This window comes from Pagrus major, chromosome 22 (assembly GCF_040436345.1).
Source record: "Pagrus major chromosome 22, Pma_NU_1.0".
Classification (NCBI taxonomy): Eukaryota; Metazoa; Chordata; class Actinopteri; order Spariformes; family Sparidae; genus Pagrus; species Pagrus major.
In genome coordinates this window covers 7,774,679-7,835,626 of record NC_133236.1, presented here as the reverse complement: position 1 = coordinate 7,835,626, position 60,948 = coordinate 7,774,679, and the positions used below count along the sequence as shown (strand labels likewise).

Here is a 60,948-nt window from a genome sequence, read left to right as displayed (position 1 = left end):
TATTAATGGACGTTTTATTACTGGACACAGAGCCCTGTTCATTCCTATAAAAGCTGCTCAGTGGTGTTTTAAAGCCAAAAAAGTTTGACTTCCCGGCTGTGAAAATACCTGGATCGAGGACCAAGGTTGTCTGTATGATATTATTCCTCCCTCCCTTAGGTTTCTCATCAAAGGTGATTTTATTACAGAAGGAATGTGGAAGCGTGAGTTACAGTTGATGACCATAGATAATTTAAGCATCGGTTTGCCTTAAAAATTATTGTTTTTTGTTGTTTTTTTATTGTACTTTTCTCCCTTTTTGTCACTTTTTTGTGATTATTCTGTCATGCAGTTTACGTGGAAGCTAGAAGGGTCCAGTATAGTAAAGCTTTCTAGAGTAAAGCTATGCTTTATCAGTCTAACTTAGCATATTGCACTGTTCAAATTGATTCACCAAAGCAGAGTTACTAAACTGCAGGCAATTAAAAGCTCAGTATGATATCAAAGCCTTAGGAGATTACAAATGACTCAAGTGGTTTAACTTGGATTAGCAGTCTTTATTTTTTAATACCTTTTTTGTTAAAACTCTCCACTAAAACATATCCATGAATATTGTGCATATTTTGAGTTTGTAAATGTTGCCTTTCATTTTTTTCTGAGCTAATAAAAGTTTGTGTTGCCATATCAGTGTTCAAAGGAGAAAACAGGAGGACCCTGCTTTTTAGGTATAATTGGGTAAAATGACATGAGTATTATTGCTTCTACCAATGTTGTCCCTCTTAAGAGGAAACTGTTTGATAAGACTGACATTGTTTTAATTTGGCTGAGTGGTATTTGTAAAAGAAGGAAATCTTTTGTAAATAAGAATATGACCCTGAGTTGCTGCTGTTTCATCCGGGTTACTCAGAAACCTGCAGCCTCGCTTTGGGGTAGGTTTACAGGTTGCTAGGCAACAAGTGTCCGTCTGGGTCAAGCTAACCTGACGAAGGGACAGATAATGGTCTCTGCTAACTGTTAAAAACACGAACAAAACAAACATGTCGTTCAGTTCCAGCTCGATTAAACCTCCGCTACATGAGCAGATAACGGAGATGCAGCGTAAAATTCAACTACTGGGTAAGTTTGTTTAAAAGTAGTTGATTTCAGTTCATGCTTAAGGAAGTGTGCTTTGCTACACTTAGCTAGTTAGTTCGTATATCCAGGTTACCGTTACTGTAGTGGTTCTGTCAGTGTGCCCGTTTGTCAGTGTTGGAATGTACATTTGTAGGTGCATTTATTTAAGTACTAAAGTATACATTTGAGTTACTTATACTTGACTTGAGTAGTCTTTATTTCGTGAAACTTTATACTTCTACTTCATTACATCTTAGAAGCATACAATTGCACTTTTACTCCGCTACATTTGTCTGACAGCTTCAGTTACTCTTCAGATCAGTTTCCTATGACAACCATGTATCTGCAGATGTGTTGATGTTGAATGTTTGTGATAAACTGAAGAATAAAATGTTCCTTCATACGTTGAGAACATTCTCCTCTTTCTTCAGCTAAATAAACTCTTTAAAAACCTTCTTGGATAAGATGGAAAATGCATCATCTCAAAGCTGAACATAATCGTATACAATTTGATGCATTTCTATGGATTAAACTAGCAAACAGTAAATAAAGTAGTGAAAATGAGCTCAACATTACAGCAGTAAATGTAGCAGTGATATTAATCCAAAATCATCAGATATAATAGGAAAACAGAGACAGGGACATTTTACTACAACGACAATACTTGCTGTCGATATCCGACAGAAAAAACATTTATTATCATTATTATTATTATTATTATTATTATTATTATTATCAGCTGTATTATTAGTGAATAATGAGACGCTTTTGCCATTTATTTCATTAGTATAATCCTTAAATGTGTCCACCAGAGAGAGAAAGAGCAGCATTCCATGAGAATTCCCAGGCCACCATCCAGAAGAACAAAGACACAATCCAGCAGCTGAGGCAGGAGAACAAGAGGCTGTACAGAGAACAGGCTGAAGCTAATGCTGTGAGTCCCCATGAAATACAGGCAACTTTCTCAGCTGTGTTGGGTTGGTTTTTTTGTCCTCACTTGCACAGTCAAAGAGATCATAACTGACTTTCTTTTACAATCTTGTTCCCTTTGGTGTCACGCCTCCCAGGGCAATGAAACGGCCTTTCATAACAAAGGCTTGGAGAAGGATGCTTACCGCAACATGTCAGGGAAGGTGAGAGGATGGTGCCTAAATACTGTGTGTTATTAAGGTTCACAGTTAACAATTAATGTAATATTGATGGACTTTTTTTCCCCAAAATATCCCCCACACTTTGAAATGGAAGAGTTCTCAGTCCAGTGTCAAACCATTTAAATTACATAAATAATAGAACTACTTGCAAGCATATTTCTGTCTCTCTTGTGTCCCACACCCTCTCCCTGTCATTACCCTTCTTTCAGGCAGCCCTGACAAAGCTAGAACAGAGTGTGCTGTCTAAGAAGAAGCGTCTCAATGCCCTAAAACACACCACCCAGACCAAACAGCGCCGCCTGGAAGAGCTGAAGATGGAATACCAGAGGATGAAACCAGAGGGCAGCGGTGGAGCACAGTCTGCTGATGCTCGCACCTTGAAAAAAGAGGAAGATACCATGGTAGTTACGTCTCAAACTCCTCTAGAATTTGTCTTTTTTTTTTGGTATGGTGTTCAATAGCACACGTTTACACCTTCTGTAAACAATGTGTGTTTCTCAGGAACTGCGGGCGCTGGAGAACAGGCTGGAGAAGACCCAGTTTAAGTGCGAGGAGGCTAAGAAAATCATGATTAACTATCATAAAGTCAAAAGTCACCTGCAGGTTGGTCCAGCATACACATTGTTTTCCTCAAAAAAAATGTCTGCACTCATCCTACTGGACATGTTGCAGGAGTATTGGTGACGCCACCCCCGGAATGATTTCTGACTAAAAATGCACTGATTGGTGCTGATTTGCCAGTTTTAGAGATTATTTTGCAATGTATCTGGCCCTTTTTATTTGTATGAATTAAAAAATATGAAAGAAAGAGAGACATGTGGTCCAGGTCAAAGTGTTGCAATAGTCCTCGTAAAATCGTATCCTTTTTGAAACACTTGCAGCAGCTCTCTCAGTTTATATCCACATTTCCTGTCCTTCCTCTTTCTATCTCTTGCTTTTCTTTAGGAGGAGAGTCTGACCTACGAGGGCCAGTTGGACAGTTTGGAGGCAGAAATCCTGAAGGCCAGACAGGAGCGCCACAACATGCAGGCCATGTACAACGACGCCCAGCTCTCTAAAGAAGCTGCTAAGGTGAACTGGACCTCCTCCACTTTGAGTTCACGACATGCATGTCTCCTGTGAAGGCGTCAGAAGGATGATTCACTCACCGCTGCTGCTATCACTAATGATACAAGATAAATGAGTCACAAGTAAAGCAGCTACAACGGCTTTTAGGTGTTTATTCACCTGTGTTCTTTTCATTTTGATGCATACATACAACTTGCAAGTACAGATTCAGATACAATGTGCGAACAACATTTTTTTCATCTTTTTCTCTCTTCAAAATAAATGTACAGGTGAATATCATGATGGCATACAGTCATTACAAATTCACTGTCGTCATACTAAAATGTAGTTTGTCTCACTGTGTTATCTCCCTTGTTTCCTACCTTTCCTCCCTCCATTTCCATCACTCCTTCCCTCTCTTCTTCCTGCCAGGCTGAGTTACAGCAACTGGAGGAACTGCTCTACAAAGAGCGCAAGGAGAGAGAGCGCAATATATCCATCCTCAGGAGAGAGGTTGAGGAGCGCAAGGCCCAGGCTGAAAAAGCTGATAGAAGGGTGAGAAACACATGGTGGTGTATGTACAATTTTGGGATATTATTTGATGTATGCTTTTATTTTGATGTTGTTCCCTCTCTTGATCGACTACTTTCTTACTAGCCGTGTGCCCTTAAACATGCAAATGACATGAGGAAACATGACCATTATCGGACCTATGACTATCAGTCCAAAAGCAGCCAATCACATTTTTGGTGCAAATATAGTTTACTTCAAAACAGAGAAATTCTGTAGAGTACCTTGAATAACATATGTTTTGCATCGTTCTCAGGCTCAGAGAACAGCTATGCAGCCAGATGAGCTGAGCAGTGAGGCCCAGCGCAGCACCTCCAGGATGGCAGGTGAAGAGGAGAAAGCCATCTCCACTTTCGAGGAGGCCTTCAGACGCATCAAGGACGCCACGGGAGTCACAGATATACAGGAAAGAGGAGGAGTCGCTGTACACACACCGTACTTGGATGTTTGTGTGGTTACTATTGGTGTTTACGTGTAGGTTTTGATTCATTTGTTGCGTGTAGGAGATAGTGGAGCGCTTTACTTCGCAGAAGGACTGGCACCAACATCTGGAGAAGCTGAGGGGGGAGAACGAGAAGGTGCTAGAGGAGCTAAAGGAGCAGAAGGAGCTCCTCAGCCAACAGCTCCAGGATATGAAATATTCGGGGGAAGCTAAACTATCCAGGTGAGACACTCAGACAACAGAAGTCTCGTATATGCAGCTGAGTAATGCTTTGTTATGTAATGTTCTGTAATGCTCTGAGGTTTTATCAGTGACAGACAGATTCTGGAGGAGTGTGAGCAGCAACTGCAGGCTCAGCAGGAGAGGTGTGACGCTGCTAAAGAGCGCTACGATTTTCTTGTTAAAGCCATCAGTACTGTCCGAGCCGGGGTGGAGCACCTTGCCGACAAACTTCAACACATCACAATGGTAAATACAACCTCAACCATCATGATTTGTCCAACTGTATGACAATTGACATTAATTATTCTTAATATGTGTCAATCTTCTTTCTCTCAAAATTCTTCCATTTCTCTCCAGAGTGAGGACACAGCGTCTGAGGTGTCTCCAGACTCCGATGAGTACGTGCTGGAGCTGATGACTCAGTGCGAGCTGAAGTTGCAGACGCTGCACGAGGAACTGCAGGGAAAGGATCTGACGGCTCTTATGAAAGAGATGGAGGAGGAGGAGGTGAGTGGAAGCTCCACAACACTCATCCAGTATCGCAGCGGGTTGAAGCACAGGTTGGGATTTTGGATAGACTTTGCAGAGGTAGTCCTCGTAAACCGACTCAGAAGGCTTGTCTCCAGTTTTAGTGACTTCAACACGTTTCGGCATCAACCCTTCATTGGGGAGTCAAACAGATCTCATGGAACAAAAGGCCCTTTTACAGTAGTATTCCACCAATAGGAAGCTCACATGTTGTTGTGGCCAAAGACCCTCTCAAGACCACAACACCATGTCTAAGTGTGAACTTCCTATTGGTGGAATACTTCTATAAAATGGCCTTTTGTTTTAAGGTCTAATTAATTGTATAAAAAGAGAGTGCTTGGGGGGGTTTATTGTCATTTTTATGTCTTCATACATCCTTAGCACCTCTAAAAAACTTGATTAAAGTGCTCCTACCCTTACATTCTTTGATCATTAAAAAATAATTTGTGTAATTTCAAAAGAAAAATTAAATAAGTAACAGTTGCCTCTGTCAGGGAGCCTTGATCTTTCAATGATAAATCCAGTTCTGGCAAAGGGCATGTCGGGTCTCTTGCCACAAATGAACACAGCATGGCAGAGCATGTAGGTAAGTGTGCCACTGTGCTGGCATAACTTATCTGAATGGAAAGGCCATTAAAGCCATCTGAAGTGTTTGTTCATGATTACTAACGCTTGCAGCACCTTCTGTTTGAGGACATCAGATATCAGAGTGTACCATAGGAAACACATAACACTCTGTAGGCCATTTACTAATGACATTTTATTTATTATTATTTTATTCTCAGATCCATTTTTAGAAGGCGTAATCTTTGGGATTGATGTACATCTGAGATGATAATTTCAAAATCAGTGCAGCCTTGTTTGCTTGACTGGGACTATTAGAAACTGCTCGGCTGTCCTAGCCGCACAACTGGCAGCTGGACCATAAATAAGTCTAAGAGAATTGGACCAGCTCATCACCATACCTGTTACATGAGGACACAGACAGAAACATCACTGTAGGACTCAATATTAACACTAATCATATACCATAACAGTTAGTGGTTTGTGTTATATATCTCAAGATACATACATTCAGTTCAGTTCAGTTTTGTACAAACAACTTTCAAGTTTTTGTTTCCAAAGTGTCCTAATGCTAACGGTGTGTTCACATGCTCCTCAGGTGGTCCTGTTCCCTGAGTTAGGAAATGTAAGTCTTAATGTGGAAACAACATGGACGCTACAAAGAGAACATCTAATCTAGGTCACTCTACTTGGACACTGTTACAACCTAATACCATATTACAAATTACATACGGGCAAAAAATGATGAATTAGTAAAAATGTTCTTACCATCAACTTAACATTTACTTTCGTCCACCACGTTTTTGCACATCAAAGTTAACAAGTGGCCTATAGAAAATCTTTGCCAACCTTGCGAGTTGTTGTTCTGTCTTATGGGAGCTTCTTATATGAATTGTCCCAACGGGGAACAAATTCTTCAGATTATTTTGACACCACATGAATGTGCAGTAATTTTATTTTCTCATGAATAATTAGAATAAGATAAGTCACCGACACATGAAAAACAAAATAACACTGGCATTAAGGATTGACAAAGAATATTATTTATTGGTTGTGTAAGATTTCAGAATCACATTTTGGTTGGTTGTCAGCATGAAAAGTCAAAGTCAGAAATAAAGTCAGATTTCCAAGTAACAAGGGAAATTTGAGGATGAATATTAAATATTGAAAATCGACATTGGCAAAAATAGAAATTAATCTTTTACTGGTGTTCTACGACGTGTCTTTTTGCTTCTCTGAGCAGTTCTTTGTCAGGATTGAGGGGAAACTGCCGGCTTCCAACACCCGTGTCAAGCTGCCCGGGGACCAAAGACCAGAATCCTTCAATGACGGTGAGCCGGGAGCCAAACACACACTAATACAAGCACACAGTCTAAATCTGTCGTTGTCTCAAACTGTCACTGTTTGTGTCTCAGAGGAGGAGAGTGAAGAGGACGAAGGTGACGTCATCTCACGGGACGCGCTGAAGCGTCAGTCTCAGCTCATCATCGACTCCAAGTCCAAGAAGAAGAACAGGAAGAAGAAGAAGGGCAAACTCTGATCCGACAGCCTCCACAGTCTCAAGACTTCAAGAAAATCAAATGATCTGAAATAAAATCTGATTGAAGTGTAGAAGGAGCTTACTGTAAGAACCTATATTGACCATCCAAGTTTCCCCTTTGCTATTTTATCCATTTAATTCACAAATTCCTACAAAGAATCTCAAGTTTGAAAATATATTTTTAGACATGTTGAAAGATGTTGTTGAATATTTAGGACTAGACGTATTTGTGCTTTTACTGGTAAATTGTTTTATAAGTGAGTTTGTTTTGACAACAGTAATGTTCTCTGTTAGGTGTCACTGTTGCACCAACACTTGTTTCGCTTTTTTCACAGTTCAGATTCCACCCTCTGCCTCATGTGAAACCAATAGAAACAATCAAACTTACACTTTTTACCATCAATTTTATTCTTTTTCATTTTTCTTTTTTCCACCATAAATGACTTTATAAGGACAAAACAGGTGCCTTGTCCCCGAAGGGTCTCTCTGTCATTGTTCTGATGATTGAAACCTGTCCTTTATGAATGTAATGGGGTTTCATCTTACACGTAATGCACTGCAGGCTGCAGTTCACTGAAAGCCAATACTTCTGACGACCTGACCTTTATTTAATGGGTGAATCACATCAACACTACATTGTCCCCGTAAAAGATGTGATACAGAGCTGCGTGTAGCTGTGTGAAGCCTAACCCAACACCTGAACTATCTGTGCTATGCTCAGCATCTCAAAAATGGTTCTGTCTCTTTGCTCAAATGCTTTGTGGGTAATGGAGCCAGCTCTTGAATGTAAGGTGGATTGTCTTGTTTTATGCCCTGGTTTGTGTAAAACAATAAATCTTCAGACAAACTGTCAGAGTTTAACCTCAACCAGGTTTTCTGTCTCATACATCTTATTGCAGCTGCTGTGATGAAGAAACTCACAGAATATAACCAGACAGACAACTTTTGGCTGCCTGATCTGTCTATTGAATGTATGTTTGTGTTTGTGTTTGTGTGTGCGTGCTCAGTAAATTCCAGAGAAGGTTAAAATAAGAGCAGTTATGTCATTAAAAGTATTGATGTTCAAGTGTTGGTTCTTTCCTGTCAGAGTCTGATGTGTCCATTGCTGTATAAAATCCACATTTTGTGTTTTTAGCTTGGGTCAATATAGAGGCAGGTATTACGTAGTTGTCTATTATCCCACATTCAAAATATTTTAATCTGCTTTCTTGACCCAGACAAATAACACTTATTCAGTCAAGTTTGTTACTTTTGAACAAATAAAAGCCATGAGACAGTATTTAGATCAAGATAACCATTTTGGCTTGTGGCTCCTAATTAAGTAATATCAACTTCTGAGTCCTTGTCACAGGTTATTCCCATAGTGTTGAAGTAGTAAGAATTTCAACCGAAGTTTTCATGGAGAGAAAAGGGGAAATGTGGCTTGTTCAGTTTATAAATATGCATTCAGTGTATACTTCACAATCCATTTACCACTTTTGTGTGGATAACATCATTCCCACCAAAAAGGTAACAATCTTCCCATACAATAAACCCTGGATAACCAAAGCAATTCTCAATAAAAAGAAAAGAGTATTCTTTACTGGCACCGAATCTGAAAAACAGGAGGTAAATAAGTAAAGCGTACCAAAAAAATGCCAAGCTGAAGGAGAAGAACAAGGTGGAGGGAAATTTCACACAAGGGAGCCTCCACTCAGATTGGCAGGGGATTAAGAACATGACTGCTGTGAACACTGCTCCCTCCACCACAGGACAATCCAGGTGGCCAGCAGCAGCCCAGCATCCCTCCCCAACGACCTCAACTCCTTTTTTTCAAGATTCGAGACAGACAACACCACACGGCTAGAAGCAATCATCTCTTTCCCCAAGCCTGCAGCAAGTTATTAATTACAGCAATAATATTAAACACAGCTTTATGTATTCTGTAGTTGCCAATTGATAACACTGAAAAAATAAGATCATTTTGAACAACATAAGTTTTTAGTGTATTTACCATGTACTTGCAGAAAATGAATCATATTGAGCTGATTAAATATAGTTTATAGTAAAATGATTTACTGAAATTATGGTAACAATCTTATCTACCTATACATCAATCTATACAATTATCTTAAAATCCATCTATACATCTATCTTAACATCCATCTATACATCCATCTTAACATCTATCTATACATACATCTTAACATCTATACATACATCTATACATACAAACTTAATATCTATCTATACATACATATATACATACATCTTACTATCTATCTATACATACATCTATACATACATCTTAATATCTATCTATACATACATCTGTACATACATCTTAATATCTATCTATACATACATCTATACATACATCTTAACATCTATACATACATCTATACATACATCTTAACATCTATACATACATCTATACATACATCTTAATATCTATCTATACATACATCTATACATACATCTTAACATCTATACATAACTCTATACATACAAACTTAATATCTATCTATACATACATCTATACATACATCTTAACATCTATACATACATATATCTATTCATACATCTTAACATCTATCTATACATCTATCTATACATACATCTTAATATCTATCTATACATACATCTATACATACATCTTAATATCTATCTATACATACATCTATACATACATCTTAACATCTATACATACATCTATACATACATCTTAACATCTATACATACATCTATACATACATCTTAATATCTATCTATACATACATCTATATATACATCTTAACATCTATACATACATCTTAACATCTATACATATATCTATACATACATCTTAACATCTATCTATACATATATCTATACATACATCTTAATATCTATCTATACATATATCTATATACATACATCTTAACATCTATCTATACATATATCTATACATACATCTTAATATCTATCTATACATACATCTATACATACATCTTAACATCTATACATACATCTATACATACATCTTAACATCTATACATACATCTATACATACAAACTTAATATCTATACATACATACATCTATACATACATCTTAACATCTATACATACATCTATACATACAAACTTAATATCTATCTATACATGCATCTTAACATCTATACACACATCTATACATACATCTTCATATCTATACATACATACATCTATACATACATCTTAACATCTATACATACATCTATACATACAAACTTAATATCTATCTATACATGCATCTTAACATCTATACACACATCTATACATACATCTTAATATCTATCTATACACACATCTATACATACATCTTAACATCTATACATACATCTATACATACAAACTTAATATCTATCTATACATCCATCTACACATCCATCTATACATCCATCTTATCATACATCTATACATACATCTTATCATCTATCTTAACATCTATCTGTACATCTGCATGACATCACAGAAGTCCATAGGGAGGAGAGGAGGGCAGCTGATGCTCTGCACTGGATGGACTTGGTGGAGGATCAAGTTGCTCCATCACCGGGTGATGCTCCACATCCTCTGATTGGCTGGACTCTGTGTGAGTCCTGCAGAGGAGGACAAAGATGTGACTGCTGTTTCTAGAACATGCAGCCAGGAGGCAGTACGTACATTGTACTCCTGTGGCAGGTGATATATGTCACTCACATGCACGGTCACTGGAGTCCGTGTGCTGCAGCTGCACCAGGGTCGTCTGCTGACGTGGCTCTGGGACAGGGTCCGTCTGCGTGGGACGTGGCTCCTCCACAGCTCTCTGTGAGGTCGAGGCCTCCATCACAGCTGCCCGTGAGGTGGATGCCACTGGAGATACACATGACCTCTTAGACGCTGCAACACCAAAAAACAGAAACACAGATCAGTCTTCTAAAACTTTAAAAACACTTCAAAATAAGATACCTCTTCTTACATCTGCAGTAAACCACATCTGAATACTAATATTGGATCAAATGACATACATTTGAGAAAGTCACAACTTTTTATGGATGTACAATTCAGTCTCCAGAACACTGTTTAAAGCTAGAAAGGTGGCAGGGTCCGCCACATATACACAAAGTAAAACAGTATGAAATTGTGTTGTCCTTTAAGGTCACTTTATTTATTCAGTCATGAAAACAAAGAGAGTTTGTTTATTTAGTTTGTTTAAGCATTAAAATAAAAAAAAAACAGTCAATGAAGATCTTTCTCTTCTGATTACAAATAGTGCCCCTTTAAAGATCCTGTACCAAGAACCATTGTACCTCAGTGTTATTGTTCACAGTGGGGAAGTTGTTTTGCGCCATTCAAATTAAATCTAATAAAATGTACAATTGGTCACCTGTAAAGATCCTGAACTCTGTATTCATGTAAATGTTCAATGGCGCTCCAAAGTGTTTGTCAGCCAATAAAAACTGTTTGCAGTGACTCTTGTCCAGTGATGTATGTGGTGATGTAAACATATATGAGTTGTGTGTGAGCAGTGTGTACTTCCATAGTTCTGATGGAATTCAGTTTAAAATGATCAAGACTGATCATGAGAAAGTCACAATACAGAGAAAAGTACATTTTGATCAAAAGTGTCCACAGCAAACTTACTTTGAGTTGGAGGTGCTCGGCTGAGGAGCAGCAGGGACAGCAGGAGGAGGGAAAACTCCAGCTGGAGGAGCAAACAACGGCTCTACATTCCTACACAGATAACAAGTCAGATTCACACATGATTAGACAGCAGAAAGAGTGAGTGTGTGTGTGTGTGTGTGTGTTTTAGTGTGTGTATGTGTGTGTGTGTGTGTGTATGTGTGATGAAAACTGAAGCTCTATAGCTGTGTGCACTGGTGTGTTTGTTTGCATTCATGTGTGTGTTACTTACATCATTGCAACACACTGCAGGTTGTGGTCGAAGCCTCCAGGGAGCCTCACCACTGGTACGTTGATATTCTGGAGACACAAACACACACAGAACAGGTGCTTAGACGAGCCGCGATGGTGCAGTGTGTCCACCAGGTGTCAGGATTTACCCTCACAATTAATTATAACAAGTCTTTCAATGAGCTGCTGTCACATCTGTGGGATTAAAACACATCTGGAGAGTCAACAGCATTCAGCCATGACATGTCTGCCTGTTTCTGCTGAGGGACTGTGGAGGACTGAAAGTGCCAAAATGTCTTTCTCATATATTCATTTTAAATTACATTTATTTATTAAGCCATTTTAATGCATTTATTTCTGCATTTTTTTCCCTTTGCGTTTGCTCCCCAGTTAAATCCACTAACTTACTTATTTCAGTATATTTTCTTCTACATTTCCTTCACCATTTTCCTCCATAATGCAAATCAGGAATAAATACATAATGAAATACAGAAGCACATTATACAATTATCAATTTTTGTTTTTATTTTATTAATTGATTAATGCCTCCATTCATTTTTAATATTATGTTTTTGTTGATTGAAACACATTCATTTCTTAATATATTTAGATTTGGCAGTTTCAGTCCTCCATAATGCAGCATTGAATGTGTCCTAACTTGATTAAAACTGTGCTTCATCCCCGACTAGCTATAAAAATGAAATAACATCCACCTGTGAACTGTAGGTTTTAGATTTATCATGTAACAAATTATTTGTGGGGATGATAGACTGTCTAAGAAATGATGGCTAATTTTACTGTTTTACTGATGTAATTAACCTGCAGAGTTGTTTAATGTTAAGATGTACTTGGCCTCAGCCTGACACCCGAATCCCTCACAAAACACACAACTGAGCTTCAAGAGCACACAGCTTCACTTTACTTTAAATAATTCTAAAATGTGCCATTTTTCTAAGGGACCTTTGAACTGGAACTGCAGGACAAAGCAGGCACTGATATCCTTCTCCTACAGCACTAAACCTGCTGTCTGCTGCAACCAAACAGTGGAGATGTTCAGTGTGTGTGGTGAACCAGGGTCTTACTGTGTGTGGAGGAGCAGCAAGGTGACTGACGGTTGCTGCTGCGGGTATCAGGACGCTGTACACAGGCCACTGATACGGCAGGAACTGTGGAGACAGAGAGAGAGAGAGAGAGAGAGAGAGAGAGAGAGAGAGACATTTAATAAACCCCATGGCACCCTTCCTCCATACATGAAGACACAGAAGAATACAGACATTACATTCAGGAAAACAAAGTCATCTTAAATTAAAATGAACATTTTTCCTGCCTTCTTTTGCCACAAAGCACCGACCAATGGCAAATATCTGTATCAATACAGACATTGATCTACTTCTAATGACATCTTTGCCTAATCTATTCTTAGTATCTCACCTGTGCCTGGATGTAAGCGTCTTGCAGACGTCCACCACATCCTCTGTGTGCAGGCACAGGCTCAGGCTGGGTGTTCAGTTCCAGCACAGCAGGGTCGGGAGGAGGAGGTCAGGATTGTCAGTGGAGTTTCTGGTCACACACATTGTAAAGAAGCTGCTTTTGAGACACTGGTACCAGGACTAACATATATTATATTCACTTAGGGATATATTGTACTTCACTGCATTTATATGACAGCAGATATAGACAAAATATATGACTAGGTAAGAAAAAAGTGACGATTTGTTACAGATTCAACTACTTAACATACACGACAGAACACTGATCAAATGATAAATCATCACTAACTAACAAAGCACCACCTACAGGACTCACATCTCACACACACACTTACTTTGGGAAGTCTTTTGGTGATTCCCTAATCCTCCTCAGCACAGGTACAACATGAACTGAAGGTCTTCCTCATCCAGGAGAAGACGCGTCTGAAGCGATTCTTCTTCTTCTGACACTTCTTCTTTGACCCCATGTTTTCTGAAAGTCAAAGGACATTAAAGACCTCAGCCGTACTTCAAAATACACAACAGTTGAGACGCAAGTAGAGATGACTGTTACTTACCACATGAGCCTGAGTCCTCACATATTGAGGACTTCATGCTACTTTCAGTGTTGGTCACTGAGGACCCTGACGTCTCGTTCAGGCCAGACTGAAAACTGAAAACACCACAAAAAAGTTAGTTAGAGTGTTATTCCTGTTATTGTCATCACATCTTAAAGCTGCAACAAACATTTTTGTTTTTTCTGAGGATCCTGCAGACCAAAACCTCCTGAATAAAGATCTTGATCTAGCTATCGTGTGGATTTGATGTGGAAGTGAGTGAAAGACAAAGGCAACAGGTTCTGATACTATTTTTCATCATCTCACCTGACTGCACTCTCCTGGTCTTCCAGCAGCGTGTGCTGGGCTGTCGCAGGCCGAACCAGGATCACACCTGATGGTATAAATGTGGGATACGGAGTGCAGCAGTATGGTTGGATGTTGATGACGTCATCATCCGTCAGAGGAGTGGCAGCAGGCTCACAGTCAAAGTCCTCACTCGAGGAAGTGAAGGCAGAACTTCCTGAGATCTTGACAATGTAAGTCCTGCCACTGAATATGAAAACACACACAGAGAATGGTCCTGTTATTGTCATGACATCTTCAAACATCATTTCTCTGCTATTCTTTCTGGTGATCTGAACTATTTTCTCATCTGAGAAATGGCTGTCGTGACCAGAGGAAGACATCTCACCTGACTTTGCTCCCCTGACCTTCCAGCAGCAGTGTGTTCTCAGTTGCCGCAGGCCGAACCAGGATCACACCTGATGGTGGAATTTCTGGAGATGGAGTGCAGCCGGGATGGGATGCTGCTGCCAAAGCCCCATTGCTACAAAAAGACAAACTCACTGTTACTCTGATGTCCCAGAAACACGACAGGACACTGATCAAATGATAAATCATCACTAACTTACAAAGCACCACCTACAGGACTCACATCTCACACACACACTTACTTTGGGTAGTCTTTGGTAATAAATGGATGAGTGAGGACTTCACGGGGAGTGATCCTCTCATCCGCATCCATCTTCAGCATGGCCTTCAGGAGCTCGATGCACTGCTCTCGCTCTGCGGCCTCAGCTTCATGATTTTCCTCAAGACGCATCTAGTTGAGAAAACAATGGTCAAATCCAACATCATGAAAAGACAATCAATCATAGTGATGATGAAAGTTCCTTCACACTTACTTCTTTGAGATGGTCCAGAGACTGGAGCTGGTCCTTGTTGGCACGGATGAGGTGATATCCATGATACTCCATAGATGTCTGAGAGAAGGTTCAAAGTGGTTCAAAATCAGTCTGAATGATTGACTGTTAAATGTTGGGAAATGTTAACAGGAAAATATTCTGATCAAAGATTAAAGGTCAGAGAAGGTTCACTGTGTTACCTTGAGCTCCCAGCTGTTGGACCCAGTCCGGTTAAAGTAGTTCTTTGTCTTTAGACCGGCACTGAGAAGACGGTCCTCTGGCTGACCCAGGAGATCAATGATGCTCTGCAGCTGGAGATTAAACACAGCATTAAATCAAAATATGCAAGAGGAAGCAAAATATTGTTCTCAGGAGGGCAAAGTAATGACTCTCCGTATCTGAATGGCCAGTTCTCATCGGTTGTTCTTTGAACCACTAAACATCAGATTACTTCCTTCTGTCACACTCAAAGTAAACTTAGAGCATTTTCTCATCTGTTTGAACAAAACACCAAGATGGTTTCTCATCCCCTATTTTCTTTAAATTTCCTTTTGATTCCCAGCTTTAGATTTCTCATCATACATGTGGGATGTACACTGATCACTAATTAGAGCAAAACCACAAGCACGAGTGAAGACACGCAAGTATGAGTAACTGACAGACTGTCTGAATATAGTAGGTGACTTACTATTTCATACTCTCCATTGTACAATGAGAATCCATTGAACGGTAGTTTGCCACAGATCGTTACGAACATCAGACAGCCCAGGGACCACATGTCAATGGCCTCAGAAAAAGGACAGCCCAACATGATTTCTGGAGGCCTGAATGTGGAGGAGAAACATTACACAGGATATTTACATTGTCAGACTTGGGAAGGGAGCAATAAATGGTAAACTACTCACTCACTCCAGTGTAATAATGAAAATAATGAACCCTACCTAAAAGACAGTGGTTGCAGGGGCAGGCCCTGGCTGGCTTCTGATCTGGACATGGCAACACCGAAGTCCATGAGCTTGACTCTGAAGGGTCGTGTTTGGTGATTCACCATCATGATGTTGTGGAGGTGCACGTCACCGTGGATCACCCCGATCCCCTTCAGCGCCTCAAATGCTGTAGCCATCTGAAAGTACAAGGTCGGTAAGAATGTACCAAAGCCTAAAAGTGACAGGGTTCTTAGGGATAAATTGTACTTCACTGCATTTATATGACAGCAGATATAGACAAAATATATGACTAGGTAAGAAAAAAGTGACGATTTGTTACAGATTCAACTACTTAACATACACGACAGAACACTGATCAAATGATAAATCATCACTAACTAACAAAGCACCACCTACAGGACTCACATCTCACACACACACTTACTTTGGGAAGTCTTTTGGTGATTCCCTAATCCTCCTCAGCACAGGTACAACATGAACTGAAGGTCTTCCTCATCCAGGAGAAGACGCGTCTGAAGCGATTCTTCTTCTTCTGACACTTCTTCTTTGACCCCATGTTTTCTGAAAGTCAAAGGACATTAAAGACCTCAGCCGTACTTCAAAATACACAACAGTTGAGACGCAAGTAGAGATGACTGTTACTTACCACATGAGCCTGAGTCCTCACATATTGAGGACTTCATGCTACTTTCAGTGTTGGTCACTGAGGACCCTGACGTCTCGTTCAGGCCAGACTGAAAACTGAAAACACCACAAAAAAGTTAGTTAGAGTGTTATTCCTGTTATTGTCATCACATCTTAAAGCTGCAACAAGGAACTGTTCATTCTTGTTGTTTCTGAGGCTCCTGTGGACCAAAACCTCCTGAAGTAAAGATCTTGATCTAGCTATCGTGTGGATTTGATGTGGAAGTGAGTGAAAGACAAAGGCAACAGGTTCTGATACTATTTTTCATCATCTCACCTGACTGCACTCTCCTGGTCTTCCAGCAGCGTGTGCTGGGCTGTCGCAGGCCGAACCAGGATCACACCTGATGGTGGAAATGTGGGATACGGAGTGCAGCAGTATGGTCGTATGTTGATGACGTCATCATCCGTCAGAGGAGTGGCAGCAGGCTCACAGTCAAAGTCCTCACTCGAGGAAGTGAAGGCAGAACTTCCTGAGATCTTGACAATGTAAGTCCTGCCACTGAACATGAAAACACACACACAGAATGGTCCTGTTATTGTCATGACATCTTCAAACATCATTTCTCTGCTATTCTTTGTGGTGATCTGAACTATTTTCTCATCTGAGAAATGGCTGTCATGACCAGAGGAAGACATCTCACCTGACTTCGCTCCCCTGACCTTCCAGCAGCAGTGTGTTCTCAGTTGCCGCAGGCCGAACCAGGATCACACCTGCTGGTGGAATTTCTGGAGATGGAGTGCAGCCGGGATGGGATGCTGCTGCCAAAGCCCCATTGCTACAAAAAGACACACTCACTGTTACTCTGATGTCCCAGAAACACGACAGGACACTGATCAAATGATAAATCATCACTAACTTACAAAGCACCACCTACAGGACTCACATCTCACACACACACTTACTTTGGGTAGTCTTTGGTAATAAATGGATGAGTGAGGACTTCACGGGGAGTGATCCTCTCATCCGCATCCATCTTCAGCATGGCCTTCAGGAGCTCGATGCACTGCTCTCGCTCTGCGGCCTCAGCTTCATGATTTTCCTCAAGACGCATCTAGTTGAGGAAACAACGGTCAAATCCAGCATCATGAAAAGACAATCAATCATAGTGACGATGAAAGTTACTTCACGCTTACTTCTTTGAGATGGTCCAGAGACTGGAGCTGGTCCTTGTTGGCACGGATGAGGTGATATCCGTGATACTCCATAGATGTCTGAGAGAAGGTTCAAAGTGGTTCAAAATCAGTCTGAATGATTGACTGTTAAATGTTGGGAAATGTTAACAGGAAAATATTCTGATCAAAGATTAAAGGTCAGAGAAGGTTCACTGTGGTACCTTGAGCTCCCAGCTGTTGGACCCAGTCCGGTTAAAGTAGTTCTTTGTCTTTAGACCGGCACTGAGAAGACGGTCCTCTGGCTGACCCAGGAGATCAATGATGCTCTGCAGCTGGAGATTAAACACAGCATTACATCAAAATATGCAAGAGGAAGCAAAATAATGTTCTCAGGAGGGCAAAGTAATGACTCTCCGTATCTGAATGGCCAGTTCTCATCGGTTGTTCTTTGAACCACTAAACATCAGATTACTTCCTTCTGTCACACTCAAAGTAAACTTAGAGCATTTTCTCATCTGTTTGAACAAAACACCAAGATGGTTTCTCATTCCCTATTTTCTTTAAATTTCCTTTTGATTTCCAGCTTCAGATTTCTCATCATACATGTGGGATGTACACTGATCACTAATTAGAGCAAAACCACAAGCACGAGTGAAGACACGCAAGTATGAGCAACTGACAGACTGTCTGAATATAGTAGGTGACTTACTATTTCATACTCTCCATTGTACAATGAGAATCCATTGAACGGTAGTTTGCCACAGATCGTTACGAACATCAGACAGCCCAGGGACCACATGTCAATGGCCTCAGAAAAAGGACAGCCCAACATGATTTCTGGAGACCTGAATGTGGAAGAGAAACATTACACAGGATATTTACATTGTCAGACTTGGGAAGGGAGCAATAAATGGTAAACTACTCACTCACTCCAGTGTAATAATAAAAATAATGAACCCTACCTAAAAGACAGTGGTTGCAGGGGCAGGCCCTGGCTGGCTTCTGATCTGGACATGGCAACACCGAAGTCAATGAGCTTGACTCTGAAGGGTCGTGTTTGGTGATTCACCATCATGATGTTGTGGAGGTGCACGTCACCGTGGATCACCCCGATCCCCTTCAGCGCCTCAAATGCTGTAGCCATCTGAAAGTACAAGGTCGGTAAGAATGTACCAAAGCCTAAAAGTGACAGAGTGCTCAGTGCTTTGCTTTCCATCTGATGGTGCTGAGTTCATACCTGCTGGATGACGGTGCTGATGTCAGTCAGATACATAGGCGCAAAACTTGTCTTTTTAAGGTAGTCGCCTAGGCTGATATCCAGCGCCTCAAACACGATTGCCCTTCCATGTTCGGTTTGAAAGCAATCGATGAACTCGACGATGTTGTGTCGGTCCAGTTTGAGGCGCTTGAACCGTCTCAGCATGGAAATCTGGAGACACACGGCAAGTTTGACATGATTAGTTTTTACAGTCAGTTAATGTGTTAACGTGTGAAGGCTTCATAATGTGGTGCTTAAAACTTAGTGTACAGATAATCACTACATCTTTACATCGTGACGTTTGTAGAAAGCTTAAAGTAGCTTGTTTGTTTGCACGAGGCACTTACTGCACCTCTGACTATACAATATCTTTTACAACCGTGGACATCAAAATCAACACCTCCTACCTCATTGATGGTGTCCTCGTAGAAGAATTTAGGAATCTTCACAGCCACAGTCTGCTTGATGTCCTCTTTCCAACATTTCACCACCTTTCCGAAGCAGCCCTCTCCCAGAACTTCCAGGACCTCATATCCGCTGGGGAGCTGGACGGGTTTCATCTGGGCTGAGGTGGACTCGATGGATACATTGGAGCCCATTTTGTCTCTCAGAATACTGAAACAAAACAGGTGAAAACAAGAAAAAGGAGAAGTTACTTTCATTCCCTTTGAAGGACCATTACAATGTTCTAGATATTGGGTATATTTATTTTTGCTACCATCCAACAGTCAACGATTAAATGTACAAAACATGTTAAACCGCTGCTTCAGGTCTTTACAAAGACAATCATGTAGTTATTTCATATTCCACATTTTCAGTGATCATCTGATCGTCTGAGGTCTGAGCAAAATCAGGGGAATTTCCACTAAACGTTAATGATTTCTACAGGTATCTACAAATAAGATATTTATAATAATAATATATGAAAAACAGATAAAACCAGAATTCTCTGAGGAGAGTAATGCAGTGATAATTCAAGCTTATAAACACACACACAAAAAAAACAATGTCTAAACTACACCAGGGTCTTCAGAGGCAGAAGGGGAACAATACCGAATATGTTAAAGTGAAATGGGAAAAGATCTAGACACAGAAATATGACAGGAGGCTTCGACAATAATATTAAAAGTGTTGGAGAGACAGAGATGAGTCTGATTAGGAGCCTTTCCACAATGTATATTAAATCAAGATGGGAGACGGAAGCTAACATACAAATGACTGAAAATGAATAAATATCTGTAAGACACAGTCAAACACCTCAAGCTCAGGCATCTGGAAGGAATTCACCTGGAAAAACACCTTAAGGTTTTCATTACTCTCAGAATAAAAACATCCTGCAGTAACAAATCCAAATATGGCCATTGCTGGAGAATGTGTGGTAACATGTCTGCAGGTCACTATCACAGTTTTTGGGAGTGTCCTAATATCTCTGCCTACTGGACAGATGTAGTAACAGAGATGGAAAATGGTGAAGTAAAGAGTCTCCAACAATCTTTGAATGGACAGAAATAGTTTAAGAAATGTACATAATGGAACAGTTAACTTTCTCTCTGAGACGTGCTGCTGAAAACTGTGAGAAATACTGGAAAAAATGGAAATATTATTTGAGCCATAACTGATTTCTCTCTTATGTTTATATTTTGTTTGGAGGAGTGTCGTTTTAAAACGACTCAAGTCATATGAATCAGAAGATCCCTTTCATGGGTTTCAAGGACAAACAGGAACATTGTAATGTAACCTCATCTTTTTTTTCCCTTTCAGTTTTTTATTGCAAAGCATTTCATTCTACCCACGATGACCCTATCACTCTGTCTGTCTGTCTGTCTGTCTGTCTGCAATTTTCTTTCTTATTCTGTCCATTTGTTTGTTGTCATACAAAAACAAAAAACAATTAAAATAAAGTATAAAATCAGAAATATTACAGGAGGAATGGTGTTCAATGTGGGCAGCACAGCACTCAACCACATGCTTCAAGAGGTGTAGACAGTTTGTCTGGAAAAGTCTGATTGGCTTCTTCATTCGTCTCACATTACAAGTAAATGATCTCAGTCACAACAGCAGTGTGACTGCGGACACATCACTCCAACATCTTCTGGACGTGTCCAAACATTTTGAGGAAACATGTTCGGCTCTAAAAATATGAAATTCTTGTGGATGTTCACCGCCATGTTTCTACATTAGCCCAGAACAGCCAAACCACACACTGACTCTACAGAGGGACTTGCATGTTTTTAGTGTTTTTAGCAGCCACCGTTAGAGGACGGATAGACGAGGAGTCTTCAGTTGGTTATAATCTGCAACCTCACCACTAGATGGCACTAAATCCAACACTGTGGACTTTAAAACAACACAAAGTGGAGCATTTTTCCTCCTTTTGAGCCAAGCTGTGACAACAAACTCAGACAAACAAGATGCTCCGATGTGATTCAGATTTGATTCAGTGATTGATACTTTCTGTAATGACGCTGGTGACGTCTGTGTTTTTTGAAAACAAAAAGCAGAAACGAGCTCCTGAATGTTCTTTAGAGTTTGCACTCAGAGTTCATGTATTAACATGAATGTGAAGGATTCCTTTTCATATTGTATGAATTTATTTTATCACTGAAGCTTTGAATTTTTGTAAAGATTCTGTCCAGTATGTGATCAAGAGTATTGAACTGTATTCACTTAATATATGGACAGAATAAATGCTCAAAAAGTTATTTGTTTGTGGTGTTTTTGTTCAAATAAATGTGTCTGTCCACCACAGGAACAACACCTGAGAACCATTTAAAAATGTTGATTTGAAAAGACGTTATTTACACCCTAGACGTGCGGTCGAGCTCGTGCACGCTAACACTTTAATCTCAGCAGCTACAGTGAAGATTTGAGGTTAATAAAGCGTGTAATTGACATCTTTTCAGAACAGTTTGTGATCTCAGGGCTTCTGCAGACTTGGATTACACCAGATGACCTGTACGGAGACATTTGATGTTGTTTTGGTTGTTTTTTAAACCAGCGTCAATCTGCTGTTCTGAGGATTGAAGCCAGTCCCCATAAGAGTCCATGTTAAAATATCTTTCCAGCAGAAATAAACATGTTTACAGCTGCTTTCTGTAGATTATTTATCCCTTCATCTGAACTTTTATATAACTCACTGCTTTAAATTATACTAATGTTTAAAGTTATGCATAATTAGGGGCGGGGTCTCTCTGAGTGACAGGTAGCTGTGAACTGTGTGCTGCCTCACCTCAGATCATTCAGTCACTGATCTTCACCTCATTGTGTTTGTGCTGTTGGAGCCTTTTATTTCAGATACTCTTACTGTGATTAGCTCATAAAATATGATGCAGTGTTACAGACTTGAATACCAGTTGATTCATTTATTATAACAGTCTAACATGTAAAGTAAGTAGGCCTGTCCTCCAAGAACACAACCATTTCCCCATTGTCCTATTTATATTCAAATTCAAATAACAACATGAACACCAACACAACACCAATATATTATTATATTATATATATACTGTTTATCTGCCAAAACGTTTGTTGTACACAGAACAGCGTGCGCCATCACGCAGGCTAAACTGTGCTGCCTTGATTAAAAAGCACAGAAACTAATGAAGCCAACATGTTGTTTCTTAGTCCCAAGTCATGCAGGTGGAGGAGACTGTGGTGTGGACACAGGACGCCACTCTCATCTCTTCAACACGTCAAGTACAAGTCTGAGTGCTGACTGAACACAACATGAAAGGTCCTTCAAAAATATGATCAGCTGTGAACTTGAACTGTCTCAACAAAATATCCGGTTACACTTTAAGTTCAGTTTCAACAATTCTAGCAGCAACCTGAGCTGCACACAGAGAGACGGGCCTGGTGTGGTCACACTGCAGCTCATCTCCTCACGTTCCATCGTCTCCGTGGCGGCGCACGAGACAACAACCTTGTTTATTTTGGCATTTTTCAAAAAAAGGCCCGGTCTCCATCCTTTCCTCTACATTTTTCACATTAAATATGTAAAAATGATAACCTCACACAAAAATAACAGTATTTAAAAATCACTACACAACCTTGAACACATTCCTCACCTGTCGCGGGACTTCCAGCACATTCTTATCATCTAAACATAATTTTATACTGAGAAAACGTCGAGTGTCACCCAAACCTGACTTTTCATGAAAAGCTAGCTAAAATGCTATCAATATCCTATCTGTAAATTCAACAATTTACCAAGGGTATATTGTCAACTGAAACCAATTTCTACGGATTTAATGTGATAATTAAAGATGTCCCACCTGCAGAGACTGTGGACAGCAGGTTCTTCGCCACAGGGGGTCCACCAGAAACCACTTCTCAGCAGTTAAAGGTGGTCCACGCTCTGCGGTAGTTGTCCTCGAGCAAAGTAATCCAAAAGGTTTTTTAGAAAAAAAGTCTTCAGGTGTTCAGGTAAAATCCAAAGGTTTATTTAAGAAGAAGTTTTCAGGTGGTCGGGTAAAATCCAAAGTTTTATTTAAGAAGAAGTTTTCCAGGTGGTCAGATATAATCCAACAGGTTTGTTTGTGATGAAGTTTTCCAGTTGATCAGGTTTCCCAGATTGCAACTTTCCAACAGCAGATCCGCAGTAGGTCAACTTGTCAAAGTTTAATGTGCGAACAGAGAAATGGAGGCAGGGCTGCAGCTTTTATAGCTTTGGTCAACGTTCTGTTTCCATGGCCTTCAGTGACGCGCGTGCGTACGTGCGTGCGTGTGCGTGATCAAGTGATTTATTTAGTTTTCTTGTGTAAAATCTCCTCATTCAATAATATGTCATTTAAATGTGTCAATAATGTAACTTCACTCATGCCAATAAAGTTTATTTGAATTGACAGATGTAAACTGTGGGATTTGTGTGTGTGCAGCAGGTGTTTCTACAAGAGCTCCACTTATAATCTTCACTGTGTGTGGGTCTAAAGTAATGAACGTTAGGCCAGAGATTAATAAATACATAATAAACGAGAGAGAGAAGGAGAGAGAGAGAGAGACAGAGGGAGAGAGAGAGAGAGAGAGAGAGAGGGAGAGAGGCTTTTGGACGCACCTGCCTGCCACATCCTATGGAAGCATGTTTCCACCAGGTAAAGAAAAAAACGATGAAAACTAAAAAAAATCATAATTATACGATCAAAAGTCAAATTATTATTATAAACATGTCGAACAGAGCGTCTAAACATTGTACTGTTTGTGTACTATTAAGATTAATAATAATTATGGTGTAGTTTCCATCCAAAAGTGAAGCAGCGCAGCTAACTAGGAACATGTCCACTTGCAAAAAGGCCCTTTACAAAAACAGCAGGAAGGAACTTTTCTGTTTGGTGCCTTTATTTGGTGTAATAAAAGTGAGTTATATGCACTCAAGTGGTTTTCTATGTCATTTCTGTTATTTTCCTATTATATTTTTTCTATAGTTAACAGACAAGACCCGTTAATCCTGTTGAAATATGACACATGGTGACATACTAGTCTTTACTGACATCGGATGTGACTGTCACATATCATAAGATCTGACTTCAGATATTTTGAAATATCCCGACAGCAGATATATCCTGACATTGGACATGACCAATGAATCTTCTGCAGATATGACCACTGTCCATTTCTGAATATGATGCATATTTATCTTTAGGATCCAGGATGACATGAACTCCAGATTCTAGCAGTATTAAAGTGGTCCCATATTTCATTTGACATTATTTTTACACTGTGGTATTGCTACTTTTACTTAAATACAAGATCAGTGTACTTCTTCCACCTCTGCCCTTGACTTATTCCTTCATAAATTTGTGTTGATAGGAAGGAGTTGTGTGTGAGTTTTCACAGACTTCTCTCCTTTGTGAAGTGCTTACAACCTGTCCAATGTGCTCATCTTCTTACTCCCCAGATCATTGATGGTTTCACCAGATCTGTTGGATATGTGGGAATTTTAAAAGATCTGTTCTGCATTCTACAGATGAATCCAGACCATCAGTGTACCTGCTTGTTCAAAGAGCCTCCTGGTGACACAGTTGTTTTGGGAGCAGTTTAACAACAATGCACCTGATTCACATGAACATCGCCGAGGTTAAAAACACATCTCACAGCAGACTGTGTCACTTCAGATGTCTGAGTGTTTTATTGATTGTGACACTAACCCAGTTGTATTGAGATAGTATGGTGACAAAGTGAGTTCAGTGGACTGCTGTGCTGCTGCCTTTGTGTGCTTTGGTTGACATCCTCTCTCAGGACTGCCAGGGACACAGGTGGAGTCCTGCCCTGTGACACCAACATAAATATGTTTCAGCAGTTTTTATTATGCAGGAAGGAAAATAGCATTTCAGTTCAAATCAAACCTTTATTTAAGCCTCAGATAACTGAGGTGTTCCTCATTTTGACTAAGTTTAAATCTTTTGAAAAGAAAAATACTAATCGCACACTGAGGTGCAGTGTTTTGAGATCATCGTCTTGACTTGTTCAGGGGTAGTGAGAGTATTGATATGAACAAGGGTTATTACTAAACAGTGCCAGTGGACTATTAAGTGTTGGTCTGTAGACTAAATCATCTCTAAAATCTAACATTCTGTCACAGGTTATTTTAGCCTAGAAAAGATTCATAGGTTCTATATTTTACACAGAGTATAAGAGCAGTGAAATATATTTAAAGACTTTAGTTATATGAAATATCAGTATATGTAAACGTTCTATGTTTGTAATCTTGTTCAGCTATTTAGTTGCTTAGCTGCTCCTGTGTTGCAAAGAATTCTGGGAGGGTGTTATCTCATTTTCTTTTGGAAAAGATGGTCTAGTGTGTCTTCTGCGATGCGGTGAAGTATCAGCATCTGTGTCACTGGGATATGATGTATCATTTTGAAATGATTCCTTTAATTTTATTTCAGGTTTTTTTTTTCAAGTTTTTGAGTTTGATTTGGCAACAATTTGCCTCCATGACATGCAAAATGTATTTAATGAGTACTTTTTTTTTTTTTACCTTCTATGAAAATGAAACTGAGCAGATGATTTTGACATTTATTCCTTCTTATGTTGAAACACTTTAAATGTTGTTAATACACAGGAATAACTAGAGTTGATCTTAACATTGACACGGTGATGGTACGACTTCAGTCAAATGGGAAAGTGCACATCACAAGTCTATGCCTAAATAGCTTTTGGCTTGCGAATCAATCTCGATATGACCACTAGATGGCACCAAAGTCATACACCTATTAAAAAAAAGGAAACCCTCAAACTCAATATTTTTAATATTTCTATTAAAGACAGACTCAATGACTGTGTGTTATTAAAGGTGCTCTGAAGGTTAAGTTTACACATTAGAGTGTGTTTACAGGCCTCGGGGAGTACTCCTGCATGTGTGAATAAAGTACTATAAAGCCTTTTGTGGCTCCAGAGGAAGCTGCATGTAATCTGATAAACTGCCTCCAGTGACTTCACTCTGTGGCTAAGTTGCATTGGGGGTAACGTAGGCGCCAGGCTTTGAAAAGAAAGAAGATTTTGTGGATATGCTACTTTTTTCACATATACAGTTGTACTCCCCAAGACCTGTAAACACACTTTAATGTTTAAAATTGGTGAAGTCACCACCAAAACGTGTAATTAGATTCAATTATCAATTTTTTGACAGCATACCACATGTAGAATACAGGCAGTAGACCTGTAGTTTGAGCCAGAATTGTTTGTGTGAGGGTGATTTGATTACCTGAACTGTAAAGGTAGAATATGAAAAATGCTTTGCACTGAAACTGTTTAAAGATGTAAAAGTAATACAGAAGTATTCACAGTGATGGAAAATGTTGAGGTAACAGCACCACTGATATTTGGCGCTAGGGCAAAAAAACAAAGCACTCTTAATCTGTACCTGCTGGTTAGCAGTGTACGAGACCGATATGTACTGGGGCATGAATGATATTATCGCTTTCAGGCTCAAAGAGGACTGTGAAAAGCCTGGCTGGTCTCCTGTCTCTCTCTGGAATGATCCTGGGGCCAAAACTCAGAGTGCGCTGAGCACTTGGAGGTGTGGAGGCAGGGATTTGACCTGCGTGTGTTTCACCTAAACTGAGGCTCAAGGTTATTACACTAATCCATAAACAGTGCTCATGGCAATCTGAAGCGACTCGTGGTTCATGAATACTTCTTACAACGTAGTGATGGAATGTAACTAAGTACATTTACTCAAGTACACTAAGTACAATTTTCAGGTACTCGTAATTTACTTCTATTTTCTGCTACTTTATACTTCCACTCCACTACATTTTGGAGGCAAATATTATTCTTTTTACTCTATTACAGAGTTATTTAAACCTTAGTAACTAGTTACTTTGCAGATAACATGCTGCATCAGAGCCAAAGTAGCTTATTTTCAAATTAATTTACTTTTACTCAAGCATGACTTATGGATACCTCTTACAATACTGAGTAATCGGACTGCCATGTTAATTTGTATCCAGTAACTGACTAGATTTCAAAGGTATCTGACCCTGAGAGTAGCTAAAAGCACCTTCACCAGATCTGGATCTTGACTGTCTGCGCTGAGAGAACAGGAAGACAACACACCAACACACCAAAGAGTCCAAATATAATGTGTTTCTCACGCTGCGTGCTTCCTGAACCTGTGTGTGTTCACTGTGAGGGTGTGAGGGGGTTTAGTGGCTCTAAATCTGATCCAGAACTGGGACGAGTCTCCAGTCTCGCTCATCCTCCCTCACCCCAGATGTCTCTGTACCTGTTCAGACCTGCAGCTCATGTTAACTGCATTTTTCTACCTGAGCGTTCCACCTCAGGGTTTACAACAACAAGCAAACATGATGGGCGTCGGCTCATCTTAACCTTCAAATTAATGTTGACAGACAAGGTGGTTATTACATTATCTCCAGGGTGTTTGACTCAGATTATTAATCATAATAATCTTCTCAGACAATAAAAACTGCTGTTGACAACAGATTTTCACTGTTGTTTGATTTTCCTGAGATTATTTCCTCAGTTTGTTAAAGCTCTGTGCAGCAGGTTAAATATCTGTGTGATATCAGCACAGACTCAACTGTTCACTGGAATCTTATTTGCAGTCCTGATCTCTGGTGGCACTTCTCATGAATTCTGTGGGTGTTGCTTTGAAGGCAGCAGCTGTGCTGTTACCACTCCCCTCAACAGAAACACCTGGGCAATAAAAACCTTGCTGCCTTCAGGTTCTGTCGGAAATGTCTACACCAGGAATATCTGACTTCGCTACCATGTCTCAAACAGCAATGAAATAAAAACACATTATAATAGTAAGAAATGCAGAAGAATGAAAGTGTTAAAAAGTGAATTTAACGCTCAAGGTTTAAATACATTTCCTCTCAGCTCACAGTTGATTAAAATAATTGTGCCCAGCTTCTCCTTAGAAAAAGATCATTTTCTTTTGTTGGAAAGCAAGAAAATATTACAGCAATTTATTTATCATCATGATATTTTTCTTCTTTTTTCCCCCATCTAACAGGAAACCTGTCTTATTAATTACATCATCACAAATGCTAAACATTGTTAACATTTATGTTGTAACAAAACACAACTCTTAAAACATTTGTTGTAATAGCAACATTACAATTTAACTAATAAAAAATCACACTATAAACTTCTCATGACAACACAAGTTGTTATAAAAGATTATGCAAATCTTTTTGTTTGACATGAAAACCATCAAAACAAGAAACTAAGCACATTTTTGTTATGTTGGCTGTAGCTGGCAGATCCAGACCTTCTGGAGGAATAAACACAAATCAAGAGTGGATTTATCTTCACTCCTGTTTATCAACCTGACTGCAGCAGTGATCCGTGGAGGTGACCTCCATTGTCAGGTGTTTATGTTCTGTAATGTTGACTGCTGACTGGAGCTGGAGGGGAAATGTACTTTACTTCATGAACGTAACGTTACAGAGAGGAGAAGGGAAAAAAAGAGAGAACCAGAGTCCCTGCTGAGTGCTGAGTTCAATCAGAGGTTCACCTGGATTCAAACAGACACACACCCTTGGTGTGTGCTGTTGCTTTGTATCTTAATGCTAATTTACAGTAAAGTAATCTTGCTGTTTGGGGTGAATGAACACAAACGATCCTGCCAATCAAACTCATGCGAATAACACAAGGACACACCATCAAACAACCACCACTACTGATGAAAATCTATCTGACATGACTCAGACAAAGTAATGTTATAAAGATTTCTTCACATTATGTTTAGTCTCATTCTCCGACTTCCTTCCTCACTCTCTGACTCTCTCCTGGAAGTTACAGAGACAGGCGACCAAATGAAACGCACCGTTACCTTCAGTAAACTTATGGATTTCTCTGTACGAACACAACTCAAAAATTGCAGAAATCTTACATATTATGTCTTTAAATAAAATATCTGAAGTACATAATGAAGACAAAACATGTGAGACTAAAAAATGCCAATAACATATTTGGCTACATGAGATGAAGGCATGGATGATTTGACTAACTCTGTTTTACTCAAAAGCCTTAGCATTCATTTGACATTTACAAGGAGCACTTGAAGGCAGCACAGAGGTGTGTTGAGAAACCTGAATGTTCATTCAGTCTGATTTGAGAGCCATGGCGAACAGAGGACTGTCTGACGAGGCTGTGAGTGCTGCCTGTAAAGAAGGAGAACCCATTACCAAGGTGACCATTTGGTTTATGTTATCTACTTTATTTTAAATGGATTTAGTTTAATGTTTCTCTCTGCTGTGGCAGGAGATCCAGGCTGTAATGCAGTCCAACCTGTTGGCAGTTATTTGTCTGTGACTTCAGAGCTGCAGATGCCTGCAGGCCACAGTGACAGTTTGTACAAGACGTCTTTTGAGCTGCAGAAGCCTCCACTCTCAGGAGCGCTTACTTTAAATACACAACAGGATTTAAAGTTGCACACAGGCTAAAAACAGAGCAGAGTCAGCGTCAGAGACCCAGATTACATAAAACATGTAATAACTCCAGTGTTCTCATGGAGATAGTTTTGGTTTCAGAGATTTCTGCTTCCACCTCAGTGGGAAGGCAGTGAATGCAGTTTGATTCATGGTGCTGAAAGCTCAGGTGACATTTACAAAACTAAACAAGTTGTCTTACCAGAGCAGAGTAATTATTACTGGATAATCCTGTAAACACAGCCTGACCTTTACACGTGAAAGCTAAAGACCAACCCTTTACACTGAGGTTTGGAGATGATCCAGAGAAACACAGCTTCTGTAAAAAATCGTTGATGTTGAAATTTTTAAATATACCTATTGTTATTTTTGAAGGACCACACATTGAATTCCATTCACCTCAGTTATAATGTGTCAGAAAAACTTTCGGAGACAAAAATCTCTGACCGGGGTGAAATAAGTACTCAGACCTTATATTTAAGTAAAAGTACACTACAACAGTGTAGAATCCCTTACAGAACAAGAATATATTGACATATATTGTAATATGTCAAATATACTTTTCAATATATGGAAGGAGTCCACATATATTTCGCCATACATAGAGACATAGAGTTAATTTACATTTTGATAAAACATTGGTAATATATATTGATATGTGTTTAAAAATCTATTACTTAAGGTAATAGACTTAGGTTTTCAGTCATCTAGGTCATGGTAAATCTAGGTGCTGTATCGTAGGCAACTGGACTTGTTTCAGTTTCTTGAAGATGTTTCACCTCTCATCCAAGAGATGAGAGGTGAAACCCTCTACACTTCTTCAGTGTAGAGGGCTCACTGGTGTCCCCAATAGTGGCCAGCCTCTACATGGAAGAAGTTGAGAGCAGAGCCTTGATTACCTTCACAGGAACTGCTCCTAGCCACTAGTTGAGGTATGTGGACGACACCTGGGTCAAAATCAGAGCAAGGGAAGTGGAAGCCTTCACAGAACATATAAATGCTGTGGACAATAACATTAGGTTCATACGGGAAGACGTCAGAGGAGACAGTCTACCCTTCTTGGACTGTGCAGTACACATTAAAGAAGACAGAAGCCTCAACATTGAGGTTTACAGAAAACCTACACACACAGATCAGTAATTGCTGTTACCTCTCATCGCCCACTGGAGCACAAGCCGGGGGTTTGGCTACCCAAACTGGACCTTTGTCACAACCTTTTAAAGATCCAGAGCAGACAGAGAGGAGGAGACAAGAAAACGTGACAACATCGTCATTCCTTATGTCGCAGGAACATCTGAGAAACTCAGGAGGATCTTTAATAAACATCATATCCCGGTTCACTTTAGACCTACCAACACACTGAGGCAGAAACTTGTCCATCCTAAGGACAAAACACCCAGGCATAAGCAGAGTAATGTAGTTTATACTGTTCAATGCAGCCAGGGCTGCACAGATTTGCACATTGGGGAGACAAAACAACCTCTCCATAAACGAATGGCACCACACAGGAGGGCCAACTCCTCAGGTCAAGACTCTGCTGTCCACTTACATCTGAAGGAGAAAAATCATTCCTTTGAGGACAACAATGCAAACATCTTGACCAGAGAAGACAGATAGTTTGAAAGAGGAGTAAAGGAATCCATCTATGTCAAACTGGAACGACCACCTTTGAACAGAGGAGGTGGCCTAAGTGAGTTCTCTCCCCGGCTTAACAGCCATTCATACCTGGGCTAACCTAGCCTTAGCAACTCACATGAAGGCCGGTTTGACCAACGACCTACAAGTGGCCCTAACGACTCTGAAACTCAGAGCTCACACGTGACCTTAACGACTGTGAGGACACTCCCACACAGAGTTTAAAAGCCTGCAGCTCCTCCAGTTAGTTAGAACTGAAGGAGCCTCTGGGATGAGAGGTGAAAGTCCAGTTGCCTATGATACAGCACATAGTATTACTTAAAACGTTTTTGCATATCCATGCATGGTTATATTTTAACAATATACTGTATGAAAAGCAGCACAAATTACAAACAGCCACTGCTGATATAAAACTATTCAAAGATGTATTTGATCAACATTTATATTCTCTTGGTCTTTGCAGGACTACATGATGCAGCAGACTATGCTGAGGGTCAAAGATCCAGCAAGATCTCTAAAATTCTACACTGGAATCCTGGGCATGACGTGAGTCCTCAGGCTGATCCTGAAGCTCTGCAAGCAAATGTGATGTCAAACTGTTTTTCTTCTGTGTTAGGAAGATCCTGTATGACTGTCACCCTTATGTGACAAAAGGATAATGTAACATTGGACATTTTTACAAGTGATCGGCTTATTTCACATAAGAATACAAATTTTACATGTAACAAATTAACATTAATACTTTGATTATTCATATGTGATTTGCCATCACATGAAATCACATGAATGTGCTTTGTTAAATGAAAATTTTCACATGAGACCACTTTTTTTCATGCATGAATGAAAAATTCCACTTTTTTTTATTTATCACATCTGAATGACTTGCTTTTTTTTAAAGATAGAAATGAAAATTTCCACACGGAAACAAAACATGGCAAATTAATTGACATTAAATTTGCTTGCCCAGTTCCCCTGTGACATTATTTTATTTCACATATTTTAATTTTAATTCACATAAAAAATCAAGTGTAATAAATATAAGATGATGATAATAAAATATAAAATGCTAAAATGAGAAAAACCACATAAGAAATTGACATTTTCACATGTGAATTACATTCATTTTTATGTGACATGCTTTCTTTTTACATTTAAATGAAAATGTCCATGTGGAAACAAAACATGGCATAAGATAAAAATGAAATGTGCTTGTTTACATGTGAATTCCACATTTTCACATGTGAACTACAATTTTAACAGTGAAAATAGATAATGTCACATGAACTAGACATTTTCTAATGCTTTTTTCACATGTGTATGAAAATTTCTACATGTGGAAGCAAATTATGGCACATGAGAGCACATAACATTTGTTTATCTACATTGAAAATTCCACATATTTAAAACATTTTCAATGGTGATTGGTTATTTTCACACGTGAACTAATATTTGAACATGCAAATAAAATGTGGAAACAGTCCTCCATTAACCACTGGGCTCCTCTGTGGTTTCCAGCTTGCTCCAGAAAATCGACTTCCCTTCGATGCGTTTCACCCTCTACTTCCTTGGTTACGAGGAAAAGTCGGACATTCCGGCCGACATCAAAGAGAGGACGGCGTGGACTTTCTCCCGTCGAGCCACCATAGAGCTCACACAGTACGAGTGATGACCACTACGTAGACCCTGAAACACCTGATGAGCACATTTCATGCACTTTATGATGATGAATGAGTGTTTTAATGAATTTTGCTCCTCTGTCTGTCAGTAACTGGGGTTCAGAGTTGGATGATAGTCTGTCGTACCACAATGGGAACAACGAACCACGAGGATTTGGTGAGAAGTTCAAGTTCATGTAGTTTTTACTTGTAGTAAACACAAAGTAATTACATTAGGCACATACTGTACATACATAAGGTGATCCTCGTATTATTTTACTATCTTGAATTACTGTTTACATTTCCACTGTCACTATTGCTCCTGATTTAAGTTGTGTTGTTTCTGTTCAAGATGAGCTGAGAGAAAAGGTGAAGTGGGTGGACCCTACACTTTGTATTCTTTGCGTGTGGGTGTAATTTGTCACCTGATGTCTTCCTGCAGGTCATATTGGTATCGCTGTTCCTGATGTTTACACAGCCTGTGACATGTTTAAGAAGCAAGGAGTGACGTTTGTCAAGAAACCAGAAGCAGGTCAGTACTTCATTATTGTTGGAAGAGTCAGAAGTCAGTTTTCTTACTGAGAAAAAAAATCCCATTTCAGTCTCAGCTCATAACTATAGCTTCATGTTTCATGTGCAGCGACGCTTATTAACAACTTATGCAACTGAATAAAGCACAAATTCAGAAGAACAATTACCAAGAGACTCTCTGCAAATTAGACCCTTTACTTAAGTCAAAGAACTAATACTACACTGTAAAAATACTAATAAGTAAAGTAAAAGTGGGGGCCGTAGCTACCACTGAGGACACTGAGGTCATGTCCTCTGTATTTTTTTCTATGTCTTTGATATCTTAATATATATATATTTGGTAACACTTCATAATATCTGTCATATCATTAAAATAAACAATAATTTATGATAAAAATGCTGATTTATAGTTCATTAAACTTGAGTTAGTAGTTATTTCACTGTTAACAAGCAATGAAATGCTTTATACATTATTTATTAGCAACTGTTTATTGGAAAGTTGCAATTGATGATCATAATATTTTGTAGATGGTTAATAAATACTTTGTAGTTCATTTATGAAAATGATTTGGATGGCCGTTAGAGAGCTGCAACTGATGTTTTTAACCTTTACGATTGATTTATGAACCATTTCATTGTCAACAGTGGAATTACTGAACTAAATCTAATAAACTATATATTTACTATTTATTAATGATGTTTATTTTTATGTTTAAGCTTCATGTCAGTAAGTAAGTTCTTTTTACCAAAGAAATAAGTGTTTAATCCAAGTCAAAATTGGCCATATTTGTTACTTATCTTCTTCGTCCTGTGTCAGTCTTTGGGTCCAATTTTCATCTATTTGCTGTTATTGATATTATTTCCTAAGCGATTATCAGTCCTGTCAAAATGCAGAGGAATGCACAGATTTATACTATGGTCTTCAAAATGTTTTCTCAGTGGATGGGTGGGGGGCATGACATCAGCATTTCTAAAATCCTGGCTACGGCCCTGCCTGTGACCGTTCAACTTTTAAATATTACATCATTAGATGATTCTGACTCATGCATCAAAGCAACATTATGTATTTTTCCCCCTTAAAATAACAGCTTCAGAATCATGTCGATGGTACAGTGTCTTGTAACAGGGTGAACGGTGTCTCTGTCACTTGTTTCTGCTCTATGTCCAGTTTTCAACACATAACATTGTTAAGACGTAATGAGATCTGTTTGTTCATGGTCAGTATTTCTAGTGAGAAATGTGGGCCTATGTTTTATTTTCATCACAGTACATTCATCTTTTTCTGCAGATGTTTATGGTTTTTAGTTTTCTAGTTATTACTAATTTTACAGATTTTACAGATGCAATTAAAAATGTTCTATTGTTGTTATGGTGGTTGCTATGGACTCTGCCATCGCTGAAAACATGTAGCATACACGTTTGAATCCTTGTCTTGGCATTGTGTAGTTATCTGAGCCGTTATGAACTTGCTTGATGATGTTCTTTCATTAAAAATAAGGATTTTAGAGCTCAAATTGGCCTCAATATTTGGTATACTTCAATTTTAGATACATTCTTGTGAAACTAATACTTTTTGTACTGTGGACCAATGGAGCTTTTCTACATTTTGATGTGAGACTGTGTTGTTTTCTCCATTGTAAAACTAGAGCTCAAAGTGACACCTTCACAAGGCTTGTTTTGTCCAAACAGTCCACGCCTCAAAATCTTTACAAATGCTTTCAAATTACTCAAATAATTCAAAGGAAAAGCAGCAAATCTTTAAATTTGTTATGTTAAACGTTAAATGTTTTTTTTTGTAAAAAAAAAATAATTTCCTGTCAGCTGTACTTGTTGAGTAGTTTAATTTGTACCACAGTAAAAACACTAAATCATGATGATACTTAAGAAATGTCTCTACATCACCCAGATGTTGTTGGTTGATATAAGTTAAAATTAAAGGTAAAAGTGATAGAATTGATGGTCGACTTTGTTTACTTTTTGTATTTTGTTGTTGTGACATCAAATGTGTTCACACTGCAGTCACATTATGAGACTCACCTCCCAGAAAGAAACCTGTTCGTGTGTGTGCTCACCATCACATGTTTCCCTCCTCACAGGTAAAATGAAGGATCTGGCCTTCATTCAGGATCCTGACGGCTACTGGATTGAGATCTTAAGTCCGAACAACATGGTCTCCTTAATGACATCTTAAAGCAGCGACACTCAGGGAAATATTCAGGGCATCATGGTTGGATAAGAGTGCTGACATTATTAATTTTGTTTTCTGTTATATTGCTCTGCTTTTTGTAACCTTTTCCAAAAAAAGAGAGAGGAAGTGTTCACTGTTTCTTTTATTGAGCCTGTTGAAGTGTTGAACTTTTTTATTAAAAGTTGAAATATTTAAATATTACAAACCCTGCTCCAACATTGATATGATATCATCCTTCTCGTCAGTGTGCTTACATCATCACAGTGATATTGCTCATGCTGCTCATCAGGTGTATTGTTTACCATATTCACCATCCTGGTGTAGCGCTTTAGCATGCTAACATTTGCTGACTGGCACTAAACATAAAGCCGAGGCTGACTGTGATGTCTTTTAACAGCTAACATTAATGTTGGTTAATTAATACAAATTGCCCTATACAAAGTAATTCCTGAAGACCTCTCTCCATTTTGTCTCCTGGTTTGTTGACCTCTAGCCTCTGTTTACTTCCACATCCATGCGCGACGTAGCCACGTAGCCTACACCGAGTCATCCTCTGATGGAATTCCGTGTTATGTAGCGACTTCATTGGCTCAAAACAATTCATCAACGCACCATATTCACATTATGATTTTGTGTATATTTTGCGAACTTTCAAAAGTTTTCATAAAATTCACCTGACATTTTATGGAAACATGGCTAATGTGAAGTGCAATTCTAAATTGGTGGAAATGTTACTATAACAGTACTGTACAGTAATAGTATCCTTTAAAACTAAGAGAAATAACATAACCTGTGAGTAACTGTAAATCATGAAAAGACAATCTACTGAAGAAACCAAGTGTTAACCTCTTCTGGCATTTAGCGGCCAGTTAAAGCCTCTTCCTCTAGTGTCTCTTCATACGCTTTCTGTCTGTTTTGTCTGCCTCTCTGTGTGTCTGTATGTAAAGTGCTGACCGGCTCATGTCACTAAATTTACCGCCGGTCACTTCAAAGCGGCGTCCCGGCGTGAGAACCGTGTCGGCTGACCGGGGCGGATTTACGGCCTGCGGAGCTGTTCCCAGGCCTGTCAGCCTTTAATCCTCCATTCAGCTGGAAGTGACGCCGTTTTCTTCTCTGGGAGGATTTAACGGCTGCAGCCGTGATTTCAGTGTGTAAATCAACTGCAAGATGAAGGCAAAGAAGGAGTGGATTAACGTGTGTGTGTGTCTGTGTGTGTGTGTGTGTGTGTGTGTGTGTGTGTGTGTGTTGAGGCAGCAGTGTGGTTACTCGCATGAAGTTAAAGAATTTAAGGGGGAAATTATTTTGTTTTGCAGATGAATTGAATCATGTAGACAACAGTCTCACCAAAAGGTCCATTTAGCAGTTCTGGAGCTTTTCGATCATGTTTTCCAAGAGACCTAGGGTCACAATTCTCCAGTATATCTCCCAATTTTTAAACTTTTTCCACTTTCAGTGATCTCCTGTTTCTGGCTCTGTACAATGTGTAGTTTGCTGTTCAGTTGCTCCTTTTATGGATGAGGCCGAGGAATTGTCTGGTCTCCTCATCGGTCCACACGTGCCTACTGAACAACAGCATGTTCACTTTAGTACTGAGATAGGCGAGCTGTTTGACCCTGTTTCCCATTTTTATGCTAAGCTAATCACCTCCTCTAACTCCACACTTGGCGCACAGACCTTAGATTGGTATTGATCTTCTCATCTCAGCTGGTAAGTGCATTATCCAAAGTGTTGAACTATTCCTTTAAGTAGATTAAACTTATAAACACACTGGTAATTAGCAACTTACATGTATTCCACCCTCTTTTAGTGGCCATATGTGAGTGGATTAATGTGATGTGAAAGTGTGAGACCTTCCCGTCTCTCTTGGCTGTTGATACAAGCCTGTGGATGACTTGTTGAAGTTTTCTAATGCTGCTGGACTGTGGATGTATGTGTGAAGGACTTGAGTCCGCTAACATAAACTAACGACCAGTTCCACATTGCTGCTTTAAGATGTGGAACTGTCTTCCAGACTGAAACTTAAAAGCAAAACTAATGATATCAAATAGACCCACAGGCATAAAAGAAAGAAACATTAACAGCTGCATGTTTCATGACAGCAGCGTTATTGTTACTTCATCTTTATTTGTAAAAAGGCACACAGCAGTCAGATTTCAGTGACGGTTTACATGTAAACACAGATAACAAAACAAGTGGAAAAGGTTTCATGAGTTTTATGGTGTTAATCTTCATCCCAGTCTGCACCAGTCTGAACATACAGCTGTCTGGGATTATACTGGTTTCAGCAGATGTAGCGGGTCAAAGTTGTCCATTCTTGTTAGCTGGGTTAAACATCAGTGAGTCGATTCTCTCAGAGGCAAACTTTGGTTCGCATAGTCACATAGTGTTTAAGTTGGATAAATCCGGTCTAATTCTACTTTTTGTTATTGTCACGAAATCCATGAAAAGAATCCAAACTAACCTCGACACACCAGGCCGACAGTCGGCTGTAGGTGAATGTCTGCAGCCCTTTTTTTAGCCATGTTTCTCCCTCCATTGGCTCTAGTCGGCCTTGTCGGTGGCTTTACGGCCCACTGAGCATGGGTGCGTTCTGAATCGCAGCTGCCCTTACAAAGTACATACTGTTGCCTGCAGTATGTATACAATTGGGACATACTACTTCATCATGACAGTGCGCCTTGAACTTTGACCCTACTTTTTTGTAATGTAAATATAGAGTAACGCGTTAGTTCTGCAATTCAAGTAATCTGTTATTTAGTTAGTTTTTCATAAAAGTAATCCCTTACTGGTAAAAAATTGCTGCCATCCAGTGCGCCCGTGGAGAAGCTTTTTAGCCTTGGAAGTCTTGTCCTTACCTCCAAGAGGAACTGACTGTCAGACACATGTTTTGAAAAACTTCTTCTCTGCCGTTATAATCACTATTTTGGAGTAAAGTAAACTAGAGAGATCAGAACATTGGCTGGGTGGTTAAATGTGCTTTCATCTGTCATTGCAGTGTCTGACATTTTGTCAAATGTTTGTGCTTTCTTGGCTGTGTTTGTGTAACACACTGTGACGTAGGTGACGTATCTTCCGCTGCGCAGAGGATTATGGGTCAGAACAGCCAGAAAAGCATGCTGGCTCGCATTCTGCAAAATACGACCGGTAGTAGGACATCCTGGTAATTTTGGCATACTGCACTTAACATCCTTCGTAATCATATACGAAATGTTTTTCTGGCATACTACTGTAAATAGTGTGGTAGTGTGGGCATGTTGGATCTGCAGTGGAGCCAGTCGGTGAGAGAAATCACTCTGATTGGATGTTCAGCTCAGCGAATCAGTGCACGCCAAGAGAAACAGAAAGAGAACAGGAAATTATCTTGAGCCTGTCGCTGCAGCATCAACACGTTCTCACTCTCCACCCATCAGATCTGGCAGCTTGGTCAGTGGCCTTAAAGTGATGGTTGGGGTCTTGTGATGTGGGGTTGTATGAGGTACTAGCTGACCGTCAGCTCTCCCCCTGTGTGGAGAAGCAGAGCATTGTACTGCTAAACGGTACAGACAGCTAGACGTATTTTAGCCAAAAAGAATATATATCTGTTTAAGTGTATGCTACATTTTGAACATTTTTGGTGCTAAAACTCCGACCCAGACCGCTGATTTGAGGCGTAATACAGTGCGCGGCAGGCACAGCTGCGCTTGTGCGTAGGAATACGGAGGTTGTACGGTTGAACTTTATTACTTTTACTTGAGCATCTGTACTTGAGTGTGGACTTTTGCCACCTCTGCTTTTGATAAACACACAGTGCTTGTTAGGAGCAATATTTGTCGATGGTTTGGCTTCTTTTCATTGGTTGCGTTTGTGATGAGATAAGAACATCACACGGTTAGAGAACAATAAATGTGGACAAACAGGTCACAGGTGGTCTCTTTGGGAGATTCTTGGAGGTCAAGTCTACAGGGGTTAAAGGTTCTTCACCGTAGTTTGTTAAAATTTTTTGTATTGAAACATCAGTTGAACTCAGTAAAACAGGTCAGTCAGTTTGAATAGAAAGAGGTCAGGTGACAATTGAAGACTTACATTTATGTTCTTTGGGCAGAAGCTTCAGAAGTTCTTGTGACTTTGTGAAATCAGGCGGGTAGCAGTCAAAAACACCCCAAAGGTTAACGAGTTAATAAATCAGTTGTTTGTGTCAGTGAGACAATAGTAGGTAGTTTGTTCAAACGTGGTTAACGTATTTCCAGGCTGTTAAAACTGTCAGTTGGTCAACAGGTCAGGAGTTAGTCTGCAGTGAAGTCAGTCGGTCGAACCGTCAGAAAGCTCCGACCTCAGTTCCCCACGGTCTGTAGGGTTTACTGCTGCTGCTGCTGTGAGGAGTCTGGGAGGAGGAGGAAGAGGAGGAGGAGGAGGAGATGGGAGGACTGGTGGTGGCAGTGGTGGTGAAAGAGGAAGGAGGGACGATGGGGAAACCTCCATGGAGGCTGATGGGAAACGACGCTGAGAGGGAGAGGAGGGAGGCGGAGAGAGGGGCGGGGGTGCAGGGGAGCACGAGAGATGAGGAAGAAGAGGAAGAGGAGGAAGGAGAGGAGGAGGTGGTGGAGTCAGCGTAGGAGGAAAAAGAGGCGGCTATGCTACGCTGTGATAACTCCACCAACCTCTGGGGGGCTCCACCTCCTCCAGCATCAGGAGAAACAGGAATCGCGCTCAGTCCGTACGACGCGGCTGGCATTGGGCGAAATGCAGCCGCGGTGGCGACGGCGGCAGCTGCTGCGGCCCAGTGATGCGGGTGGAAGGGGTGAGGTAAAGGGTGAGGCTGCTGGTGGTGGTGATGAGGCAGGTGGGAGGTCATGGTGAGGGCAGCGGCTTCGCGTTGGGAGACACAGGAGGTGAGGTGGGAGAGGAGGCGGGAACGCAGGGGGTCACTGGAGTCCAGGCCCTCCACGGCACTCAGGTAGCGGGAAACCTCCGTCACACACTCCCTGAAACCCAGAGACAGGAAGTCCAGGGCCAGAGCGTGGGCGTCCAAATAACCTACAGAGAGAGAGACAGAGAGAGAGAGAGAGGGACAGAGAGAGACAGAGACAGAGAGAAGGAGAGAGACAGAGAGAGAGAGAGAGAGAGGAACAGAGAGAGACAGAGACAGAGAGAGAGATATGTTTAATTATATGGATTCATTAAAGACAAACTGATGAAAAACATGCTGCTGCTTCTGGTAAACCCAAACAAACACTGCAGAGAGACGGCCTGTGAATGCAGCCCACACTGACCCTCAGCCCCTCTCCCCCTCCCTAACACGTCCCCCCACCCCCACCCACCCACCTCACCCCCCCACCCCGCTGGCTTTATGAAAGCAAACAGCGCTGCTCAGGGTCAAGTGGTGCTTTTATCCCTGCAGCGTTTTCCCATGGACTCACCACCTCCCTCTGTCTCTCAGACACACACACACACACACACACACACACACACACACACACACACACACACACACACACACTGACAGGCTGTTTGACTGACATCACGTCCACACTGACGCTCAAACTGAACGGACTTCAATAAACGAGTGACTGACACGTCACCTCACGTCATCTGTCAAAAGTTGCTCTTGAACGCATCATAAACACAATGGACGACTGAAGAACAACCTGTATTTTGTACTTTTGCTGCAAAGAACATCACAGAGAAGTCTTTGTGTTGTCCCAGTGGTCTACTGGTCTGAGACACACTTTGTCTAAGTTTCAGGCAGCTTTGGCTCAGCAGGTAGAGCTGATGGTTAGACTTGTGCTTTGCACAGAAGGTGAGCCTGTGTGAATGAGACGGAGTAGACCTATGAGCAAACTGAGCAAACACTGGAAACTTTCAAATCTTTTGATAAAGCTTTTATTTGTGTTCCGATGTTGCTCTGCTGTGTTTAAAAGAGATCCAACTTTTTAAATCTCTCTCTTCTTCTGGCAACTTTATTGTCCTTCACTCCAGACTACAAAAAAAGATGGCTCCACTTTTCATTTCCAGGCAGCAGATATGTTCTGGTTACCTTTCCCTCCTGTGGCCTGCAGCACCTTCAGATGGTCCACAGTCATCTGCAGGATCTCTGCTTTCTCCAGCTTAGCTGACCCCTGATGGAACAAACCAACAGTTAAAGCAGGATTCATATTGCAGAGGATTGACTGTGGGTTCATGTGGTGATGGAAAACTCTTGTTTCCTGAACAACAAAATTTATGTTACACGAGTTGCAGAGTTGATGTCATATGACACTGAAACATGGCGGACGAAAGTAAACATTAAAGGAGCACAATGTAGTTTTGGAGAAGAAATTCCAACTCAGAATTTTAGTATTTACAATATTAATGAGGAAATAATACAAACTCAGAGATATTTATTTCTTCCATAAGTGAATAACCAAGCTGTTCTCAGAGGAAAATAAGGCCCAAGAACACTGTTTGAAGCTAGAAAGGTGGCAGGGTCCGCCACATATAAACAAAGTTTCTTGCTGACCTTTGAGGGACAAACAACCCAAAATGGAGACTTTGTCGTAGCTTATGAGGTGATTTGTACCATCCAGTTTGGAGGAATGGTTTATAGAAGTCTCTGGTAACAAACCAATGTCATCATTGTCTGTTAGCAACTGAGCTAGTGAGCGTGTTAGCTCCCTGTCAGTTAGCTGGTTTGACTTCACCTCATCTGCTACCTTCTGGTCTGACTGGGTCTTAAACCAAGAAGATAGACAGAAAACAGAAAGTGAATTCTGAGCAGTAAGGAGTCTATTTATTGGCTCTCGTGGTGAACCTTCACGGTCTTTCTTCAGAAACAGATTCTCACCTGCTTCTCGAACGCTGTGGGGACGAGCCTCCGTAACTCCGACAGACTGTTGTTGATTCTGTCTCTGCGTCTCTTCTCGATAATCTGACAAATAAAAGAAAATAATAAAAACTTCAAACTGTCTCTGAACAGTAAAACCAGTGCAAATACTCCTTTATTAGCACAGTTTAATTTACCCCTCTGCGTTTCTTCCTCGCCATCACTTGAGTGGTCGTGGTCGGTGATCCACATGTTATATAGGACGTCTTCACGTGCCTGAAGACAAAATGATAATCAAATAAATATGTTAAATAATCATGTTTGACCCACAGCTGAGCAGCGGTGGTTTATCAGAGGATTAATCCAGAAGAAATGTGGAGTTAACTGATTTCCATCTCAGACAGAGACTGAGAGAAAAAGATCCTGGCTGCTGCAAAAAGAACAAATCAGACATAAAACAACTAAAACCTGCAGTTGGTACAAAAAGACAAACATGTTATTTAGTTGTTAGTATCAGAACATGAGTGGGTGTGAGTTTTTCTTTCTCTCAGGATTTGTAGGAACAAAAAGTGAAAATGAATTTCTGGATAATATCTTTGTCTCTTATTAATGTGTTTTTTGTTATTCAGACATCACATCCAGATGTTTCCTGAAGCTGTAGGAGAGTTTCACTGCAGCAGGAGCTGCATTTACTCAAATATTTCTGCTTTATGCTTCTTATTTCTACTCCAACTAAGAGGCAAATATTGTACTTTTTACTTTGTATTTTTTAACAGCTGCTAGTACTGAACACATATGATTATTGCTTTTTAATTTTATGAAGAACTCTGATAATTAGTTTATAAAATAGACCGCTATATACTTTGTTATATTTCAAACTATACCAACAGTATATAAAAGACTTTATTAATAAAATCAGCTCCACCTCGACCGGCTGCAGCAGGAAAATGCTGCTGATATATTCATTCATCACTCATAATAATAATCTTTGTAATATTTATTATAACATGCAGCCATTTCTCTTCATTATGAGTACTTTAATTGTTGGTACTTTGCTGACTGTACTGCACGTATAATCTTCAGTGCAGGACTTTAACCTGTAATGAAGAATTAACACACTCTGGTTTTTGTCTTTGATTTAAGTCAAATATGTGAATACTTCTCCCACCGCTGCTTCCCACTTGCATCTGCTGAAAAAGCCCATGTTTCATAGGGATTGTGGGAAACGTAGGACACGTAGAGAGTAAATAATAAGAGCCAAAGAGGATATTTGAGAAACTTCTTCTTCACAAAATAACTCCAGACTGAGGATATCGAACAGCATCAAGAAAGTCTAAAAACTGTCGACGTCTCACTTTGATTTGTTTCTTTTTAATCAACAGTTTTGATTCCTTCTGATTGATTATTTCATTAATCAGTAACAAGCAGCACAGAACATCTAGTCTACATCATCTTTTAGCCAAACTTAACAGAAGTAAACTGTAGTTAACAGCATTTGGAGGGTTTTAAATGATGTTGGGGAACAAGATGACAACATGTGTGTTGGATTCTACAGATACAGCGTCATATTCTTTACCCATGTTGATCTGTCTTTCTATTTCTATTTCTTTTTGTTGTCGAATATGTTTTGATGAAGCAGGCAGATGTTCTTCAGGGTTCGATCGATTTCTGACAGAACATCAATGAATCAAAATGGTACTTTCAAAGGACGTTGTTAACTTTAAATGTTGGAATGACTCAATTTAATCATCTTGACAGCTTCATTTTAATAATAAGGCTGCAGACATGAGTTATAATCTGAATATTATGAAGTGAAACCACACCAGACTTCATTAAATAAAATAAATGTAATCAATACTTTTGAAGTTATATTTAGGCAATGGTGGAAGAGCTACTCAGATCTTTTAACTCAAGTAAAAGTACCATTACTACAGTGTAGAAATACTACAATACTACAAGTGAAAGTCCTGCATTCATTTTTTTAATTAGGTAAAAGTACAAAAGGATTAGCATCAAAATATACAGTAAAGTATCAAATGTAATAAATCCTGTTATATTGGATTAAACGTTATTAGCAGATTTATTCATTGTGTTCATCACTTTACTGTTGCAGCGGATCAAATAGGAGCTCATTTTAAATTGTTTACACGATTTAATCTTTAATAATACTGTACATGTTTTATTTTTTATTTACATTTTGTATCTGAATCTGCAAAGTAACTAGTAACTAAAGCTTTGAAATTAATGTAGTTGAGTAAAAGCAGTATCCAGAAGTCATACTTGAGAAAAAGTAAATGTATGATTTTAAAAGAAGTTGAGTTAAAGTCTTAAAGTATCTGAAATTAAATGTACTTAAGTATAAAAAGTATTTTTCTGGCAAGATATGTAGTTAAATATCAAAAGTACGAGTAAAAGTAAGTTATATACATACATTTACATATACTGTGAGCCCGATCCAATATTCAGCATTTTTCTGAGCACTGAAATAAAAGTTTTGTTTTGTTTATTTTAATCTGTTTGATTTTAACAATAAATTAATTAGAAAAATACACTACTTTGGCTCTGATGTCTACAAAGTAACTAGTAACTAAAGAAAAAAATGTAGGCGAGTAAAAAAATGTACAATATGTGTGTCCAAAATGTAGTGGAGTGGAAGTATGAAGTAGCATAAAATGGAAAGTACTTCAAAAATTGCACTTAAGAACAGTACTTGAGTTAATGTACTTAGTTACATTCCACATTCTACAGTGAAGAAATACTACACTACAAGTGAAAGTCCTGCATTCATAATATTTTTAACTAAAGTAAAAGTACAAAAATATTAGCATTAAAATATACTTAAAGTATCAAAAGTAATGAATCATTTCATAATATATAGTAATGGATTACATGTAATTATTGATGCCATCATAAAGCTAATTTTAAATAACTTAAAAAGATTAATCTATAATAACAATAATGTAAATCATTTACTTGTTAATTATATTTTGTAAGTGAATCTGAAGGGATGCAGTGGAGTAAAAGCACTCAAGCAAAGTACAAGCAGCTCATAATTGTACTGAAGTACAGTACTTGAGTAAATGTACTTAGTTACATTCCATCAGTGTCACAGTGAAGACATACTACACTATAAGTAAGTCCTGCATTCATTTTTTTTACTTAAATAAATTAGCATTAAAATGTAATCACAGTATCATAATCAATTAATCATTTCATGATATGTAGTAATGGATTACATGTAATTTTCGATGCATTAATGTGGTCATCACTTTCAATGAATCTGCAAAGTAACTAGTGCTTAAGGCTCTAAAGTAAATGTAGTGGAGTAAAAGTTTAAATGATCAAAAAGCGGAAATATTGTCCCTAAGTGCAGTACTTGAGTAGCTACTTAGTTACTTCCCAGCCCTGTATGTACGTTCTTGTAGAAACACTGAATCATGATGAGTACCAGTGTAACGCAGTGTAACGCAGTGTAACGCTGCTCCTGACTCACTCTGGATAAACGCTCTCTCTGCCCACATCGATCGGCTCCTCCAGGTCACTTTCTGCCGAGCTGCTGTCCTCATAAGGCCGCTTCATGGTGCCTGGACGGCGGGGAGAGCTCTCTCCCCGGGAGGAGACGTGGAGGTTTGTTAAAGTCCGGAACAAAGTTTCTTCACCTCTGAACAAATAACGCCCCAACACTTGCCGACCCCTGATTTATGCTTATATCGAGAAAATGAAGAGATAAATGCCACTACAGGAGTGAAATACTCAGTGTGACTGGACACAGGTGGACTACAGGAATGTTTCAGAGGCCCTGAAGTGAAATCAAACTACTGTAAACCAACGTAAAGTCACTGATGAGCTCTTACAGGAATATTAAAGGAGAATTGGAGTGATTTTTAAAGTTGGTTAATTCCAGGTTAATTTCCTTCCTGCGCAATTATGAATTAAATTATCCCTGCCGACAGAAAAATATCAGCAGAAACTGGTGAACACGACGCAGATCTTCCAGTCAAACTGCTTAAAGTTTGAAAAAGTCAAGAAAAGAAAACATCTGTCCAGAGCTTCCAGGAGTTCATTTTCCAGCGGTGTGTGTTCGGTAAATAGTCCGGGGCAGGTGGCCCGTGTGTCGGCTGCAGACTGGGCTGATGACCGGTGTGTCCTCCTCCTCCTGCTCCTCCTCCTCTGCTCGAGCTTTCCCACGGAGGCTGGGACACACACACACACACACACACACACACACACACACACACACACACAGTAGAACCGCCCACGTGCACTCAAACACAACTCTGGGATGGGAGATTTGTGCAGTCTCGGCAGAGCTGGACCTTCTCTCCTGATAATACCACCGCCTGTCTGCTTCAGACGGAGCGTGTGTGTATGTGTGTGTGTGTGTGTGTGTGTGCGCGCGCGCATGGGAATGAGGCCACTTCTGATAGTCAAAAAATAGTCATTATATAAGGCACCAGGTTTCAGACTGCTGCAGTGAAGCTGAACACGTCCAGGATGAATCTGTCCGAGATTGGTTGAAACTTGTGATTAACCGATACATTGATCGGTTTTTAAGTCTTTTTTAACAACATTTCTCAGGTGTATTAACACTCTGCACACAGAGGGTGACGTCACACCTACAGGTAGGCCAATAAAGTCCGTTAAAAGCCCCTGACCTCACAATCACAATCGTTTATTGCCGAACAGTTTTTCACTAAAGATGAATTTGTTTTGGTGCATAACACACCACGATAAACTCATTAAAGGTACAGTTCACCCAAAATGAAGATTAAATGGAAAACTCATCATTGTCATTGAAAGGGAAGCATAACACAGAAAAAATTAAATAAGTTTTTAACGCTCTCAGATGACCGATTCGATCACGGTTAAAGATAAAATAAGATAATCCTTTATTAGTCCCATAACGGGGAAATTTGCAATATTACAGCAGCAAAGGGGACAGCAAAAATAAAGAACATCCATTAACAACAGTAATAAATAAGTAAAAAATATAGAAAATATAAGTAAAAAAGCAGCAGAAACAGTATAAACAATAGAAATAAGAAACAAAAACCCTAAAGATATTTACACTATTGCACACTGAGATGCAGAAACTGCACAAAGCCGATTATTAAAGAAAAAGTTATTAAAGGAACAGTTCAACCAAACATGTAAATTAAGTCATTAACTCCTCCCCACTGATGGAAAGTCAGGTGAAGTTTTGTAGTCCACAAAACATTTCTGGAGCTTCACGGCAAAATAGCGTTGCAGCATTATCCTATACAACTGAAGTAGCTGGAGACTTGTTTTACAAAGTAAAAACAACCAAAAAAACATCAAATAGCTCCATACAGCTTGTCTGGTGTAATCCAAGTCTCCAGAAGCCCCGAGATCCCAAACTGTAGTGGAACACGTTTCTGTAAGTAAAAGTACTGTTTTTCAAGGTTATTTAAAAAAACCCTTACATTTGTTGGATTTCTGTCATGAAAATCCACTTGGAGAGACTGGAAACATGCTTTTATAACAACATCAAATCTACATTTATTTTGGTCACTGCAGAGACCCTGCAGCCCTCTGCCTGGATTTTTTTATTTTCTCACTTTGTTGCTGCTCAGACGCAACTGTCTTTGTGGTGCGTTTAGGAACAGCTGGGACAAATCCTACTGATTCTACCTTTAAGTTTAATAGTCTTTGAATTATATTAATATGACGTGTGCTTCAGTTAGCATTGACCAGAAATGGCCGCTAGAAATGTTCTTCAGAGGGAGACTTTTTACTTTGATAATCTGAGTACATTTCAGAGCCTGTACTTTATTACTTTTACTGGAGTAAAGAAGCTGAATCAGTAATTCTACCTTTACCAGAGTCTGTTTTTACACAAGTATCTGTACTTCTACTGGAAGAAAGAATGTGTGGACTTTTGACACCTTTTGAACCAAACACTGAGCAACAGGATGAAGGAGATAAAGTGAAGATGAGAGTGTTAACAGGTTCACACACATGAAATAAAACCTCATTCCTCTTTTTCTTCTCAATGTTCAACCCAGTCACCAGAATTAATGTTTGCAGTGTACGTTTCTGCAGACCACGAAATGTTGAAACCTTAATTAAAGACCAGGCTTAAAATACCCGGTTCTGTCGCCACAGACACAGCAGAAAAATGTCCCGATGTCTTGTTAAAAATATCCACTGGTTTCACGCTCAAATGTTCAAACATTTGAATCCAAAACATGATGTTTTCCTAACCCGAGCCAAGTGACTTTGTGTCTAAACCTAACCAGAGCATAAGCACAGCATTGTCACAACATAATATTGATAATGGAACACGAAGAAATGTAAAGTTTCAACATATATGTGGTTTGCAGAAACGTACGCTGCCAATACTTATTCGAGGGACTGACAGCAGTCAAACTGCTGCCGGTTTGTGTGTCCAGAGTCTGGAGAAACAGAGAGAGACAAAAATAGAAAGAAAGAGTAACACAGTGTGTGTGTGTGTGTGTGTGTCAGACGTTCCCACACTGAAACCCAATCATCGTGTGAGAGAGGTCAGACAGACACACACACACACTCAAACACACATGCACTGAGGCGGCTATCTTTTCACACCTGCTAATCTTTTTGCAATACAACAAGGATTTAATGTAGGAATTACAGTTTAGCTACACACACACACACACACACACACACACACACACACACACACACACACACACACACACACACACACACACACACTGATTTGTCAGCACCCTCTAATTGGCTCAATTCTTCTTCGTCTCAGATTGTTGCTATGACACTACAGTGAGTCCGTCCACACGACATGAGCTTCACTGAAACTTTAAAGCTTGCTGATCTAAACTCTCAGTGTCGGGTTTCACTTTGTTCAAGAAACCTTTTGTTTTTACAGTACTAGTTATTGTTTTACTGGTATGGCTGACTGGGAGACTTTAAAGGTGCTATATCTCAGAAAAGTTGATTTTTGAGTCTCATTCCCAACTCGGCAAATTATGATGCTCTCGGTTTCCGAACTCGTCAAAAACTGACGCTTCGGGATTGTAGGATGGGTCGTCTGCCATCCCAAAGCGTACGTTTTTGACAAGTAGGGAGAGAGACTCAAAAAATGTTTTTCTTACGAATAGCTCCTATAATGTGTCTGTCCTTCTAGGACTAGTCGAAATGGCCGCTTTGATGAAGACATGCAGAGAGCTGAGGTGAAACTGTAATTTCCAGGTCTGAAAACTTCATTCAAAATCTCATTGACGTCTGCAAATAACTAAAAGTCAATGCTCAGAACTGAGCCCTTCTCAACAATATATAATGTGGTCCACTTCATAGGTTTAGATAAAGAAATTTGAGTTATTGTTTATTATTACAGTCAAATACTGTATATTTCTTTTTAAGCAGCCTTTAATGACCACCATTTTACCATAAGCCAGCAGACTTCCTGACTTGCAGCAGAGGGACAATCAGGGTAAACTTCTCTGAATACATCATTCCCATCATCGTTAAATACACCATTTGAACAACCCAATCACCACAATAAATGTTAGCTACATACGTTTGCAGATAAGTTCATACTGGTTTGTTGAATTCTCTATTTCTCTCTTGTCACAACGCTGTGCTCATGCTCTGGTTAGGTCTAGGCACAAAAACCGCTTGGTTAGGATTTGGAAAACATCATGGTTTGGATTAAAATACCTGTTTTGTTCGCCACGATGAAGATGGAGATGGTCCAACTTCCTGTGACAAATACCTGGATTTGTCCCCACAAAAACGGCTGGAAATGTCCACAGATGTTCTTAAAAATATCCAGTGGTGTGACTTGAACTGCGGTCGCCCTCTTGTCAGCCTTGCTGGCTGCGGTAACACCACCACCTTCCCCTACACCTCCTGATGTGATAGGTGGCTAATAAGCATCTAATCTTAACATGATATGCCAAGTTTGGTACAAATGTCAACCTTGGACGTATCTGTGGTTTGCAGAAACATTAACTGCTAACATTATGGAGGGTCATATGTTAAAGGGGGTCCAGTTAGAAGTCACATATTCATGAGTTAGAGGGTTAATGAGATGCAAAACACAGGATTTTAAAATGAAGATCACAACAGCATTTATTTTATCCTCCGTCTCCACAATAATGAGGTAAACCAAAGGGTTTCTGGAAAGTACCAGAACTTCTTACTGTCCTGAAGTACAATAGTGGAGCAAAGTCACATTCAAGTGTTTGCAATAAAAAAATAATCATATTTATTATGTTATTATGTTGAGAGTCTGAAGCTGCCAACAAGATCACAGTTTGTATAAAACCCAGAGTGTGTGTTTCTGAGTGTGTGTGTTGATGATATCAGAGGTTTATTAGTGTCAGGGGTCACGGAGGACAAGCAGGGCCATCCTATAGCAGGAAACACTGAGTGTCGAGGGAGGAATATCTGTGTGTGTGTGTGTGTGTGTGTGAGGAGGTTAATATTTCGGAGAACGCTGGGCCAGAGCTCCAGGCCGTGAGTCGGAAATCCTTTTGGAACAAGAGAACATGACTCTGGAAGCTGTGTGTGTGTGTGTTTGGAGAGAGAGAATGGGAGGAAGTGGTGTATTATTCTCAGTTAGACGCTACTCGCCGCCCGTCCGTCGCTACGACGCCTTGGACCTCACACCGCTCGACCCCTCGTTCCCACAGGACGTCCAGCACAAACACACACACACATTTCTTGTCATGTTATTCCCAGGATGGATAAACTAAAATTCCTAAAAAAAAATTTCAGTCAGACTTCGCCGCCACTCTAACTGATTTCTTTGGGGAGGGGATTCAATTTTCCTAAAGAGACCATCTTCACAACTTTTTATATGACATTATATTATTGTTGAGTTGGCAAATGTGTGTGTGTGTGTTTTATAGTAGCAGGAATGTGTGTGTCATGTCGATCTGATTTAAGTGCTTCAGCCTCCTGAGGTGAAACTAATGCTGACCAGAACGTCTGGAAGAACAGCAGCGCTCTCACTACAAACACCGACTCTCACACATACTGACATGAAGGGAGGAGATTAGTTCTTTCAGTGACGGGTGGTGAAGATGATGAGGAACACGCTGGTTTGAGTCAACTCAAATATTTGTTCAGCTCGTTATCACATACAAGTCCTAAAGGATATTAGTCAAGGAAAAAAAAAATCATCAAATCATCAAACCTTCCTCCTGCCACAAATTTTACATTTTAAATTAGTGCTGCATGCCACTTACACTTCTTAACATGTACATGGATCATATAGAGTCTATATTATAGACTGTGTTTTATCCTAATTAGCAAATGTTAGCATGCTAACACTTTAAACTAACAGTGTGATGGTGTCATAGAGCCACACAGTCCACAGCAGACAGATGTTTGCTTCCTGCCTCCGACAGTCAGCGTTGGTTTCTTTAATCAAGTAGTTATTTGAACCCAAATCAAGATCTTTCTCAGACCTTAAACATGTCATTTTTTTCTGCCTAAAACTTAACCAAACTTTAACCACACTGACATCAGATCAGAACATTTGAAGGACTTGTTATTGTCTACCTGCCTCTGCGTCATCTTTAAGCATCCAAAGTTACTCACTAGTTCAGGAGAGACATTTTTCTCAGAAAAGAAAAGGTATCAGTGCCTAATACTCATTATTATTGGCCAATTTATGAAACCGGTTCAAAAAGTAACTTATCTTAAAACACTGCAAGTCCAAGTCCAAATTAATTTATTTTCTGTCAAGTCAAGTTACAAGTCATCAAAACAGTGACTTGAGTTGATTCAAGTCCACATCTCTGTTTTGTTCCAGCATAAAACAAGAAAATGAAGAATAACGAGGGCAGCTGAGACAGATTGATTACAATATAATAAAATACTTTAAAATGAATGTGTGTCTCAGGCAGGGAGAAGAGATGAAAACACTGGTTTAAATGTTCTGTTGCAGAGTTTTTGTATGTGTGTTTGGATGAACACACAAGAGCACACGCACTCTCAGTGGCTGAATTTTCAGACTGGGTGTTGCCTCTGATAAGTTCAAACCAGAGGACGACTGTGGGGGAGAGAGATAAGAAACCGCTGGAAAAAATGTACGACACCTCTCTCTCTTTCTTAAATACACAAAACAGTAAACAAACAACAACGATTTCACCACACTGTGTTTAAAATTAACAAACAATAACAGTGACGAAGCCTCTGTGTGTGTGGGTGTGATGGGCGGTGTTGTTTGATAATGACAGGTATGTGTTCTACAATTTTAACTTTCACACACACACACACACACACACACACACACACACACACACACACACACACACACACACACACACACACAACAGAGTCCTGAGGGTTCCCGTATGCTGTCGAGTGTGTGTTGACGTGTTTGCTGTTTGCAGATTAGAGGTTCTCTTCGACACTCCACAACCTTCTTCACTGCTGGGAACTCTTCTTCTTCTTCTCTCCTTGACCTCTGATAAAATAAAGGGTTCTTAAGGGTTCTTCAGGTTACTGGTTCTGTTTAATACAATGATATGTCAACAGAACCCTCTGATTTGTTTAAATGTGAACAAGTTTCTGTCACAATGTGTCTGTGCAACTCAGTAAACCAGAATTAAATGTTGGAACTTTACAAATTTGTAAATTTCATATCCACATTCTGTGTCTCGTATAGGCGTCCATTCGAGGTTTCAACATTTGTAAGCCTGAAACCACTGGATATTTTTTAATGAGACCTTCGGGACAATTTCCAGCCATGTTTGTGACAATAAAACCAGGTACCTCATGCCAAAACAGTTCAGAGCACCACCAAGCCAGATACCACCGCTTGAGGCTGTGTTTCAGCATTTGTAAGCGTGAAACCACTGTATATTTTTTAAGAAGACCTTGGGAAAATTTTCAGTCCTGTTTGTGACAATAAAACATGTATTTCAAGTCATAACAGGTGGGATACTGCCAAGCCGAAGACCACTATTTGAGACAGTGTTTAAACATTTGTCAGTGTGAAACCACTGGACATTTTTAAGAATTCCTCAGGACAATCTCCAGCTGTGTTTGTGACAGTTAAACCAGGTATATCAAGCCAAAACAAGTGAGACCACCGCCAAGCCAGAGACCACTGTTCGAGTACACTGTTCGAGACAACATTTCAACATTTGTGAGTGTGAAACCACTGGACAAAATGTTAGTTTCACACACAGCAAAATTATTTTCTTTTAGTTCTGCTCTGTAAAAGAACCATTGTCTGGTCTCGTATGAAATCATTATTCTTAACAGTGTTTCTGTCTTCAGTATCTGACAACTGCTGTAAGACTTGACCTTTATATAGAGGAGAGGTGGGAGAGAGGTCAGAGGTCAATGAGCAGTGAATTGACTCTCAACACATTTGAATGATAACGATAACTTCACTTTTTAGTCTCTGGATCAGCCTTCAAACTCTCTCTGTACTCTTTTAAAGTCTCTTCGTAATGTTAAAGGATGATTTGGTAAAATATATATTTTTAAAAACCACTAAATATAGTTGACCTTTTTCAGTTTTTATCTACTTCCTGGCAGGTTTTCACGATCAACATAAATCCACCGTCTGAGAGACGTAGAGCGTCTGGATCTCATCATGTTGCACTTAGACATACACACTCCGTTGTTTTCTCCACATCGTTGTGTCCTGATGGGAAACACAGGTCAGCTGACAGGAAGGAAGTGGAGTAGAGCAGCACCTGCAGGTTGGTAGTACGACGCTCCCAGAGGACGTGTCTACGTTTCCTTCACAACAACAATAGACCATTATATCCCCAAACAACAGACATTCATACAGTCTGTGGGAGTGAATTAAAGGCTGGTGATAAATTTCTCTTCATCCACCTGCACACACACACACACACACACACACACACACACACACACACACACACATACAGACCTCCTTTACACCCTGTAGTGTCGACCAGTGACCACTATTATCATGATGTATACTGTGGCGTCACTTTTCTGATGGTGAAGTTTTGTTTTTCTTTCTGTCTGATGGTGCTGTGACCTCTTCAATGTTGTGATGTTACTGATTTTGTTAACAAAGCCTATATGGCTCTAATAATTACCATTACTATCAGTCAGTGTGGCTGGAAACATCAACTACATGACTAAAATCTGAGAATTTTTTTATAAAGACAAAAAGACAATGGCTGACTGCTTTTTTTTCAAAATCTCACATCTTAAAGGCACTCCAACTTTTATGGAAGGGTTTGTTTATTTGTTCGACACAGTTATATGAGAGTCCATATCAGTTTCTTTTCTGTTTCTCATCTGATATTTTTTTCCAGGATGGAAGGATTAGCTGAGCTTTGCACTGTATAAGTTTCTGGAGGCTGCTAATAGGGACTTTAAGCAGTGATGGTTGAAGGGACAGCTGCAGCATTTGAGGAAAAAAAGCTCCATGCTGCACACGCATTATTCTATCTCGACACTCCCTAAAAAAAAGCCTACTATGGGAGAAGGCCTGGTTTGCTGTACTCAAGAGCACGTCAAAAAGTGTTAGAAGGTAGTTATAGATGTAGCCGTTGTAAGAGTTAAATGTTGCTTAGTGATATTCATTTTCCACTATCAGAGCAACCTGTTGTAATGTATGGCAGACACTGTAACTGTCCCTCTACCCTCACTGCTTAAAGTCACTATTAACAAGTGTAAAACATAATCCTGCTGACAAACCGGCCGACTGATCGACCGACTGACCAATCAAAAGAGCGACCGACCAACCAACCAACCAACCAACCAACCAACCAACCAACCAACCAGCAAACCAACCGACCAAGAAACCAAGAAACCAACAGACCTACCAACCAACCAACCAACCAACCAGCCAACCAACCAATCGAAAAACCAGCCAACAAACCAACCGACCTACAAACCAACAGACCTACCAACCAACCAACCAACCAACCAACCAAGAAACCAAGAAACCAACAGACCTACCAACCAACCAACCAACCAGCCAACCAACCAATCAACCAACCAACCAACTGACAAAGCAACCAACAAACCAAGCAACCAAGCAACGACGCTGTGATCTCATTGAAATGAGGAGGCTGAGTGTTGTCGTTAGTCTGATTGTGGTCTCAGTTTTCTCAACAATGAAAACATGAGAACGATTTTTATCGTGGTGTAACTGCTGACCTCGGATCAGTCTCCTGGTTCTACTGGCTGCCTCCTCTTCAGAAACGTGACCTGGTCTTTGTGGCCTCCTGACCCCACACGTTCCACTGAAAGGGGGCTGCAGTCTGTGTGTGTGTCTCTGTGTGTGTGTGTGTGTGTGTGTGTGTGCGTGTGTGTGTGTTGACATTTGTGGCACATTCTAAAGAGAGAAAGTGGGTGTGGGAATGACCTGCTCGCCCATCTCAGACTCTCCACGACACACACTCTCACACACGCAGACAGTCAACTGATATCCAACTCCCCCAACTCTCCCAGCACTTTATCTTCATATATGTGTGTTTTTTGTGTGTGTGTGTGTGTGTATGTGTGCATTGGGAAAGTCCCCTCAGCTTGTGAGCAGACCTCAGATTCTCAGAAACATCACTCACTGCAGCGACCATTAATGTACTCAGGATTCAAGATTCAAGTTTTTGTTAGTGTGTAAAACAACGAAACAGAGAAGCATCTCTCTGAGCTGCACAGTGCAGAAGATAAGATAAAAGTGGTAAGAAGATTATAAAGTAAAGCTGCTGGATTCACAAGATTCTTGCAAATCCATCTCATCAGGCTCCAAGCTATGTGCCTCTATCAGAACACACAGACGTTCAATCAGCGTTTTTTGAGGAACTATAGGCAGCAAGTGTTTTAGATGTGACGACCAGTGACCAGAGGTTAGCGTAGCTGCTATAGAGTGAGTTCTATCAGAACTGGAGAGTTTATTCCATTGAGAAAAGAGCAAAGAACGACACTGAAGGCTTTTCCATGAAAAAAACACGTTTTGACTTTTGATTTACCAACTGGCTACAATGGTGGTAGCAGTATGCTACTGTTGATCTGATTGGTTGAAATAAGCCAGTGATAGACATGTTGAAGTTTCACAGTCATCCAGATCATGGTAATTCTAAGTGCTGTAGAGCCTTGATTATCTTCACAGGTAATTGAAGGTAATTGATTACCTTCACAGGAACTGCTGTAGCTGGCATTTCTTCACCATCTTTACCACTTCTTGAATGGGAATGCATGTAAAAAGTGAAGTGATGTCATAAGAAACCATTGTTTTCATAAGTTCTAATTTATCAAAGTCCAACCAACCAACCAACAAACTTACGGACCAACCAATCAACAGACAAACCAACCAACCAACCAACCAACCAACTAACCAACCAACCAACCAACAGACTGAAAAATGTGTGTGAGCCAGGGGGTTCCAAAGCTGTTCGATTATCTGACAAGCTGAGCAAGCACACTGCCCTCTTTACATCACTGATTTCCAAAAGATTTCTGATTTATCCACGCATCTATATAAAAATGTTATTTTGCCACTTTTGGGACAGACAGCAACAAATATCCGGGACATTAATGAAAGAAAGAAAGAGATGTGTTCAGAGCACTCCGTGATCTCCACGCCTGTTGATAAACAGAATGTTTGTTTCCTGTTGACCTAAAAAACATACTTGAGATGTATTTTTAGATGGTTGTTTTGAATCATGTCTGTTGGTTGGGAAACCTCAAAAATGTTTTTTTCAGTCCGATTATTTGAGTGTGAAAGTGAAGAATTTTTTCTTGAATGTGCCTTTGAAGAAAGCTGCTACTGACACATCAACCGCATAAAAGTCCCGTTGCTTTGATTCCCATCAATTTCTATAAATACAGAGCACGAAATGAGCTTTGATGGACACTTCAGAAGAGGATGAAGGGGATTTCTTTGTGTGTAAAATCATACTTTAAGTGAATTAACATCTTGACCGATGGAGGAAAGGAAGGAGTTAGAGGGAGAGAGGGCAGTGGATGAAGAGAGAAAAGGATAATTGTATGTTTCTGCAGTGAAAGAGTGTTATTCTTTGGTGCTGCTGAGAGGCAGTCATTGTTGTGGGGAGTTTACCAGTGGGACCGGTCATCTGAGATCACACATCCTGATAGTCGCCCTCAGACCTGCCGGAGGAGGCTTACTCAAGATTATCTCCCCGATTCGACGTGAAACTGTGTCGACTGTCAGCCGCAGCACTGGGAAATCAGTACCATCTTTGTTGTTTGTGCATTGTGTGTGATATCGCAGAAAATGTTGATAAAAATGGTCAGTGGTTGCATTTGATCGTTGTCTGTTTTTAGGCCCATTTCCAGAGAGAGACATGACAATTACATAGGTCAAAAGAAAGTGGATAAAGAGAAATGAAAACTTAAATAGAAATGTAAAAAGTGGCAAGACGATTTTGATGAGAAGGATGTGAAGTTCAGAAACTCTGCCTGAACAAGTTCTGAGGAAATATGACAGAGATGAAATCACTTTTAACATGTTTTTTTAATTATTATTGAAAGGTCTTCATATAAAGGTGATTAAAATGTAAAATTGAAGTTTTTTTTATATTTAATTACACTGTACTTTATTCTATATTTATAACTTTTATCTTAGTATTTCTATGGTACCAATCTTACATTGTTATTGGTTTTATTTCTCTTTTATTACTCTGTCTCTTATTGTTGTGTTTGTTGTGAAGCACTTTGTAATGCTGGTTTTGAGTACTATACAAAAACGAATTATTATTATTATTATTATTATTATTATTAATGATAAACAAAAGATTGATGAAGATCACAGATGCATGTTCAAACCTTCATATGTTCTAATTTACCGAAGTGCAAAAGTGACCAAAGAACAAACAAGCCAGTCTTAAAAAAAAAAAAAAAAAGATTCCAGAGTTCAACAAAAAATACCCAAGTGAACCAGAGTGAACCCTCTTCACAAACTAATCAATAAAGGATCTCTGAAAAAGAGAACCATCTCCGACACTGCCAGAGTTTCCTCTGGTATCAGTCACTTGATCGTCTTCATCACGAGTCTGGAAGTGATGCTTCAGGCTAATGCTAAGCTAGTTGGGTCATAGTTAAAGTGTTGATGTTTCTTCTTTAACAGTGCACTAGATGCACTTTATGGAGACGTGGCTGTCACAGGAGAGCAGGTTATTCTGCATATGATTCATGGTAAATTCATGCATGTTAACTCACGTTATAAACTGAAACCAATGAAAATGAGTTTCCCAAAAGAATCATAGTTTTTATTCCTCGTTCATCACTGTCCACAGAAAACAACAATTAAAAGTTGTGAAACAGAAGAGCAGTAAGTATTCATCATGTGTATGAATCCAGTCCATTCATTTCATTGGGCTAAATCTAACTCTAAAGACTTAAATCCTGCCATGACAGTCAATTAGCTTGTTCATGGTGTGTTCAGGTGTTTGTGGGAAGGTGGGAACAATTCCAGAACAAATGAAAATCTGTACATTGATTTGTGCCTCTCCTCTCCTCTCCTCTCCTCTCCTCTCCTCTCCTCTCCTCTCCTCTCCTCCTCACCCCCTCCCTCCCCTCTGTTCCCATGGTTTTCCCAGGCCTGCTCTCCCAGGGTGTTTGACCCGACTTCATGCCCCTCGCTGCCCTCTTTCTGCCCCTCTCGGTGCTTCCTGCCCCCTGCTGCAGCTACACAGGCTCTTATTGTAGCAGAGCCTACGCCTGTCACACACACACACACACACACACACACACACACACACACACACACACACACGAAAAATATGCACATCAATACAAATGAGTGCACACACACATACACATGGATAAAAGAAATGCACGTACATACACAGACATTAACACACAAAGTCTACTTTAATTAGTCAATTAGAGTACGCTCCAATAATATCAAACATTTTAACCTGCCCAGCGTCACAGCATCTTCTTCTTCTATTGTTTAGTTGCAGCCCAGTCTCCAGGATATAATGTTAGCAGTTAACATTTCTGCAAATGTACGAATGTACGTCCGAGCTTGACATTGGTAACAAATGTGTCATTATATATTTATTAGATGACTTTCACAGCAGGAGGTGGTGGAGGAGAAGGTGTTATCACAAACAACAAGGCTGCCAAACGGACAACTGCAGTTCGAGTCACACCGCTGGATATTCTCAAGGACACCTGGAGACATTTCCAGTTGTTTTTGTGGTGACAAAACCAGCTATTTCTCACGGGAAGTCTCCTGTCTGTGATCGAGCTGACCAAAACAGGTTTTTAAGCTGTTTTAATCCAAAACATGATGTTTTCCTAAACCTAACCAAGTAGTTGGTATGCCTAAACCTTGCCAGAGCAGAAGCACAGTGTTGTGACAAGAGAGAAATAGAAAATTCAGCTTAAACAGATGTAAAGTTGCAACATAAAGAAACATTACGTTTTAATTTTTTTTACGTTAATTGTGATTTTGCAGAAATGTACTGAGCTAACATTTATTCTGGTGATTGGGTTGTTAATTGAGTCTGAAAACAGGGTCTAGGTGCGTTACCACCACTCACTGGATTAGATCACAACTGTTATAATGTCGTCCACTGACAAATGTGTACAGTCAGACGTAATTCATATGACTGCATGAGCTGAACTGTGACAGTTCGGGACAAATGTACTGATACACCCCTACTTGTAACACACACACACGCACACGCACACACACACACACACACACACACACATTAGAGATACAATGAACCACTTCCCTCTGTTGTTGAAAGCGATCGCCACGACGATATAAGACCACTACACAAACACAAACATACACCCACACCCACACCCACACACACACACACACACACACACACACCCTTCCTCTCGTGCCTCTTTGGTGACTGAGGGGGAAAACCAGCTGAACAGAGTCACACACACACACACACACACAGACACACACACACAAACACACACACATGCATTCATACTCCTCTTCTGCCCGGTGTATCGTCTGAAACAAAGGACAGTATTCAATATTTGTTTTGACACATTCAGCCTCAACTCAGTGACAGTTGTTTGTCAGTTCAGG

General features: G+C 39.8%; 3 protein-coding genes across 3 annotated transcripts; 2 read left to right on the top strand and 1 right to left on the bottom strand.

Annotated features, from left to right (window-relative positions):
- Positions 1-1,016: 1,016 nt before the first annotated feature.
- odad3 (outer dynein arm docking complex subunit 3) lies at positions 1,017-7,452 on the top strand. The gene is made up of 13 exons (XM_073493313.1): positions 1,017-1,095; positions 1,905-2,026; positions 2,160-2,225; positions 2,453-2,644; positions 2,745-2,846; positions 3,189-3,314; positions 3,723-3,845; positions 4,117-4,278; positions 4,367-4,524; positions 4,614-4,770; positions 4,882-5,031; positions 6,860-6,947; positions 7,032-7,452. Exons 1-13 carry the CDS (start codon positions 1,017-1,019, stop codon positions 7,154-7,156), a joined length of 1,650 nt encoding a protein of 549 aa, XP_073349414.1. The 3' UTR covers positions 7,157-7,452.
- A 22,403-nt stretch (positions 7,453-29,855) lies between these two features.
- On the top strand, positions 29,856-36,175 carry LOC141018364 (lactoylglutathione lyase-like). The gene is made up of 6 exons (XM_073493326.1): positions 29,856-29,924; positions 32,262-32,344; positions 33,314-33,454; positions 33,564-33,631; positions 33,896-33,985; positions 36,081-36,175. The coding sequence occupies exons 1-6, from the start codon at positions 29,856-29,858 to the stop codon at positions 36,173-36,175; spliced, it is 546 nt and encodes a 181-aa protein (XP_073349427.1).
- Positions 36,176-40,462: 4,287 nt separating this feature from the next.
- Positions 40,463-46,572, bottom strand: hey2 (hes-related family bHLH transcription factor with YRPW motif 2). Its single transcript, XM_073492418.1, has 5 exons — positions 46,444-46,572; positions 43,148-43,226; positions 42,972-43,055; positions 42,186-42,267; positions 40,463-41,185 (listed from the first exon to the last, which is right to left on the bottom strand). Exons 1-5 carry the CDS (start codon positions 46,527-46,529, stop codon positions 40,467-40,469), a joined length of 1,050 nt encoding a protein of 349 aa, XP_073348519.1. The 5' UTR covers positions 46,530-46,572; the 3' UTR covers positions 40,463-40,466.
- Between the last annotated feature and the right edge of the window lie 14,376 nt (positions 46,573-60,948).

Excerpts from the sequence above, each read along its gene's own strand:
- hey2 (XM_073492418.1), bottom strand. The coding sequence starts at position 46,529 with ATGAAGCGGCCTTATGAGGACAGCAGCTCGGCAGAAAGTGACCTGGAG. Across the intron at positions 43,056-43,147 it reads CGAGGAAGAAACGCAGAGGG|ATTATCGAGAAGAGACGCAG; the intron begins GTAAATTAAACT and ends TTTATTTGTCAG. Across the intron at positions 42,268-42,971 it reads CCACAGCGTTCGAGAAGCAG|GGGTCAGCTAAGCTGGAGAA; the intron begins GTGAGAATCTGT and ends TTGTTCCATCAG.
- LOC141018364 (XM_073493326.1), top strand. The coding sequence starts at position 29,856 with ATGGCGAACAGAGGACTGTCTGACGAGGCTGTGAGTGCTGCCTGTAAA. Across the intron at positions 33,455-33,563 it reads GCCACCATAGAGCTCACACA|TAACTGGGGTTCAGAGTTGG; the intron begins GTACGAGTGATG and ends TCTGTCTGTCAG. Across the intron at positions 33,632-33,895 it reads CAACGAACCACGAGGATTTG|GTCATATTGGTATCGCTGTT; the intron begins GTGAGAAGTTCA and ends GTCTTCCTGCAG.
- odad3 (XM_073493313.1), top strand. The coding sequence starts at position 1,017 with ATGTCGTTCAGTTCCAGCTCGATTAAACCTCCGCTACATGAGCAGATA. Across the intron at positions 2,645-2,744 it reads AAAAAGAGGAAGATACCATG|GAACTGCGGGCGCTGGAGAA; the intron begins GTAGTTACGTCT and ends TGTGTTTCTCAG. Across the intron at positions 2,847-3,188 it reads AAGTCAAAAGTCACCTGCAG|GAGGAGAGTCTGACCTACGA; the intron begins GTTGGTCCAGCA and ends GCTTTTCTTTAG.